The sequence below is a fragment of the Apodemus sylvaticus genome, chromosome 8 (assembly GCF_947179515.1).
Source record: "Apodemus sylvaticus chromosome 8, mApoSyl1.1, whole genome shotgun sequence".
In the NCBI taxonomy this organism is placed as follows: Eukaryota; Metazoa; Chordata; class Mammalia; order Rodentia; family Muridae; genus Apodemus; species Apodemus sylvaticus.
In genome coordinates, this window is record NC_067479.1 from 71408508 (window position 1) to 71479414 (window position 70907).

A 70907-nucleotide genomic window follows, 5' to 3' on the forward strand; every position below is an offset into this window, starting at 1 on the left:
ATTTGGGTGGATTGCCTTTTCCACTTTGCTTTTTCTTCCTCTTCCCTTATTTGGAAGTCACATGATTTAAATGGTTACAGCACATTTCTTAAACTTATCGAAGTTAAAATTTAATAAGGAGCTCTTTGCTCTCTGCTCTCCCACACTCTCTCACCTCTCTGCCCCTGGGGCTCTTCCCCCCTCCACGTGGTCATGGCCTGCCTCCACTCTCTCACTCTCTCTATTGTCTCTCTCTCTCTCTCTCTCTCCCTCTCTCTCTACCTCTCTCTACCACTAACTCCCATCCCTTACCCTGAATAAACTCTATTCTATACCAAAAAAAATTTTTTTAATAAGGAACTCTGGACTTTTAAAACTCATTTTTCTCTGGACATCTACTTATTTAAGTCTATCCTTTTCTTAATGCCATTAGAAATTGTTTATACATTAGACATTTATAAGCAATGCTCATTTTCCTTCGGCGCTTTTTAATTGCTTGAGTAGTTTTAGTTTTCTGCATTGTACTCTATTGATACCTTCTGATATCTCTTCGAGTTAATAATTGTCTTTTCTGTTGTCTTCAGTTTTGTTTTAATTATATAATTTTTATTATTTTTAAACTTCTTTTTGTGCTCTCTCTCTCTCTCTCTCTCTCTCTCTCTCTGTGTGTGTGTGTGTGTGTGTGTGTGTGTGTAGGGGGGGCATGTGCACGCATGTGCATCTGTGGAGGCCGGAGGACAATCTTGAGTGTTTATCTTTATTTGAGGCAGAATCTCTTTGCTGTTCACTGCTGTGTAATCCTAGCCTGGGAGGGGAGCCTACGGGATTATCCTGTCTCAGGCCCCTATCACACTGATTACAGGTGAACAACACCCAGCTTTACATGGGTGCCTGGGATTCTCACTCAGTCAGCACACTGTACAGCAAGTGGTCTTACCCATGAGACATCGACCTATGCACCTATGCTTGTATCTGTTATTTGAGAACCTGGGTTCAATTCCCAGCACCCACATGGTGTCTGTAACTCAAGTGCCAGGAGATCCAACACCCCCACACAGACATGCAAGCAAAGCACCAATGCACATAAAATAAAAAATTCATAAAAGGGAAAACATATTTATGAGTTATATTTTTAAAGAAAGGTATGACATTTCATACGTTCCTATCTCTTCAATTATCTTCAGTTTTGGGATGATTTGGATCCGGTAATTACAAACTCTTAAGCACTTGCTGATCCATCTACTCTAACGTTCTTTTTGCTGACTCTTATTCCTGCTGGTGCATTTTCTTGTGAACTTCTTGGTTATATCTAGTTTGTTACTCTTAAAAGGAAGAGTAACAAACTCTGTGTGAAGATAAAAGGGAGGCGGTCTCATGGAAGAGGGGTCGGGGTGACAGGATCTCAAAGTCTAGCCATCTCATTTCAGGTTAACATTTGATGGCCAAGCAACAAGCAAGGGAGAAGCAAATGGAGAGAGATGGAGGACACGCCAGGGGAAGGGTCCAGGGGGAGGGTCCGGAGCAGAGGTGAAGGCTCAGCATTAGAGCTAAAGAGAAGGGCAATCCCTGCCGCCTCTTGCTCTTTAGAAACAGGAATTAAGGCTTTTGTTCCTTCTCATAAGTATACCCTTTGTTCCTTAGGAGCAGGAATTAAGGCTTTTCTTTCTTCTCATGAATATTTGCATCTGTTGGGAACCCTGGCCTTGTAGTCAGTTTGCATTAATGAAAGAGCTTCACAGGCTGTAATGACTCTGACATTAGAGATTATCTGATGCAGCAGGACTCCTGGGTGTCTTTCTGCTTTAGTAAGTCTCACAGCAGTAAAGAGAGAGACTTAAATAATTACCAGTGTTTTAATGTTTATATTATGTGACAATGATTCTATTGAGAATACATCTAAACACAGAGCCCAACACACGCAAATGCGCGCGTACACACACACACACACACACGCACACACACACCTATCAGCACAATAATGATCTTTAAAAAAAATGGGCTGGGGTGTATGTGAGCTGGTACAATGTTTGCCTAGCAGGCATGAAGCACTGAGTTCATTTCTAGCCACAAGTAAGCATGGTGTGCTAGTGCACACTTGTGCCCCCCCCAGAACTCAGAACATCAGGAGTTCAAGGCCATCTTTGCCTACATTTTGAGTTCCAGAGATAGCCTGTTTTATATTAGACCATGTCTCAAAACACCAAAAATAAAGCAAAATGTGACATAGATTAACATTTCTTGAGTCATGCACAACTCACAAAACAAGTTACAAGATCTTTTGTGTAAATATAATCTATTTTTATTTTTCTACGTCCTCTGAACCAGGGAAATGTAGAAGCCAAGAAGAGTGTCTGACGCGATTGTCTGGTGAACACAGCCAGGGCTGTGGAGAGCCGGGAAGCAGAGGGGCTGCCCACTCCTAGCCCCTGGGGACCACTCTAAGCCCAAGCCAGCTCAGGGTTTTTGTTTTTGTTCTTTTCAGCTCTGTTTGACACTTAGATGGTCACCTCCATGTCTCCCAGCCCTGCTTTCAGCCCATGCACTGACCTTGCTCTGAGTCAGTGCCCCATTCTCTCTGAGCGTGTGTTTGTTCTATCAGGACTTTTCTTTTCTTTTTTTCTTTTTTCTTTTTTTTTCTTTTTTTATTCGATATATTTTTTATTTACATTTCAAATGATTTCCCCTTTTCTGGCTCCTCACTCCTCAAAAGTCCCATAAGCCCTCTTCCCTCCCCCGGTTCCCCCATCTACTCCTTCCCTTCCCTGTCCTGGCATTCCCCTATACTGCTACACTGAGCCTTTCCAGAACCAGGGGCTACTCCTCCGTTCTTCTTGGACATCATTTCATATGTGGATTATGTGGGTATTCCAAGTTTCTAGGCTAATATCCACCTATTAGTGAGTGCATACCATGATTGATCTTTTGAGACTGGGTTACCTCACTTAGTATGATGTTCTCCAGCTCCATCCATTTGTCTAAGAATTTCATGAATTTATTGTTTCTAATGGCTGATTAGTACTCCATTGTGTATATATACCACATTTTCTGTATGCATTCCTCCATTGAGGGATACCTGGGTTCTTTCCAGCTTCTGACTATTATAAATAGGGCTGCTATGAACATAGTGAAGCATGTATCCTTATTACATGCTGGGGAATCCTCTGGGTATATGCCCAGGAGTGGTATAGCGGGGTCCTCTGGAAGTGACGTGCCCAGTTTTCTGAGGAATATCAGGACTTTTCTAATGGACTAGCGGGGAACTTGGAATCAAGCCGTACACCCTCTGTCTCACGCCTTGCCTGACAAGTTCTGAGAGACTAGCACCTGCTGGCTCCAGAACAGTCATAGAGGTAGCCAGGCAAACCCTTCAACACTCATCCCCACCTCACTTCGGCATAGTTGAGGCCCTTAGGTCCAGCCAATGTCTCCTGTGAGATCAAAGTTCACTGGACAGGACATTCAGTAACTACTTTTAATCACTAATTGCAATGTTCTTCCCTACCCTCCAAGGCTCCAGATGCCAGTTGAATAAGAAAGAAACTTGGCACTGCAGCACTAGAAAGATGATTAATCACCAAACAAACAGATATTGAACATCTATGAAGCACTAGATACTGGATATTTAAAAGCAAGGATGACGGCACTGTTCATGCTTTCCTGAAACTGTCTTGAGACTGTCATCAAAAGGGTCTCAAGTGGAAAATCCACACAACTGAAGCACATTTTGATTGATAATAATTTCATTTGTCTCATAATCTAGAGTCTATATGTATATTGTCATATTTGAGCTTAGAGCAGCAGTACATATGGTTAGAAATAGCATGGAAACCTCTGGTCTGGAGGTTTCCAACTCTGTACTCAATAGAACCTTGCCACTGTGTTAGGAAGCAACGAAAGGAGAAAAACACAACCAGGGAAGTTATCCTTAGAGGAATAAATTCAAGCAGGAGAAGCACATCTAGGACATTCTACGGGGTATACAGACCATTACAAACTGTGACATGAAACAAATACCATCTATCTTCATCTTCCTTAAATAACACTGGATTTGAGGGCATTCTTGAGTGCCAGATAGAAAAGGAAAAGAGGCCCTAACTCACAAGACATCATGGTTAGCTTTCAAGCCCATAAGTAACCCTTGAATTCCATGCCTATTGCTACCAGGCCCCACTGTACTATGAAAATTCTAGTAAGACATGACCAGCAGCCATTGTCTACAAGACTTGATGCCAATCTGGGTCACTGCTTTGGAATTGAGTCTAGTCCTAGTTCTGTGTGAATGCCCCTTACCCACACCCACACCCACCCCCACCACACACACACAAAGAGAGAGAGAGAGAGAGAAAGAGAGACAGAGAGAGAGAGAGAGAATCTATACAAAACTTATCTTCACATGACAGAAATTCTTTCCTCTAGGTTCCTGTGACTCTCATATCTTGTTGCCCATAAAGACCTTTACTGGTTTAATGAATGAGGCCACCTTCATAATGAGGGAGAGTAGTTGGCCTTGTATCATCTGTTTGATTGTTTGAAAATACCCCTGAGAAGACATATATCAAGATTATGCTTGGAAAGAGGAAATGAAAGGATATAAACCGAACACTTTAGCATCAATATATATACACACCAATTACTCATATATAACCACATTATAAAATTATATTTAGTTTAATACACATTATATAAATACATATGTAAAAGGTATATAGTTTAGTTTACTCATGGAGAAAAGTGGAATATAAATATGATATTAAATGATACCTTGAAATATATGTATTTATATGTTTTATATATAATTTTTATACATTTATATACATAATGTGTTTGAGGAAATGCTTACACAATTTAAAATTTTAATCCTTATTGTAGTCAACACTGCCTTTTGATAGATAAAGATCATCCAGCTTAGAATTTGGCAATCAGGGTTCATAACTGAAGAGGAGATCAGGACCCCAAGGCCTCAGAACAAGTCCTCCAGCTGAGAGGTACTCAGAACTGCAAGAGGCCCCAAAGTGATTTGGTCTCACACTCATGGCCACCTCCCAGAATGAAGACTGAGATGTTCTCCAATTTCTATAGTTCCATGGAGAGAAAGCACGTGGCCTCCTCAGAGCAAACATTCTCAGATGAGCTCTGATTATTAAGAATACCCTTCTCTACTGAAATCTGCCCACTGTGGATTCTACTACTTTGAAAAGTGGTAAAGAAGAAAATTTCACTGTGGTAAGCACGTATTTTGCATGTATGTCCACATGTTTCTGAAACCACGTGACCTTTGGCTACATCACTTAACATTGCTGAGTACTAGAATTTGATAGATGTGCGTGTGTGCACCCACACACAAATTGTTTCAGATGTCTATGGTGTGTGCTGCCCCATTTCATCTTTCCTCCACACATAAGTGACCTGGGAATTGATAGACATCCAAAACACATTTCAGAGACACCTGAAAGACACCAGGCTGAGCATCGTCTTGGAAGAGGACTTTCTGTCCCCTTTTTAACTCTTACAACATCAATGGGAAAATGAAAACACCCATCTTCCTTCCCTCTGTGAAGATTAGATTGGGTCAAAGGTGACATTTCTGTATAGAAAGGAACTAAGCTAAAGGCCTGCACTAACATTTGACCCCATCACGACCTGTCCCCACTGTGTCCTAAGAGTTATTAAGCAACATATGTACATGTTATCATATTCCTAGCGATATAATCAGATCTTTAGTATATGACACCAAAGTGAGTTAAATGCACGATTCTTAAAGCCCTTAGGAAATATTCAGTGCTTTGGTGGATTGACCTCGGCCTAACAACCGATCCTCAACTTTCCACACTTATAAACTTAAAATGAAAAAACATTTAAAATGCACAGTTTCTAGATATCAAAGACTCTAATGAGTGATTCACAACAAAAATGTGGTCAGAACAATGTTGTCACTAATTCTCAAGTATCACTAGTGGCAAGGTAAAACAGTGCTACTGTGCTACACAGTTCCCAGAGACAGATTTCTGCAATACATATTTCTCATAGAGAATACTTGGCCCAGTTTCTCTACTATGATTGTATGTATTTCATAGTTCTCTTGTGAGTTATTTGTTCAGAAACATAGAAATTAAATATCAGAGTTATTTATAGTTGAGCCATCTCATAAAGACTGAATGATAAATGATAAGACACAAAATTTATTAGGCATGAGTCGGAATGATAAGCGAAAACCACAAGTTTTGCAGTTACAACCCCATGCTTCTGGTAAGTGATTCAGCAGTATTCATCTTACCTACCTCAAACCAAACTATTTGCCACATCCTAAGAAGATGTGGTCAGAGGGTTCACAACATGAGACCCAAAGAGATGATAGAAAGAGGCGATCATTCTAGAAGGTTAAGATGTGAGTTCCATCTTCCCATTTCTAGAAACAAACAACCTTTAAGAACAGATGATATAGTGGTGTATGCCTTTAATCCTAGCACTTGGGAGGCAGGTGGATTTCTGAGTTTGAAGCCAGCCTGGTCTACAAAGTAAGTTTCAGGACAGCCAGGGCTACTCAGAGAAACCCTGTAAAAAAAAAAAGAAAGAAAAAGAAAAAGTCCTCATGGGAAAAATCCAAAAGCTCCAGTTTTTAACATAAAACTACTGAGGAAATGAGGGAGGAGTAAAGAATGACCTAGTCATGCAGGAGACACTTTACATGAAATATGTTTAAGGGATCCCAGATATTATAAAGTTAACAAAGGTTTTTAGTTTCTTAAAAGTATTCAGAGCTGAGGGAAACTTTGAGAAGGAACTAAAGTGAATCAGTAAGAGCATCTGAAAAAGTGGAAACTATCCATAAACGCGTCAAAGTTTCAACACTGAAGAGAACAATAACTAAGATGAAAGCTTCACTAATGAGATTCAAGAGCAAATTGAAGCAGAGGGAAAAACCAGGAGTCTCATGCTGTAGACGTGGCTCAGCAGTGAAGAATGCTTACCAAACTCAGGTCTCAGCGCTCACACCATGGGACTTACAACTGCCCAGAACTCCAGATCTAGGGGATCCAATACCCTTTTCTGTCTTCGATATGCATTGCATCATGTGCATGCACACAAATACACAATGCTTGCATTCGAATGTAGTTAAAAATAAAATAAATCTTTCTTTTAAGGATCACAGTGTTGATGCATCACCAATAGACTAGCTCAGGCAGAATAAAAGACCTAAATTGGGAGACAAACCTGATGAATATAATATTCAGACATAATAAAGAATGAGGCATGATCATAATTTGTTAAAAAATTCTATGATGAGATCAAGAAACAAAACCTAAGAACTTATGGGATAGAAAAAAGCTGAAATTAAAGGAAAACATTAAAGGCATAGAAGACCTAGTCCATAAAATTACAAAAGAAAATCTCCCAAGTCTATGTAAAGAAGTGGACATCTAAGCATAAGATGCATAGAAACCCAGGGAGAAATGAACACAGAACACTCTCTCCACAACACATTTTAGATAATTGTAAATGCTGCAAAACAAAGACACAAAAAGCTGGAGAAGAACAGGGACTCACTTACAAAGACAAACTCATGCGAGAACCTCAGACCCATAAGAGCTAAGACAAAACAGAATGTTTATATTTCAAGCCATAAGAGTCAATAACTGTCAATGAATATTAGTGTGTCCAGCAAAGTTACTTCTTAAAATTAATGGAGTAATAAATAGAAGATAAATACAAACTAAAGCAATTCATGATCACTAAGTCAACATTGCAGAATATGTGAAATATTCAAGTACTGTGTTTACCTAGTTTCTGCCCACACACACTCCCTCCTATAGCTCCTCTCATGTCTACTTCACTCCCTCTCAAATTTATGACTTCTGCTTTGATTATCACACACACACACACACACACACACACACACACACACACACACACACACACACACATATGTAAATACACCCTGAGAAGCCTCTTAATGTTGCTTGTATGTGTTGGATAACTTATCAGGAGGTTTATTCCCATAGAAGATTGATTCTCCCTCACTTACTAGCCATTAATTCACTGTAATTCTTTATCTAGGAGTGGGGTCTTGTGCCGCTATCCACATTGGAATGTCAACTGTTGTCATTGTGCAGGTATTGTTTAGGCTGCCATGTTGTTTAGATTTCATGGACACAGTATCCCTGCTATGTCTAGAAGACACTTTCTTTCTGAAGACATCCTAGTTCTCTGGTCCTTACAATCTTTCTGCTCCCTTTTCTGTGATGTTTCTGGAACTTTATGTATAGGAATTGTGTTGTGCATGTATCCACTTGGGGGTGGGCTCTCCATAGTCTGTTCTCTGCATTTTGACAGGTGTGTGGATGTTTGTAATGGTCTCCATCTGCTGCACACAAGGCTTCTTTGATCAGAAGTGAATACTATATTCTGTAACATAAGAATAGCTATGCATAACATAGTTAGTGGTTGCATTGTTTTAGGAACATGTCAATTGTAGGTTCTCCTCTACTGGGGTCCATGACCACAGGTTGTTGACTAGGTTTCTAGTATCATGCATGACTTCTCTCCTATTGAGTGAGCCATAAGTCTAATTAGAAAGGTGTTGGTTACCTCCAGGGTGTAGGTGCCATTATTATACTCTTGGGTATATGTTGCTGTGCTGGACACTGTTGTGGTTTTACAGCTAGGTAGGACTATCAATTGCCTTTAGCTTTGGCATAGCACCCTTAGATATTATGAGAGCTATCCTCAAGGAGACATTCAAGGTCAGTTCCAGCATGAGTCCTCCAGGTCCTGAGTCAAAAGTGTGTGATGTGTTCAAAAATTTTTATTTTTTCTTTCTGCTAGAAAACTCATTGCACAAGGGAAAATTTCCTTCACTAAAATCTGATTATATTATTTTTCTCTTAGGAAAGATCAACTTAATGCACCTTTGACTTTGTAAGACTTGTTTCATACATTAACAATAATTGTCAATAAAACAAACGGGGATGAAAAGTTTGAAATTCTATTATGGTGTGACTTAGTAGTGTCTGTGACTTGATACATTGGTAAAGATGAGATTATTGAGAATGTTCATAGTATGACTCAAAACCATTGTCTATTGTAATACAGTTGAGTTGAAATAATGGATGTTTTGGACATGTTTTGTTGTGTTGTGTGAGCAAGTCATTATTCTCTCTAACGCTGAATAAATTGATTCACTTTTGTATATGAGGTGATATTTTAATTCCAAGGTTCCTTTGTTATTACAAGCTGACTTATAGTAAATAATGAATATTTATTGATATTGAATATAAAGGGATTCATTTATACTAAATAAGTATTTTTCATTCTCTGGACACTAAGTAATAATAGCTATATAGAATTCTCTAAGCTGGGGAAGCGTCTGGGCCTTTAAAGTGTTTGTTTGTTTATTTGTTTGTTTGCAAGCAAGAGGCCCTGAATTCCATTTCCAGAGTCTATGTGGTAAAGCTAGGTGTGCTGATAACACCCACAATCCAAGCTGGATTGTAATCCTACAACACTTACAGTCCTATCTGGGAGATAGATATAGACACCTGAGGTTCTCTGGCCAGCCAGTTTAACATAATCACCAAGCTAAGAAAGAGACCATGCTTCAAAAAATAAGGCAGGCAGAATGTGAGAATGACCCCCCCCAAGGTTCACCTCTGCCTACACACACACACACACACACACACACACACACACACACACCACTTAAAGAACTACTATTGAGTTTTATCAGCCTGGCTTTTCTTATGTTGCACTATGTCAGCAATTTAGTGATCTGATTGTCCTTTGGGAAACCAGATTCTTCCCATCCTAGGTTCACAGGCTTGCATCAGACAAATGTCATCTTTCCCAAAGAAACAGAAATGACTAGGTGATTCAATAGTTAGTCAGTGATTCCATTCTCAGAGCCTGCAGCCTTCTCTTATTTTTTTGTCAGGAAAGGTCAGATGTGGGCTTTTCATAAGAAAGGGCTTTACCACATGGAACATTTGGGGGTTTGGTGCTAAATAGACTGACGGGTGCTTGGTGGGCCTGTCTGCTACTGTCTTGTCCATCACTCCACCACAACTCTACCGAAACTTTACAATGGTAATGGATGCTCCTGGTGCTTGGTCCTGGTACAAGGGATGAGCCCAAATGCACATCTGCCCTGATGGACTCAGCAGGGTGGCATCAAAAATAGTGATGCTCCACCCCCAGGAACTTGGGTTTTTGGGACTCTGATACATATGCTACAAACCCCACCCTCTGGCCTTGTGTTCCTGCCCTGGGCTGTAAGTGGCGGTTCTCTGAGTCACTGGTTGTGGGTTCTGCTGTGGTTACTTCATGATTCTCACACAAGCACTCAGAAGACGTCATCAGACAGGGGCAGTAGGGCAGGAGTTTTCATAGAAAGCATGTGATGAAGGATCATAAAAGCAGAGAGGGGGTACAAGGTCACAGAGCCCACTCTGCCTTCTTCCTCTCCTAGGGGTTAAAAGAGCAAGGACAACACTCTCCGCACTGGGACCCAGGCGGCCTTCCAGGGAAGATGAAGCTCCTCTTGCTCCTGCTGACCTTCTCTCTGGCCCCCAGGACAGAGGCAGGTGAGTAAGCAGCACCTCCCTTTAGTGGTCTAACCCCGATGCCACCGGTAGTAGAAGGGTAGAGGCCTCTCTCAGGAAGAGCCACTGAGTGCTATCCCCTCCCTGAGCCATACCCATATCATCTGAAGTGGATTTACCTAAATGTCTGAGATAAAGGGTAGGAACCTGTACATCAGAAAACATGATGTTCTCCTGGAGCAGATGGAATGGGCCTGGCTTCTGCATCTATGATGATACAAGCCTTCCCCTCACCACAAACTCGTCACAGAAGCCTAGGTGTTGATGACCCCTGAGTAGATGGAATTGCTGTCCTCAGAGCAAAGATTTTGTTTGACCCAAGCTACTTGGCCCCTTCCTGTAACTCAGTGTTTCACAGGCTTCTGGTGGTTCCCTGGTGTTCAAGTGTGAGCCACTGGGCGCTCTGCATCTAGGAATGAAAGCCAGTGAGGAGGCCTGAAGAAATAAGATGCTGCAAAGTGTGAACTGAAGCCTTGGTCCCTAGAAAGCAGCAGCATTCCAGGCATCACAGGGCTGGGAACGAGGAAGAGGAGGGCTAAACAACTCTCTGGGACCAGAAGTCAGAAGACAGACAAGCCCTTAGGCTTTCCTTGTCCAGAGAATCATGCTTGCCTCCACTCGTGTGGAAGGAAGATTGATAGACCAAGACCTATATTTCTCTCATTTCTAAGAAGGGGAACGTGAGGGCGCTCCTCCCAAGCCCCTTCCAACTCCAGGACTCCCTGGCTCCCAAATGCCTGTCAAGTCTGGTGAAGCCAGATAGAACCCATCTGGTGGACTAGCAGGTGTCCACACAAAGGTTGGCTTTCCCTTCAGGAGAGATCATCGGGGGACATGAAGCCAAGCCCCACTCTCGACCTTACATGGCTTTTCTTCAGATCATGGGTTCGTCTTCTAAGAAGTGTGGTGGCGTCCTTATCCGAGAGGACTTTGTGCTGACTGCTGCTCACTGTTCAGGGAGGTGAGGAGCAAAAAACCAGTCCATAGCCTTCTGGGAAGATTCCATGGAGGCTCCACCTTCATCCTAAGGAGCTTGGGATGAGGGAGGGTCTAACAAGTCTCATAAGGGAGAAACAGTCTGTCACCAGAGTCACTGATTAGGGTTCAAGCACATTTTTACCAGAGTTAGCATTGCACTATGAGCTGAACAACTCAGTTTGCCTTCTTAGGGCTGACTTGCTGCTGAGCACCTCTAATGCAGCAACTGGTGCTTCAGATTACCCCTTAGCTTCCCTCAGCTGGAGCTCCACCCTGTCAGCTGTGCCTGTTCTTCACACCTCCTGGGCTGTAACCTTCCTGACTCCACATCTCTTATCTCCACTCTGTTCTCTTCATAGCACAATAAATGTCACGTTGGGGGCTCACAACATCAAAGAACAGGAGAAGACACAGCAAGTCATCCCTGTGGTAAAAATCATTCCCCACCCAGATTATAATCGTAAGAAAATCATCAACGACATCATGCTATTAAAGGTGAGACCTGCCCCCATTTTGGTCCTGCTCTCCCTCTTCTCAATTCCCTCCCTTCCATCCTGGCCTTCAGGGTGTCTCAGCTCAGTAGGCCATGAGCTGGACTCTTGCTTCTTCCCCAACAGCTGAAGACTAAGGCCAAGAGGACTAGCGCTGTGAGGCCCCTCAACCTGCCCAGGCGCAAAGTCAGTGTGAAGCCAGGAGATGTGTGCTATGTGGCTGGTTGGGGAAGGATGGCTCCAATGGGCAAATTCCCAGACACACTACAAGAGGTTGAACTGACTGTGCAGAAGGATCAGGAGTGTGAGTCCTACCTAAAAGGGTATTACAACGATGCCAATGAGATATGTGCAGGGGACCCAAAGACCAAACGTGCTTCCTTTCAGGTAAGTTGGGTTGCAGTCCCCTCTGTGCTCAGTGGGAGGAGAAGAAGAATCTGGGATCTAGGGACCCAAGCATCAAGGGACTCCTTTGCCCACTGGCTGTGATCTTTCTTCCTGGGAAGAGCAGAAACCAGGGGCCCCAGAGCTGACGAGGAGGCTCTGCTGAAATAACCTGTATAAAGGGAGGTGTTGGCAGCACAATGTCTGTGTCCAGGCCCAGGCTTTAGAAAGCTGGGCTCCCTGAGTGTGTCATAGCCACAGCCAGGTGTCTCCTCTGAGCAGACACACACACTTTGTCAGTGGGCTTCCCCTCCATGCTCACATCAGGCCCACTGACTGCCCCCATCATGTCCTTAAACAACAGCCTGTAGATGAAAGTCCCACACACCTTCCTAGAGAGTGGATCACAGCCCTGGGAAAAGGGCAGAGGCTGGCCTCAGGAGGGAGGTGCAGCCCTAACCATGTCCACAGTCAGACCTGGGAAGGCCAGGGGCCCCAGGCCTGCCCTCTGACCTCAGAAGCAGAGAGTGCAAGTCATGCTTCTCTGGGAGGAGCCTCGACATGAGAGGGAGGCTGGGACTAGGGTGAACAACAACAGCTCAGTGCCCTGTGCCCCGCTCAATTCACAGGGGGACTCTGGAGGGCCTCTTGTGTGCAAAAAAGCAGCTGCAGGCATCGTTTCCTATGGACGTAGTGATGGTTCAACTCCGCGGGCCTTCACCAAAGTCTCGAGTTTCCTATCCTGGATAAAGAAAACTATGAAAAGCAACTAATGATAAGAAGCATCATGGATGATTTTCTGATTAACCATCTTCCCTATAGCCAAGTCCAGGGTTCTACGACAGGTGACAGCAGCTGAATAAAGGGTTTTTTCCTGGCTGGAAAGACTGGTTTCATGTCCATTCACAAGGACCAACTCTGTTCGTGGCAGATCAATGGAATACTTCTGCCACCGTGCTGTGACAACCCAGTCGATGTCTGCCCATGGTAGTTTGCCCTCTCTACAAAAGAAGTAGAATGTTTGCATTTGACCCAGGCATATACTGCTTCCCCTCAGTGTCCTTAGAATGTTATTTAATGCAAGTCATCATTATTAGCTACCTATAGAACGTTCATACAATTTCAGCCAAGTTGCTGATGTGTTCCCTAGAATAGAGCAAGAAATGGATAAACAGAATTCCTTTTGCCTCTCTGTACTATTTTACTCCAATACCAAGATTTGTATGTTTTATAAAGCTAATTTTCTTATCAAATGAAATCTTTAAATTTTTACATTAATTGCCTATTTTCAAGGTACAACCTGATCTTTTATGTACATGATGTAAAAATGATTAAATAAAACTAATTAACATATTCATTAATTTAAATACTTTTTATTTTTGAAGGGAGAACATAAATTTGTTTGATAGAAGTTTTGAAATGTACAAACTATTATTATTAACTACCTGTTGTGCAGTAGATCTCAAAAAGTTATTCCTGCCCTCTAACTGAAATCAGTCTTTGATCAATATTTTCCAATTCTAATCTGTCCAGCCTCCAGTAACTAATACTCTCTCTACTTCTACAAATTTCCATTATTTTAGATTTTAAATACAAGTGAGATCATGCTTGATTTTTCTAGTATGCCTAGCTCATTTGTCTTGGAATCATGTCTCAGTGTCAAGTGTATCTTTGTAAAGAATAGAATTTTCCTATCTTAATGCCTGCATAACGAGCTAAGAGATGGCTCAACAGTTTAGAGCACTTGTTGCTCTAACAGAGGATTCAGGTTCAGTTGCCAGAATCCACATTATGTCTCTCAACCATCTTAAGTCCAGTCTCCAGGGCAACACACACACACACAACACACACACACACACACACACACATATTTCAACAAATACATAAGTACAGTTTTAAAGTTTAATGTCTGGATAGTCCATATCTTATGTATGTGCCACATTGTCTCTACGCTCCCATTCATTGATGGATATGTGTCAACCTTTAGCTGTTGGGAGTAATGTTACAACAAGCATCAGAGTACAGGTGTAACATACAGGGAAAACATACCCAGACACCAAGTTCTCAATACAAAGAAGACTTATACCCAGGAGGGACAAGCAGGTTTGGGGCTGGGGAGGCAGCTACCTTTGTATTGGACAAAGGCAGCAGCAGGTGTTTCTGCAAAAGTGGTTTTTAAGGGAAGTTTGTGCTAGTGTGAGTTGGTAGTTCCTGATAGGATTGCCTAGCCAGGGTAATCAAACAAATTTTGTTTGCTAGATTTTGGCATTTAGTCTCAGAAATGAGTCAGTGGCCAAATAAAGGTATAGACTTTGAGGGCAGTCTTTAGGAATGTAATCTAATGGTTTAGCAAGGGAGAAGAGATATGGGCGGGCAAAACATTCTGGCACCATGTTTGCCATGCTTGGGCCTGTAAGACAGCCACTCATTCCCACCCTTTTGTTTTATTATTGGGTTGTTGGGTATCAGGTAAGAGGCTGTTCCTTTCTGGCTGCTCTCTATTGATAATGGGGGACCCAAGAATGCTACAAGGCTGGTCAAGGCCAGGGAGTATAGGCTGTGTCATTTGATGTCCAGGCTCTGTGGGGCCATATGGGCCTAGCTGCTTTGGAGTTGTCTGAAATGCAGATTCTGAGGGAGCATTTGGGAACTCTGAGTTGCTGGAGTATCTTGTAATTGGTTTGAAATCTGTTGAGACCGATAGACTAGGTACAGAAAGTAAAGTTAAGGAATTTAGGGGAAATAAAAAAAAAAAACCAAACTTTTCATTGAGTTCTTTGTGAATTTCACATCATGCACGGTCAGGAGCCATTCAGGACAGGCTAAGGTTAGCAGGCAGCCTTCCTGGAGGTATCCCACCATTTTTGCAAGATCTGTAATGGGTGAGCTCAGTGACAAGGAGACTCCATCTCAGGATTGCTTCTTGCAGCTGATATGCCCCTCCTGTCATCATTAAATTAATATGATAAACCCTGAGCATTAGCCTGCCCTGTCGATCAGATTTCTTAAAGATCAACAGAAAGATGAACTTTCATGAATTTGTGTTGTTTAGATGAATTAATGATTTTCTATAATTCCTGATTTGATTCAAACAATTTTAGGAAAAAAAATTTTAAATTTATTTTTAATTTTTGATGTATTTACTTTACATACCACTTACTGCCCCTGCCTGGTCACCCCCTCCTAGGATCCTTCCCCCATCCTTACTCCCCTTCTCCTCTGAGCAGATGGGGACCTAGAGAAGTGCCTGGCACTGCAAATTTCTCCTAGGACAGGGGCTTAAGAAGAAAGCTTTAAGAGATGGTTTTAGTTGTTTTGCTAGAAAGATGTTATAAAGTAGAATCAAGAGTAAAATGTGCCCACTCCTCAGAATAGTAAGTTAAGGCTGCATAGTAAGAAATATTATGAGCTTTCATAATCACACTAAAGAGAGAAATAGGCTTGGGACAAATTTGTGTTCAAGGAGAACATTTAGGTCCAAGGATACAGTCACAGCTGTGCACTATAAAGCAGGGCGACGTAAAAACTATTGCTTTGAACGTTTGATAAGCATATTAGAATGAAACACTGCTTTGAACTTAATATTAACATCCTTCTGTAATTCCCATTTTATATAACATTTTATCTCAGAGGTAATTTTCTAAAGAACTTTTTGTCTAAGAAGCTATAAAAAGGCCACGGCAAAGAAATAAAGTTGTTGGTTGAGTATTTTGGCTTGGGTAGCTCTGCCTCATCCATCCATCTGTCCATCCGTCCATCCATCTGTCCATCCATCCACCCATCCAAATGCATATGCTTGTCTATATTTACGTGTGTAGGTAAGCATGCATGAATGAGTACTTGTAAATGAGACAGGTGGTTGGCCCCAACAAAATGTGAATGTGTTAATGTGTAAATGAGAATGTAAATGAAAATGTATGTATGAATGTATATGAGTCTGCAACTAATTGTCTTTATAAAGCATCTTAATTCTTTTCCTTTCCTTTTTCTCTGGTTCACAAAGAGTCAACCAGCCATTCCAGTGAAGGGCTTCTGGCTGCCTGGCCATTGAATGGAGCAATAGCAACAAATCCTTGACCTAATCACTCACTGTTAGCAACAAGTGTCAGGAGATCCAGAGGCCTGCAGCTTCTGGCCGCAGAGTAACTTAAAGTCAAGATAGGAATATGTTATTATAGAAAGCAATTCTACTTTTTTCTCAAGACTGACGCCCATTGGGCTGCTTCAGTGAGAACCCAGCCCGGAGCTGGTCTCAGGCAATGCACCTCCCCCACCCCTCATTTCCACCCTCCACCTTTGCAATCCCTGCCCCTCAACAGAGAGAAAAAAAGATCTTATTGTGGAAGCTGTAGTGTTCCACAGTATACCTTTTTGTCCACATTTCTTTGCTTGCAAACATTCATTGCAATGACTTATTGGTCTGGTATGAAGACTCTGGCTTCTGCTACTCTAATAATACTGGAACCTCATTGGGGTTCCTCTCAGATATTCTGTTGTGGCCCTGGAGATCCTATAGTTTTAGAGTTGTAGGACCAGCCTCTTCCAGTACTCCAGCAGTTCCCTGATGTTGGGACAGGTCGATTCAAAGCCCTGAATCTGGGCCTGAGAGGTATCTGAGATACTCAGCCTGCTGGCCCTCATGCCTTTTGGACCAACTCACTTGCAATCTCTGCAATCAGTGTCAGCTTTACTCTGCTGCCCGGGTACAGGGCCCACTCTACTGCATGTTGCTGCCAATAAGGGATATGGCCAGATCTTCAGTCTGCCATAGATGGTGAGGGTTGACGGAGGGGAGAAGGGTGTTTCTCTCTCACCAGCACCACTGCCCAGAAGCCAAGAGCCAGTTTTTCTGCACTCAAGCCCTGGGGACTGGCTCACCTGCAGCCCCCATACCTAGGCCCAGCTCTTCTGTGAGGGGCAGGGCCCGCTCGCTTCCAGTGCTGCAGCAGGTGGGGGGCAGGGCTAACTCTCCTGCTCTCATGACCCCAGGGCCAGTTCTCACACCTGACACAAGTGGTGAGGGCTGAGGGAGAAGGAAGCTATCTCTAGTTCATTCATGCCACCATAGAGAAATGAGTGGTAGAGCCAGCTCTTCCATGCTTGCATCCTCAGGGCCAGCTCGCTCACAACTCCTGCTATGTGTGGGGTCCAGCTTTCCTTAGTACTGCAGCTCAGCAGCAGAAGGGGAAAGTCAGCTCTCCTGCTCTCATGCCTCTAGGGCCATCATGTCCAGGTGAGGGGTGGGGCCAGTTCTGCACAGTCCTCAGACATCAATATATCTTCAGGTGACATCCCAGACTAGGGACATCCACCTGACTTTTGATGGCAACAGAAAACTGCTACTGCACGGCCATGGACCCAGATGTGGCCCCCATCAGCAACACAGGCCAGGTCCTCACCATGGTCTCAGGTAGCATCACCAGATACTCACAACAGGCTGCTTCTCACTACCTTGAGTCTCTAGTTGCACCCCCTCTCTTCATTGTGCCCACATCCTTCTGTTTCTCTTTCTCTTCCATTTCTCCACTACTTGTTTGCTTTCCTTAGTGGTGCCCGTGCTCTCTGAGTGTCTGGGGTCATCCAGGAGTAGTCTCAGGAGTTCTGTGCCCTGCTCAGGCATTATGGTGCCAGGCAAGGGTCATCTAGAGTATAATCTGCCCCTTTCCCAGGCCTGCACTGTGTTCATCTCAGCCTAGATCCCTGTCTGGATCTTTGGTGCTGGACTGGAGGTGGTCTTAGGCTTGCTTTCTCCAATGTTACACCAATCATTCAGATATTCACAGGTCAGAACACTGAGGGTGGACATAGCCTCTCTCTTCTCTGCCACCTACTGATGCACATGTGATAGAGCAGCCACATCTACAATGACTCTAGGGGCAATAAGCAGCATATGCTCTAAGAGCAAGAATCGACAAATGGGACCTCATAAAATTACAAAGTTTCTGTAAGGCAAAGGACACCATCAAGAGGACAAATCGGCAACCAACAAATTGGGAAAAGATCTTCACCAATCCTACATCAGATAGAGGGCTAATATCCAATATATATAAAGAACTCAAGAAGTTAGACTCCAGAAAACCAAACAACCCTATTAAAAAATGGGGTACAGAGTTAAACAAAGAATTCACACCTGAAGAACTTCGGATGGCGGAGAAGCATCTTAAAAAATGTTCAACTTCATTAGTCATTAGGGAAATGCAAATCAAAACAACCCTAAGATTTCATCTTACACCAGTCAGAATGGCTAAGATTAAAAATTCAGGAGACAGCAGGTGTTGGAGAGGGTGTGGAGAAAGAGGAACACTCTTCCACTGCTGGTGGGGTTGCAAATTGGTACAACCACTCTGGAAATCAGTCTGGCGGTTCCTCCGAAAACTGGGCACCTCACTTCCAGAAGATCCTGCTATACCACTCCTGGGCATATACCCAGAAGACTCCCCACCATGTAATAAGGATACATGTTCTACTATGTTCATAGCAGCCCTATTTATAATTGCCAGATGCTGGAAAGAACCCAGGTATCCCTCAACAGAAGAGTGGATGCAAAAAATGTGGTATATCTACACAATGGAGTACTATTCAGCCATTAAAAACAATGAATTCATGAAATTCTTAGGCAAATGGATGGAGCTAGAGAATATCATACTAAGTGAGGTAACCCAGACTCAAAAGGTGAATCATGGTATGCACTCACTAATAAGTGGATATTAACCTAGAAAACTGGAACACCCAAAACATAATCCACACATCAAATGAGGTACAAGAAGAAAGGAGGAGTGGCCCCTGGTTCTGGAAAGACTCAGTGAAACAGTATTCAGCAAAACCAGAACGGGGAAGTGGGAAGGGGTGGGTGGGAGGACAGGGGAAGAGAAGGGAGCTTACGGGACTTTCGGGGAGTGGGGGGGCTAGAAAAGGGGAAATCAATTGAAATGTAAATAAATTATATCGAATAAAAAAAAGAAAAGAAAAAAAATCTTGGGTGTAAATATGAAATTTCCAGACTCATGGTCCTGGTAGTTAGTGAGGGGAGTCCCAATACCACATAAAGGGGAAGAGGACCAGGGAAAGGGGGAGAGATACCAACCTCAGAAATAGACAGGTGAGGAAATTTTAGAGTGTTGATTAACAGAAGTCAATCTGGAGTTCATTTGACCTGTATGAAGTAGATTTAAGTCAATTTATGAGAATTCTTAGGTTTATAAAAAGAATAAAAATTTTACCATTGTTTGTAATCTTTATTGAAATCCATATTGTAGAAAGAGCAGTAGATTTATGTCTTTGTGTTATAGTAAAAGTTTGGGGGGACTCAAACAATAGCATAGATAGAAGGAAAGAAATCTGAAACAATTTTTTATTTACCTTAAATCACTCTCTTAGACCCATAAATAACTTCTAAACCCTCTCCACTTACTTAAGTTTACACATCTTCAGACTTTAAAACACTTTATCTTAAATCATCTTACAGACTCCCGAAGCTTAGCTTTTAAGTTCTCGAATCTTTACAACTTGCATTTACGTAACTTAGAACCTTGTTTTAGACTTTTATAACTTCGCATCTTTTTTAACGAGGTGCGTAGGAAAGCTAGGGCATTAGATAGTGGAGGTGGTGGTAGTTTACTGACACACGTTGCAGGTTTTGGTTAGGTTGTGATTAAAAAGTCTTATGTGATGGGGTGAGAGTCAGACGGCTTAGAGAAAAGGATAGAAGTAATTTAGGATTAGAGTGAAGTATTTGATGTACGTAGCAGCTAATGTCCTGTGTTGAAGGAGGGTTAGGTATGTAGTTTTCTGGGTTATGTAGTACGGTGGCCTGGAGGGAAGTGTGGTGAGACATAAGGGACAAAAAGGCAGCTTGATAGGCTGCCATGTTGGTGTGATTATTGCCTTTGCTGATGATGGAGGGGTCTGCCTCATGTGCCTTGCAATGAACCCAGCCAATTTGAGAAAACAAGTGAGGCGTTGATGAGGTCATGCGCATATGAAGAGCTAGTAATTGAGTTGTGTTTTGTGTTTGAAATCTTTGTTCGTTCCAGATGGTTGAGTGTGTTAGCAAGATAAGGAAAACATATATGAAGTCTGTATACTCCTTTAATAATGCATTTTTGGCATTTTGGAAGCCTCTAGTGAGGGCTATTAATTATGCCTATTGATTGATAGTGTGTGTGGGTTAAAGAGGCCATCATCTGGAACCACTGCATGTCCTGCAACATTGTGGCTTCTTGGAAGGAGGGAGTGACATTTGTATGAAATATGTAAGCAGAAGTCACTGGAGGACCCTCTTTATGTGAGAGGTATGAGGGAGAAGATCTTTGGGAGTCTTTGGATAGAATTGAAGAGGGTCTAGGAAATGTTGGGGTAAAGGCAAACTTGGAGAATTGAGGGGAGGACAGGTAAGAAATGAGGGTAATGAGTTTTTAATAAGAGAAGCTTGGAGGGGCAGAATCTGAGGTGATGGAAGTGCTTTGTAAGTTAGGAGGAGGAGGAGGAGGAGGAGGAGGAGTAGAGAGAGAGAGAGAGAGAGAGAGAGAGAGAGAGAGAGAGAGAGAGAGGAGAGAGAGAATACACTGTGAGGGGGGAATTCCAAAGTTAGCTTATTCGATTTAGACAGAGACACTAGCCTAGGACGATGTTTCTTAGGCTCTGAAGAGGTAAGCTACAGGGGCAAAAGTCAGTACTAGATAGTGTCCCAAGACTTTAAGTGCTTTGCTTTATGGAACTGTAAAGGCAGAAATCTCTGCATAGATACGGGAAGCCGAGTGAGGCTAGGCTGAAAAGAGACTTTGTTTGTTTAAAAAAAATGCTTGTCAAAAGAGGCTCATGGAAAGTTGCAGAAGCAACTCGGTATAGAGGATGTAGCAGTGAGTATCCAGACACCCGTGAGCAGAGGAAATCGACCCCCTCCTAAGAAAAGATTTTTGTTTTGTTGAGGGCAGAGATAAGGAGCAAGGTGACCTTAAGTGAGGTGTTTATGGATTGGGGAGAGAGAAATTCCAAGATTGGTGAACTGAGGAGAGGAGGGTTGAACTTTGGAACCCCTGAAGATGAAGACAGTGATGAGTGAGGCTGTCAGAGAGAGAAGGGCTACAAAGGGTTACAAAGGAGGAGACTATCCACACACTGTAGCAGGCAGGAGGGAAAAGGGGGGACTGTGTTTGAATCCTGGTGAAAGACAGTCCAGGTCAGTTGTTGGGATTGTTGAGTATAGGGGTCTGACCAAGTGAAGAAAAATAATATCAAGAATGAGCATCCAGGGATTCTGAGAGGAAACAAAGGGCACCTTTAAGGCCTATGATTGAGAAGTGAGTAGGGTTTCCAGTGATAGTGGAAAGTATAATGTAAGGTGGCCAGGGGCACAGGCAGAGATAATGGAACAGAGACTTTGGATAAGTGGAAGGTTCACTTTTGACTGAATGTGGGAGTATTGTAGGTGAAGAAGTAGGGTGTAGAAGCTGCTTAGATAAAATTATGGGTTTGAGGCCTCTGAGACTGATTAAGTGCAATGGGCATTGGAGTTTGAAGATGTAGGCAGAAGGGTTTTTGCACAAGACATCAAAAAAGCTTATGCACAGAGAAGAAGGTCTCAGTGGGAATTAGAGGGGCACGAGAGAGAGCAATTGTGGGTAAAAATAATCAAAGCATATTGAAAACATTATAAACTTGTCAAAGAATTTCATAAGGTTCACAGGATTAAATCATCTCCCATGCCAAGAGTTTTCTTTCTTTCTTTCTTTCTTTCTTTCTTTCTTTCTTTCTTTCTTTCTTTCTTTCTTTCTTTCTTTCTTTCTTTCTTTCTTTCTTTCTTTCTTTCTTTTTCTTTCTTTCTTTCTTTCCTTTTTTTTTTTTTTTTTAGTTTTAATTTCTTTACATTTCAAGTGTTATCCCCTTACTTGGTTCCCCCTCTTCCGGAAACCACCTCTCCTATCCCTCCTCCCCCTGCTTCTATGAGGGTACTCCTCCTCCTACCCATCCACTCCCATCTCCCTGCCCTTGATTCCCCTACACTGGGGCATTTATCAAACCTTCATAGGACCAAGGACCTCTCCTCCCACTGTTTTCTGACAAGGCTGTCCTCTGCTACTTATGCAGCTAGAGCCATGTGTACTCCTTGATTGGTGGCTTAGTCCCTGGGAGCTCTGGGGGTGGGTGCAGGAGGGTCTGGTTGGTTGATATTGTTGTTCTTCCTATGGGGTTGCAAACCCCTTCAGCTTCTTCAGTCCTTTTCTAACTCCTCCTTTGAACATCCACACTCAGTGCAATGGTTGGCTGTGAGTATCTGACTCTGTATTTCTAAGACTCTGGAAATGCAAATCAAAACAACCCTGAGATTCCACCTCACACCAGTCAGAATGGTAAAGATAAAAATTCAGGTGACAGCAGATGCTGGCAAGAATGTAGAGAAAGAGGAACACTCCTTCATTGTGGGTGGAATTTCAAGCTGGTACAACCACTCTGGAAATCAGTCTAGAGGTTCCTCAGAAAATTGGACAAAGCACTACCTGAGGACCCAGCTTTACCACTCCTGGACATATACCCAGAAGATGCTCCAATGTATAGCAAGGACACATGCTCCACTATGTTCATAGCTGCCATATTTATAATAACCAGAAGCTGGAAAGAACCCAGATGCCCTTCAACAGAAGAATGGATACAGAAAATGTGGTACATTTACACAATGGAGTACTACCCAGATATCATAAATGATGAATTCATGAAATTCTTAGGCAAATAGATGCAACTAGAAAATATCATCCTGAGTGAGGTAACCCAATCACAAAAGAACACACATGGTATGCACTCACTAATAAGTGGATATTAGCCCAGAAGCTTGGAATAACCAAGATATAATTCACAGAGCACATGAAGCTCAAGAAGAAGGAAGACCAAAGTGTGGGTGCTTTGGTCCCTTTTAGAAAGGGGAGCAAAATACTCACGGGAGCAAATATGGAGACAAAGTTCAGAGCAGAGACTGAAGGAAAGGCCTTCCAGAGACTGTCCTACCTGGGGATTCATCCCAGAGGCAGTCACCAAACTCCGGCACTATTGTGGATGCTAACAAAGGATTGCAGAAAGGATCCTGATCTAACTGTCTACCAAGAGACTATGCGAAGAATTCTTAAGGAGTGATTGTGCTGAATTTGATGAAGTTGTTCTCGTTTCAGAAGTAGGATGGCTGAACTGATGACACTCTAGCAACATTATCAAGTTACCACAAAATAAACAAAATTTGGGACTTCAAAATTAAATCTGAATTATCTCTTTAACCTTCCAGTGTATTTAACTATTTATTTCATCTTTAAAGTGAAAATGAACTTGTCAATACAATACTGTGTTTCAAACCGTGAATGTTCCAGGTGAAGAGGGAAATTAAACCCAAATTAATTGTATGCATTTCAAACCAGCCGAATGGAGATTTGTGAACAGTCATGCAGCCTTGCTTTGACATGTAACATGAGAAGGCTTTATCCCAGGGAAGCAGGGATGGTTCACTATACGGAAATCCATCAATGCAATCCACTATATAAACAAACTCAAAGAAAAAAAACACATGGTCATTTCATTGGATGCTGAAAAAGCATTTGACAAAATTCAGCATCCTTTCATGCTTAAAGCCTTGGAAAGAACAGGAATTCAAGGCCCATACCTAAACATAGTTAAAGCAACATACAGCAAACCGGTAGCCAACATCAAACTAAATGGAGAGAAACTTGAAGCAATCCCACTAAAACCAGGGACTAGACAAGGCTGCCCCCTCTCTCCTTATCTTTTCAATACTGTTCTTGAGGTACTAGCTCGGGCAATTAGACAACATAAGGAGGTCAAAGGGATACAAATTGGAAATGAAGAAGTCAAACTATCATTATTTGCAGATGATATGATAGTCTACCTAAGTGACCCAAAAAACTCCACTAGAGAACTCCTACAGCTGATAAACAACTTCAGCAAAGTGGCAGGTTATAAAATCAACTCAAGCAAATCAGTAGCCTTCCTATACTCACAGGATAAGCAGGCTGAGAAAGAAATTAGGGAAATGACCCCCTTCACAATAGCCACAAACAGTATAAAGTATCTTGGTTTGACTCTGACCAAACAAGTGAAAGATCTGAATGACAAGGACTTTAAGACTCTGAAGAAGGAAATGGAAGAAGACCTCAGAAAATGTAAAAATCTCCCATGCTCATGGATTGGCAGGATTAATATAGTTAAAATGGCCATTTTGCCAAAAGCAATGTACAGATTCAACGCAATACCCATCAAAATCCCAACTCAGTTCTTCATAGAGTTAGAAAGAGCAATTCTCAAATTCATCTGGAATAACAAAAAACCCAGGATAGCTAAAACTATTCTCAACAACAAAAGAAATTCTGGGGGAATCAGTATCCCATTGACCTCCAGCAATACTACAGAGCAATAGTGTTAAAAACTGCATGGTATTGGTACAGTGACAGGCAGGCGGATCAATGGAATAGGATTGAAGATCCAGAAATGAACCCACACACCTAAGGCCACTTGATCCTCGACAAAGGAGCTGACAACATCCAGTGGAAAAAAGATAGCCTTTTCAACAAATGGTGCTGGTTCAATTGGAGGTCAGCATGCAGAAGAATTCGAATTGATCCATCCTTATCTTCTTGTACTAAGCTCAACTCCAAATGGATCAAGGACCTCCACATAAAGCCAGACACTCTGAAGCTAATAGAAAAGAAACTGGGGAAAACCCTTGAGGACATGGGCACAGGGGGGAGAGTTCCTGAACAGAACACCAATACCATATGCTCTAAGATCAAGAATTGACAAATGGGACCTCATAAAATTACAAAGTTTCTGTAAGGCAAAAAACATTATCAAAAGGAGAAATCGGCAACCAACAAATTGGGAAAAGATCTTCACCAACCCTACATCATATAGAGGGCTAATATCCAATATATACAAAGAACTCAAGAAGTTAGACCCCAGAAAGCCAAATAACCCTATTAAAAATGGGGTACAGAGCTAAACAAAGAATTTTCACCCGAAGAACTGATGGCTGAGAAGCATCTTAAAAAATGCTCAACTTCATTAGTCATTAGGGAAATGCAAATCAAAACAACCCTGAGATTTCACCTTACACCAGTCAGAATGGCTAAGATTAAAAATTTAGGAAACAGCAGGTGTTGGCAAGGATGTGGAGAAAGAGGAACACTCCTTCACTGCTGGTGGTGTTGCAAATTGGTCCAACCACTCTGGAAATCAGTCTGGCGGTTCCTCAGAAAACTGGGCACGTCACTTCTGGAGGATCCTGCTATACCACTCCTGGGCATATACCCAGAGGATTCCCCAGCAGGTAATAAGGATACATGCTCCACTATGTTTATAGCAGCCCTATTTATAATAGCCAGAACCTGGAATGAACCCAGGTATCCCTCAATGGAAGAATGGATGCAAAAAATGTGGTATATATACACAATGGAGTACTTTTCAGCCATTAGAAACAATGAATTCATGAAATTCTTAGACAAATGGATGGAACTGGAGAACATCATACTGAGGTAACCCAGTCTCAAAAGATTAATAATGGTATGCACTTACTAATAAGTGAATATTAGCCTAGAAAATTGGAATACCCAAAACATAATCCACACATCAAATGATGTACAAGAAGAACGGAGGAGGGGCCTGGTTCTGGAAAGACTCAGTGTAGTAGTATAGGGCAAAACCAGAACAGGGAAGTGGGAAGGGGTGGATGGGAGGACAGGGGGAGGGAAGAGGGCTTATGGGACTTTCGGGGAGTGGGGTCCAGAAAAGGGGAAATCATTTGAAATGTAAATAAAAAATATATATAAAAAAAAAGGTATCATCACAAAAAAAAAAAACAAAACAAAAACATGAGAATTTAAAATCATATCTCGCTTCCCGCCGCCATTTGCACCAGGGAGCCAGGAGACTCCACAGCCTTCTGTGCACAGCACATCAGGAGAGAGTGATCTCCCAACAGTGCCTTCACTTCTGAGTACAGAGGTGAGATCTCTACTTTCTCTCTGGAGGGGACCAGCTAGGAGAACATAGGACATAAGATCAGTGGAACAGCTGGCACAGAAGTCTTCCTGCCACCATTTGTACCAGAGAGCCTGGAAAGTTCACAGTCTTCTCTGCATAGCCCACCAGGAGAGAGTGATCTCCCAGCAGTGCTTCCACTTTTGAGCTCAGAGGAGTAAGGACACAGGCTTATAGGCCCATAGGAGGAACAAACTCCAGGCAGAGACAACAATACCAACTAGCACCAGAGATAACCAGATGGCGAAAGGCAAGCACAAGAACCCTACCAACAGAAACCAAGGCCTCATGGCAACATCAGAACCCAGTTCTCCCATCACAGCAAGTCCTGGATACCCCAACACACCGGAAAAGCAAGAGTTGGGTTTAAAATCATATCTCATGATGCTGATAGAAGGCTTCAGGAAAGACTTAAATAACTCCCTTAAAAAATTACAGGAGAATATCAGTCAACAGGTAAAAGCCCTTAAAGAGGAAACACAAAAATCCCTTAAAGAAATACAGGATATTGTGGGTCAACAGGCAGAAACCCTTAAAGAAGTAACACAAAAATCCCTTAAAGAATTACAGGAAAACACAAACAATCAAGTGAAGGAACAGAAGAAAACCATCCAGGACCTAAAAGTGGAAGTAGAAACAATAAAGAAATCACAAAGTGAGACATCTCTGGAGATAGAAAACCTTGGAAAGAATTCAGGAGTCATAGATGCAAGCATCAACAACAGAATACAAGAGATAGAAGAAAGAACCTCAGGTGCTGAAGATACCATAGAAAACATTGACTCAACAGTCAAAGAAAATGCAAAATGCATAAAGCTGGTAACCCAAAACATCCAGGAACTCCAGGACACAATGAGAAGACCAGACCTAAGGATTATAGGTATAGACAAGAGCTAGGATTTACATCTTAAAGGCCCAGTAAATATCTTCAACAAAATTGTAGAAGAAAACTTCCCTAACCTAGACAAAGACAAGAACATACAAGAAACCTTCAGAACTCCAAACAGACTGGACCAGAACAGAAAGTCTTCCTGGCACATAATAATCAAAACACCAAATTCACTAAACAAAGAAAGAATATTAAAAGTAGTAAGGGGAAAAGAGCAAGTAACTTATAAAGGCAGACCTATCAGAATTACACCAGACTTCTCACCAGAGACAATGAAAGCTAGAAGATCCTGGGCAGACCTCAGACAGACCCTAAGAGAACACAAATGCCAGCCCAGGCTACTATACCCAACAAACCCTCAATCATCATAGCTGGAGAAACCAAGACATTCCATGATAAAACCAAATTTGCACAAATCCAGCCCTACAAAGGATAATTGATAGAAAATGCCAACACAAGGAGGAAAACTACACCCTAGAAGAAGCAAGAAAGTAATCTTCTTCCAACAAATCCAAAAGATGATACCCACACAAACATAAAAATAATATCAAAAATAACAGGAAGCAACAATCACTATTTGTTAATATCTCTTAACAACAAGGACTCAACTCCCAATAAAAAGACGTAGACTAAGGAAATATTTCTCATGTAAATCTTTAATTTTATCAGAAAATGTTTGTAATCCCCCATTTAATTAATTTAGTAATGTTTTTATGTCTACCATATTATCTGCATTATTTTTCATGATAATCTGCAATTTTAATATCTTTCTATATATTTCCTCTATTTTATCAGAAATGTTTTCAATGTAAATCTTTGATTTCATCACAAATGTTTCTAATTCCACCTTCAATTAATTTAGAGTTTTTATATCTACCATTTTATATGTAAAATTTTCCATGAAATAGTCAATTTTAACGTGTTTGTCTATATATTTCTTGAATTTTACCAGAAATATTTTCCATGTAAATCTGAAAATGTTTATAATTCCACTTTCAATCAACTTAGAATTATCTTTATGCCTATTATTTTATCTGCATAATTTCCATGATAATCTTTACTTTTAACATGTTTTTCTATATAGTTCTTCAATTTTATCAGAAATATTTTCCATGTAAATCTTCAAGTTTATCAGAAAATGTTTATAATTCCACTTTCAATCAACTTAGGAATACTTTTATTCCTATCATTATTATATCTATATAAAATTTTCCATGATTATCTTCAATTCTAACATGTTTTTCTACATTTTTCTACAATTTTATCAGAAATATTTTCCACATAAATCTTCGATTCTATCATAAAATGTTTCTATTTCATATTTCAATTAATTTAGCAATGTTTTTATGTGTACCACTTTACTCTTTAATTTTCCATGAAAATTGTCAAATTTAATGTGTCTATCTGAAATATTTTCCATGTAAATCTTTAATGTTAACATAAAGTGTTTTTACTTCCCTTTTCAATAAAATAAATAAATAAATAAATTTAAAGAAAGAACATTTGAAAAAATAAATAAAATCATATCTTAAGGTGTCCAGAAATATTTTCATTAGTTTGATATCATCCCAAGCCCATTTTTGGTCCTTCAAATGGAATGCATAGAACTATAATCCTTTATTCAGATTAAAAATATTTTTGATCACGTCACTTCAGGACTTTTATGGGTTTTTTATGGGTCCTTCTCAGAGACAAATGCTCACACACTATCATCACACTGTATTCAGGCCACCACTTTTTTCACAGCACCTACATTGGTGGGCAACTAGTCCCACGAATTGAGCGCATAGGACTGCAGAGACAGCTGAGAAGTATAAACAGTGCGCACTGCACTTGCTGAGGACCCAGGTTCGTTTCTGAGCAGCCACATTGAGTAGCTCATCACCACTTATAACTTCAGCTCCTCTGGCTTAAGGATACACTGAGATCAGACCTGTGTCCATCAAGTCAGAGAGTGAAACTTCTGTTTTCAAAAGCAATGTAAAATATTCACCTGCATCTTGTTGTCCTCCTTTGTTTGTATGATAAAAGCACACCAAAATAAATGTTATTATTTACAGGTTTTCAGATATCACAAACGTGGACCCTGCTCCATGATTTTAAAAGATTCTCACCAAATGGACTCTCATATAATTAAGGTTATTTTATTCCGTAGGCTTTTGATGCTTATCTGTGTGTGCATGTAGTGTGTCCTTTATGCACAGTCTCTTTCAGGGTGAATGATCAACATTTATTATAGCTTGTGTAAGCAACATGCAGCTTTCAGTGTGGAGCACAAAAGCCAAAATATTGCATACCCATAGACTAGATGATTAATTTTTAGGCAATTAATACTTTTAATTGCATAAACACTAAAGACTTTAGTCCATAACTAAGACAAGAAAGCCTCTCTTGGTCCCAAAATATGATAGGAGAAAATTCAAAAGTATTTTGAAATCCATGAAGCAGTGATAAGAAAGCAGGTTCCCATAGCTCTGCAGTTTTCTGGATGCACACACACACACACACACACACACACACACACACACACCTGTTCTCAGAGGGAGGCCAGCCTGTCTCAAGTCCCAGAGTAATCTCACACAGTTCTCACTATCTACTGCTCTAACTATAGGCTCCCAGATTCCTCCACTCAGCAGCAGAAATTTTCAAGAGCTGCATCGCTGTCTCTCTCTCTTGGATGTAGCCCATTAAATAACAATCACGATAATGGATAATAATGGACCTTGTTTCTTTATAGAAAATGCTAGGCAAAATGGCAGAAAATACCACTGGAGTCGAGAGCATGGAAGCCAATGTTGGTCAAATGTTACTGACCTTCGAATTCTGTCCTGAAGCTCTTGCCTCGAGATAAATGACAATACCTAGTAAACCGTACCTGTCATTTGTGATTCGCTATTACACTTAACTATGTATGACAGTAACACATGATCATTAGATACGGGGCAAATGCTTGCCTTTAAGATTTCTCTTGTGAAGTTTTCCTAGCAGTTTCAGAAGAGTTAGAGTTAAGATTAATTCATGAGAATATTCAAAGAGATTGATCCACAGTATGATCAGTAGTCCCAAATATTAATGAGATGATGTTCTGCAATACAGTATGAACTCTCACTAAGCACTGAAACTGTGAGTTTAACAGTGAGTAACAGCAGAATTATAATTGCTGTTAAGACAAATTGGTTGGCAGTATTGTTTAAGAAAGAAAGAAAGAAAGAAAGAAAGAAAGAAAGAAAGAAAGAAAGAAAGAAAGAAAGAAAGAAAGAAAGAAAGAAAGGAAAGAAGGAAGAAAGGAAGGAAGAACGGAAGGAAGGAAGAACGGAAGGAAGGAAGAAAGGAAAGAGATAAAAAGGAAGAAAGAAAACAAAGAACAAGGGAGCTCTTACCAGGTTGTAAAAGGGTGTAAGAGGTAGGAAAGGACACACTTTTGTCTTGGTGTAGCCATTGTGGACTTCCTGGGGTCTCAGGCCTCCTCAACCACAGCCTCCACATCCTCTACTTTCTTGATCTTCATCCCAGTTTAGCTTACCTCAGGAGGTCAGTGTGGTGACAGTGTCATTTTTACCCAAACCAGAAAAATTCCACAAGTAAGATGACACTGCTCAGAAGCATAGGTTTAAAATGCCCTGAGGCCACTGAGCCCACACATCCTTCGTCCTCTTCTAAGGGCTGTGTCTGCTCTGCCCTTCTCCGACCTGAGCAGCCTTCCTGGGAAGATGCTACAAGTCTTTATTCTCTTGGCCCTCCTTCTGCCTCTTGGAGCTGGAGCAGGTGAGTGACCACCCCCTTGGGAGAGGTGCCATTTCATAACACCTCTGCTGTCTTTCTGTCCAGCAGTGATCAGGAATTGTCCTCGCATTGAACCCAAGAGATTTCTGAATGCCAGGTCCCATACGAAGCCCAGACTTGGAAATCTGATACTGGGCTGATTTTCAACAAGGTCTGAAGAAAGGGCATGTTTTCAGAAAACTTAGTAGATACTAGGTTCTCCCAACATTTTTTCATCACCCGGAGATTGGATCATCCTTGGGAAGAGATGTGACAGAGAATGTGAAGATACAAAACTATACATCCTTTTACTTTACTTCAGCCTAGGGAAAGGGCAGCCAGGCTTAAGAGTCAGCCAGGATTATTCCATGTGAAAGGAATCCAGTCTTCAAAAGCCTTGGGAGACTGCAGATTCCACTCTCAATCACCCCCACCCTAGATCCCTCTTGACTTCAAATATTGCTTCCAGACACCAAATAGTGTAGACTTTTCTTTCAGAGGAGATCATCGGAGGCCATGAGGTCCGTCCGCATTCCCGCCCCTACATGGCATATTATGAGTTTCTGAAAGATAATGAGAAGACATTCTGTGGTGGCTTCCTGGTTCGAGACAACTTCGTGCTGACAGCTGCTCACTGCAAAGGAAGGTGAGGAGAAGCAGCCAGCTCACATTTTCTGAGAACCCCACAGGAGCTTCTGTCCTCTATTTTGGAAGCTCCCCTGAGTGTTCACTAGAAGGTAGGGTTGTGAAAATTAATGTCTGACAAGAGTTACAAAAAGGGTGAGAGGTTACAGCCAGCAGTATGCTTGAGCTGATCAACCGCACTGGCCAAACAGAAGTAGTGGTTGAGATTGAAAGTTCACATTAGAAGTTGATGCAAACTTCAGAAGACTTGCCTAGATGCAAGAGTGAGCCCCCCAGGAATCTCACATCCTTGAGAAGCAGAGAGCAGTAGGTCTCCTGTGTCCTCAAGTCCCCTCAGCTAGAGCCCCACCCTGCCCACCCGGCCTTTCACAGCTCCTGGACTGCATCCTCTCTGACTCCACATCTCTGCTCTCCACTCTGCTCTCTCCACAGCCCAATAGCAGTCACACTGGGGGCACACAACATCAAGGCTAAGGAGGAGACACAGCAGATCATCCCTGTGGATAAAGCCTTTCCCCACCCGGATTATAATAGAGAGGATTACTCCAATGACATCATGCTATTAAAGGTGAGACCCGCCATCCTCCCACTCACATACCTCCACCTACCCTGCAGTCTCACCCCTCCTCCCACCCCTGGGGCCTGTGCTCTGCTTGGTACAGGGATTCTCCCTGCCCTCCTCCTCTGATCTTGCTTCTTCCCTCCTTCCATTATGAGTTTCAATGTGACCCAGAGCACCACCTCCTGACTGAGCTGCTTTCTCCTGTCTCTTCCCTATCAGCTGCAGGGAAAAGCCAAGAGGACTAGAGCTGTGAGGCCCCTCAACCTGCCCAGGCGCAATGCCCATGTGAAACCAGGGGATGTGTGCTACATGGCTGGTTGGGGAAAGATAACTCCAGAGGGGGAATTCCCAAACACCCTGCAAGAGGTTGAGCTGACAGTACAGAAGGATCAAGTGTGTGAGTCCCAATTCCGCAGTTCTTACAATAAAACGAATGAGATATGTGTGGGAAACTCAAAGACCAAGGGAGCGTCCTTTGAGGTAAGTTGGATTGCCTTCAACTCTGGGTTCAGTTGGAGGGGAAAGGAATCTAAGACCTACAGACTCAAACATCAAGGGACTCCTTTGCCCACTGGCTGTGATCTTTCTCCCTGGGAACAACAGGAACCAGTAATGAACCAGGGGCCCTGGAGCTGACAAGGAGGCTCTGTTGAAGTAACCTGTATAAAGGGAGGTGTTGGCAGCACAATGCCTGTGTCCAGGCCCAGGCTTTAGAAAGCTGGGCTCCCTGAGTGTGTCATAGCCACAGCCAGGTGTCTCCTCTGAGCAGACACACACACTTTGTCAGTGGGCTTTCCCTCCATGCTCACGTCAGGCCCACTGACTGCCCCTATCATGTCCTTAAACAACAGCCTATAGATGAAAGTCCCACACACCTTCCTAGAGAGTGGATCACAGCCCTGGGGAAAGGGCAGAGGCTGGCCTCAGGAGGGAGGTGCAGTCCTAACCATGTCCACAGTCAGACCTGGGAAGGCCAGGGGCCCCAGGCCTGCCCTCTGACCTCAGAAGCAGAGAGTGCAAGTCATGCTTCTCTGGGAGGAGCCTCGACATGAGAGGGAGGTTGGGACTAGGGTGAACAACAACAGCTCAGTGCCCTGTGTCCCCCTAAATTCACAGGAGGATTCTGGAGGGCCTCTTGTGTGCAAAAAAGCAGCTGCAGGCATTGTCTCCTATGGGCAAACTGATGGCTCAGCTCCACAAGTCTTCACGAGAGTTTTGAGTTTTTTATCCTGGATAAAGAAAACGATGAAACAAAGCTAACTACAAGAAGCAAACTCGATCCTGTTCTGACTAGCCACCTTCCCTATAGCCGAATCTGGGATTGTTCTAAGACAGATGACAGCAACTGAATAAAGAACTTTTTCTGAATGGAAAGCCTGGTTTCATCTTGATTCTCAGGGATCAACTCTGCTAGGGAGGTCCAAAGCACACTTCTGCCTTCTGCCCTCCCTATCTCCATGCACTCATCTCCCCAAAGCCTAGGCGAGCTCAGTGCCCAGTCAGCTCATTTTTACTTGTCCCAGTCTCTCCAGTGCCTGACTTCTGACAGACCTAAAGAGAGCACCATCAAGAGAAAAGTTGAGTGTCACCTGGCTTAGGGTTCAGGGTCACTTGCTACCTCCTCTATGTCCATTGGAAGACAGGAGAGGGAAAGCACCATTGTCCATGAGACACAGAAGAGAGAGCTGAGGCCACTGGTGGATAGGCGTTCTTGGGCAGGATGTCTCTCTACCACAGCTTCCCCACTGAGGGGACAGCTTTTGCATTAACTCTGTTTCTCATCTAGGAATAGTTTCCATGTCCTCCTCTGGAGACCGGGCCAGGCTTCCTCCAGCCTTCCAGCTCCGCTCCATCATCTCTTTCATCCAAACTCCGATGAGTCTAGCAACTTGTGTGCTTTAAAGTCCACGGGGGTCCGAGCACAATCCTCCCTCTTCCCCCTACCTAGGACACTCAATGCAGCAATGGGTTCAGTCCATTAAGCCCTAGGCCCTGAGCTGACAGACCGACTTGCCCCTGTCAGAGAAGGGTCTCCCAAATGTCCAGACCAGAAGTGGGAGCACAGAGGGTCCATTTATGACAGAACTGTTAGTGTCTCTCCCCAAAACCCTGTACCCCAACTCCCACATGCCCAGGCTAAGGCGGCCCCTCCCAGTCAGCTCTGTTCCCCCCTCTGTGCTCAGTGTCCATAGCAGCAGCGTCACTTGGCAGCATGGCCTCTCTGAGCTGGTTCATCTCAGCCACTGCTGCCTCTAGGAAGACTCCCTGTTGGTATCCATCTTTTATATCCAAAAGGGTAAAAGAACAAGAAAATTCGACTTCTTCCTGAGTCATCACAGAAGGGCATGAGGTTTGGAAATGATTTCAGTCACTTAGATTCTAGTGGGAACCTAATGAGAAGAGCAGCGTTTTTGCCTAGGGGAGGAGGGCGGTTGCTGGGACAGCCTTGGTGTGTTTATTTTAAAGATAACAGAAATGAGCACTGTGCAGGTGTAAGTCCTAAGAGATGCACATATGTAGAGGCATAATTCAGAGCCAGAAATGAAGGTGAATCGAGGAGGCTGTTAAACAATGAAACCCTGCATGGAGAAGTTAGAGATGTGCAGTGACTGCTGTGTCCATAGTGTGCAGATGGCCTGGGCTTCTCTCCGTGTTAGGCAGCTCTTGCTATGAGACTGTAGGAAGAATGTGTGCCTTTGTGTAAAACACAAATCTCCCTGTGTTGGATTCACATTGCTAAAAATGATTTGAGCTGCCAGACTATTTTAATCCTGTGCTTTAAGACCCAGGAATTGGAAGGTCAAGGCAAGCAGATCCCCGTGAGTCCACTAAAAATTGCTTGACTTAACTTAAGCAAAATAAAAACCCCAAGCAGCCTTGGCTTGAGGGTCTTGTAGCAACAGAAACTGCACAGATGTCATGACTTGTAGCTATAGCTTCATGTTTCTGTGTTCCCAGTAGTCACAGGGATACATTCTCTTGTGAGATGAAGTAAAATTCTCTTTGGATCTCATAACCTCCAAAGGCATGCATGTATGTAGGAAGGAAAGTTAGTGTTACACAGTTTCTGAAAGGAACCTGGAAACCGATCCCTGCCCTATAGACACACTAAAGACCTAGCTCCTTTGTAGACAACAAGAGCAAAGAAAAGTGCAGAACCAAAGAACAATGCATGTTTGTTTATAAGTCACACAGACTTTCATTCTATGCATTCAGACTTTCATAAGCATTCAGTGTGGGTGACATAGTACTTTGAGGCAATGGTTCTATGGTTTAAAATAACTTTGAAAATCACAATTGCAAATCCTTAAGAAGCAGATAAAATATTTCTACAAAAAGGTAGTAGTTGAGTTTAAAACTGACCCCAACATCAAACAGGATAGGATGGAACCTGAACCTAGGATTCCCTCACATAACCGAGGCACAAGTGACATTCAGTGACATCTACTCTACAGTCAGTAACTTCTTGGTGTCCCACACACAAGATGAGTCCATGCTCAGAGCCCTGTTCCCCCCCTCCCGAGCTGCATGTTTAAAGCTGTTCACAGCCAACTTGCTTTGATGTCCATGAGCACATATTTGAGTAGACTCAGAGCCAGGCAAATGCCTTAAACGAAGCCTGCTTCAGACTCCTCTGCTGTATAGAGGAAAATATTTTTCTGGAAAATATGCACTGCTATACTTCCTTTGCTCTGTCCCTAGTTCCTAATCTGCAAGCACCAGTTTATGTGGACTTAGATATTACACAGCATTTCTGGTCTCTATTTTTGTCCCGACCTACCTTTATTTGATGAATATGTTAGTGCATATGTACCCCTATAGAATCATGTATTTGCATACTTGATTTTGAGTCCGATTTGGAGAGATTAGGAAATATGGCTTTGCAGAATATTGCTGGGGCTTCGAGGTTTCAAAACTCTATGCCATTCTCAACTCTCTCTCTCTCTCTCTCTCTCTCTCTCTCTCTCTCTCTCTCTTTCTCTCTCTCGCTCTCTGTGTGTGTGTGTGTATGTATGTATGTGTGAATCTTCTAGAAGTTGCCTTCTTCATGGTATTTTATCAAGTGATACAAAGGTAAGAAATCACATGCTTTCACCCCACATGGTCAAGACACAAGTGCAGGAGTGGGTTCATTTGTCATATTTCACAGGGCTGTCTGGCCCAAAAGCATCATGGGATAGCCTAGGAATAAAATAGCCACAGCAGAACGACAACTGACTGCAGGATCAGGCTGCTGGCCTCCTTGAAGTAGTTTATTCTTCAAGCCAAAAATGTAAACAAACAGCTGAAGCCAGTTTCCAAATCAAAGGTGTGTGCAGACAAATTATACCACTAAAAATTATTGCATTCAATTATTTTTGCTTTTGAGTCAGGTAAGGTGATATTCAATCATCATTCCAACTCTTCCTGGGCTGAGATAGGAGGCTAGATCTTCAAAAATAATTCTTAGTATAGAACATCATTTGATAACACCTCAGGCTGAAGTTTGAGCCTGCCAGTTGTGTCATTTGGTTCTGATTGTGTAGTGCAGCTGTGTTTTAATTTATGCTATGAACCCCAGAACCAGGTATGCCAAATTAGAACTTATTTTTCCCTAGTCCAGAACCCGCTTGGGGTTAGGCAAAAAAGTAAATAAAATTAAAAATTAAAAAATGCAGCTATAAAACCAATTCTTTTTGCCTCCTAGTCTTAAAGGGACAGTGTGTGTTTTGCATTTGAGAATCTGAAATTAATTTGGTATTAAAAAGTGAATTTTGCCAGACATTGAGGCACCAATAGGTTGTAGAAATTTCTAATCCCATCCCGGGGTTTCTCGCCCAGGATAGGTGAGTATCACTGCCTTACAACATTAATTTTCCCAAGTCAAAGACACATACAACCCTTACATTTACAAAAAGCATTAAACAGCACAAGAGCTGGACAGATACCTACCCTCTATTTATTAGAATCAATTTTTCTTTTTTTTTTCTTTTTTCTTTTTTTTTTTTAACCAGAGAGCACTTTAGCTTTATTCAAGGTTTGTTGTCAAGGTTTAAATGCCATTTTCTAATGGCATTTAAAGGGTAAAAGTTGGTTTTTTTTATTGATATATTTTTTATTTACATTTCAAATGATTTCCCCTTTTCTGGGTCCCCACTCCCCACAAGTCCCATAAGCCCTCTTCTGTCCCCCTGTTCTTCCACCCACCCCTTCCCACTTCCCTGTTCTGGAATTCCCCTATACTCTTGCACTGAGTCTTTCCAGAACCAGGGGCCACTCCTCTATTCTTTTTGGACATCATTTAATTTGTGGATTATGTCCTGGGTTTTCAAAGTTTCTAGGCTAATATCCACTTATCAGTGAGTGCATACCATGATTGATCCCTTGAGACTGGGTTACCTCATTTAGTATGATGTTCTCCAGCTCCATCCATTTGTCTAAGAATTTCATGAATTCATTGTTTCTAATGGCTGAGTAGTACTCCATTGTGTAAATATACCACATTTTTTGTATCCATTCCTCCGTTGAAGGACACCTAGGTTCTTTCCAGCTTCTAGCTACTACAAATAGGGCTGCTATGAACATAGTGGAGCATGTGTCCTTATTGCATGCTGAAGAATCCTCTGGGTATATGCCCAGGAGTGGTATAGCAGGATCCTCAGGAAGTGTCATGCCCAGTTTTCTGAGGAACCACAAGACTGATTTCCAGCGTGGTTGCGCCATCTTGCAATCCCACCAGCAGTGGAAGAGTGTTCCTCTTTCTCCACATCCTCGCCAACACCTGCTGTCTCCTGATTTTTTGACCTTAGCCATTCTGACTGGAGTGAGGTGAAATCTCAGGGTTGTTTTGATTTGCATTTCCCTAATAATTAATGATGTTGAGCATTTCTTAAGGTGTTTCTCAGCTCTCCAAAGTTCTTCATGTGAAAATTCTTTGTTTAGCTCTGTACCCCACTTCTTAATGGGGTTATTTGGTTCTCTGGGTTCTACTTTCTTGAGTTCTTTGTATATATTAGATATTAGCCCTCTGTCGGATTTAGGGTTGGTGAAGATCCTTTCCCAGTCTGTTGGTTGACGTTTTGTCCTTTTGACAGTGTCCTTTGCCTTACAGAAATTTTTCTACCAATAACCCAGAGTTATTACTCTATTTCATCCAGGCTGCTCTTAACTCCAATTGGCTGTCCATCGGGCCGTGCTTTAACTCCTAACCCATGGCAGCTTCTCCCTCCTCCTCTTTCACCTTCATCTGCTCATGGTTCTCTTCTGACCCCAAGCTGGAAACTAAACACCACCTATGTCTCTTCTGGCCAGCTACTGGGTGTTGGCTTCTTGATCTGCCACTCAGAAATAACTCGGGGGCAGAGTCAAGGTCTACATGCAGACTCCAGGTCTTGGGGACCCACACTTAGCATTATAATAGACAAGGCTGAACCTCAATAGATGGATCTCAAGTTTTTCCAGCTGTTGGTTGGTCATTACCTCCATCTCTGCTCCATCCTCCATCCTTGAATTTCTTGTAGACAGATTTATTTTGAGTTTAAATTTTGTGGGTGGATTGGTGTCCCTAGGGCTCCAGTGGGGTTCCTGCCTAGCTTCCATATCCCCAATGCTGTGCTTCACAGCTAGGCCACTTATTCTGGGTTTGTCTCTCTTATCTCAGGACTCTATGACATCCTGAAGATGCCCCCTACCTTACCACCCCAGCTGGTTGCAGATTTCCATTCATTTCCATGGCCATCTGGCCATCTCTCTTGTCACTCCCCACAACTGACCCTGACCCCTACAATTTCTTTCCCTGGTTCCCTCTATCCGCCTGCCTCTCATGACTAATTTATTCCTCCTTTTAAATGAGATTCAAGCTTCCTCACTTTGCCTTCCTTCTAGTTTAGCTTCCTAGGGTCTGTGGACTATAGCATGGGTATCCTGTATTTTATGGCTAATATCAACTTATAAGTGAGTACATACCATGCATGTCCTTTTGGGACTGGATTACCTCATTCAGGATGATATTCTCTGGATCCATCCATTTCCCTGCAAAATTCATGATGTCTCTGTTTTTCATAACTGAATAGTATTGCATTGTGTAGATGTGCCACATTTTCTTTATCCATTCTTCAGACCACCATGGGTTAAAGCTGGACTTCAACAACAGAAACACCAGAATGCCTACACACTCATCTAAACTGAACAACTCTACTCAATGATCTCTGGGTCATGGAAGAAATAAAGTAATTAATGACTTTCTTGAATTCAATGAAAATGAAGGTACATCATACCAAAATCCAAGGGACAGAATAAAAGTAGTGCTAAAAGGAAAGTTCATAGCACTAAATACCTCCATAAAGAAATTAGGATGTTCTCATACCAGCGATTTATAAGTACACTTGAAAGCTCTAGAAATAAAAACAAAACAAAACAAAAAACAAAAAAACAAGCACACCAAACAGGAGTAGAAATGAGAAAATGATCAAAATCAGGGTAGAGAGCAATCAGTTAGAAACAAAGAAAACAATACAAAGAATCAAGGAAACCAAGAGCTGGTTCTTTGAAAAAATCGGCAAGATACAAAAACCCTTGGCTAAACTAGCCAATGGACAGAGAGACAGTATCCAAATAAACAAATTCAGAAATGAGTGGGAGACATAACAACAGAAACTGAGGAAATTGAAAAAATCAATAGGTCTTACTTCAAAAGCCTGTACTCCACAAATTTGGAAAATCCTAATAAACTGACAATTTTCTAGACATATATCATGTACCAAAGGTATATCAATCAGTCAGGTAAACTATTTAAACAGTCCTATAACCCCTAAAGGAATAGAAACAGTAATCAAAAAGTCTCTCAACCAAAAAAGGCCCAGGCCAGATGATTTTAGTGCAGAATTCTAGCAGACTTTCAAAGAAGAACTAATTCCAATACTCTTCAAACTATTCTCCAAAATAGAAACAGAAGGAATACTGCCAAACTCATTCCATGAAGCCATAGTTACCCTGATATGTAAACCACTAAATGAAGGAAGTGAACCTCAGATCAATTTCTCTTATGAACCCTGACACAAAAATACTCACTAAATCTTAAGATTATACATCCTAAGTCTATTCATTTACCTGCAAATTTTTTAACTTAATTTTATCTTACAGTCTAGTAATATTCACATACACAAACACGTACACAAATACACATACACACATATACACACACAGAAACACATACACACTGACCTGTGATTTTATCCAATTTTCATTATCCACTAGGTAGATGCCAATTATTTGTTGTACTGAATAAAGCATCAACAAATATGGGAGTGTAAATACATCTGAAGTAGGGTACTGAGATTTCTGGGTATATTTCTAGGAATAAAATAACTGGGTCCTATGTCATTTCAATTTTTGATATTTTGACAATTTTCCAAATTGTTTTCCACAGTGTCCATATTGATCTGTACTCCCACCACCTGTGAATAACTGTTCCTCTCTCTATATATCCTAACAATTGTTCTCAGACTTGCTGATAGTTGTTCTGAGGGGGATGAGGTAGCATTTCAAAGTAGAATTTATTTACATTTAACTAATTTCTACAGATATTGGATTCGTTTTTAAAAATTTTTTTACCTTTCTTTTTTCCTTCCTTCCTTCCTCTTAAAATTTCTTATTTCACTCACTTGTTCATTTGTGGATTGGCAGTTTTATAACTTTGGTGTTTAATTTCTGAAACTCTTTGTAATTTTGGATAATGGCCTGTGACGGCTCATCTTGGTTGTCCCTTGACTGCATTTGAGAGTAACCAACCCCAAGCAGCGTGGCACAATAGTAAGGGATATTCTTGGTTACATTATTTCCCACAGAAGATGGCCCCTAAATTTGTGTCAGCCCTTTTAATGGCAGCTCACATAAAAGGACATGGAGTTAGAAAGGTTTACTTTTGCCTGCTTATCCCATGATTTCTGGCTACATCTATCCTGTTGCTGAGGCGTTCCTTCCTTGGCTGAAGAATCTACTTTTTTAGGATTCCATCACAAAGGAGACCAGTAGCTCTCTAGTAATCTCCAGGAACTCCAGCACCACACTGGGACAGCTGAGACATGGTCTTGTGGTTAGAACAACTGCTCCTTGGCTTCCTGTCAGGAGTCAGCCATGATTGTTTCTTTTGCTACACAGCATCTTTGTTTTCAATTAGTTCCACCTGTTGATACTTGTGTTCTTTTACCTTTGGTGTTCTGTTTAAAAATTACTCGCCTTTCTAAATATCTTGAAAGGTTTTCCCTGTGTGTCCTTTTAAAAGTTTGTATTTCCTCTTTTAAACTAAGGCCTATATTCCATTTTGAAGTGATTTTTTTGACAGTGTAAATTTTAATGTGCCAATTTTTTGTTAACCTAGCTAGCTCCCAAATAATTGAAAAAGAGACTATTAGGCTTATTAACAATGTTTAAGGCACAAAACTGAGCAGTATTAATCTATTTTAGTCTTTTAAACTAACCCGGCTACTTCCCAGCCCAAATCCCTAAGATTCTTGCATTTTAGTACTGATCTGGCTCTCTGGGCTTCATATGTTTTCTCATGCTGCATCCTGGACTCTCTCCTAGTGGAGAATCCCCACTCCCTTGTGCCTCTCCAACTACCCTGGTTGGGAGAAAATTGAGTGCTCTTCTCTCCTATGCTCAGTTATTAGATGATTAGCTAGATTATTTGACTAATAAATCACTGGGGAGCAATGTTTACACAGCATTGAGATAGAAGAGTCTCAGAAGAATTTCAACCAGAAATGGGGCAAAATAAATTAGCATTGGAATAATACAAGGATAATTTTTACACAGTGTACAATAACATTATACCTATATTTCTGTATAAAGGGTAAGAATCTAATTTCATTCCTCTGTAGATGGATATCTAATCTTGGTAGCAATATTTGTTGAATTTGTTCAAAGTTTTATTCTCCATTGTCAACAATTAAGTGACCACTGCTTTGCCCCTTCATGTCTAGGACATTTGCTCTCTTCCATTTGTCTTCCTGTCTATTATTGCAACAATACTGCCTCATCAGTATGGCTCTGTGATATAATTAGAGGTGAGGTATTTTCAGCAGTATTCTTTTTCCTTAGGACTGATTTTGTATCTGTGACATGATTTTGTTTTTGGTTATTTTGCTAAGTCTGTGAAATATGAGATGGTAATTTTGATAAGCATTGCATTAATTCTGAATATTAATTTTGGTACTGTCTTCCCTCAGGCCTTCAAGCCAGCTTTACTGGTGCATTTATTATTATTTTTGTTGTAAATCTGTCATGGATTCTTTCTTTAAACTTTGTGGTAGAAAAGAACAAAAAGTATATTCTGTAGAAAAGTGTAAAATCTGGTGTGAAGCTTCACAGATTCCATTTTCAATGCCAATCGGGCCTGTGAACAAGTACATTGAACAGCATAGACTTGGGGGCCGGTAAATTTTCATGTATGTTTTTATTTATATACAAGATTCTCTTTAGAGTAAAGTTTATGGTTAGGGAAAGTGGGTGCATCTGGGAGGAGACAGAAAGAAAACATTGATCAGAATGTATTGTATAAAAATTCATTTTTAATTTAAAAATATTTAAAAAGAAGTAACGCCGGGCAGTGGTAGTGCACGCCTGTAATCCCAGCACTCTGGGAGGCAGAGGCAGGCGGATTTCTGAGTTCGAGGCCAGCCTGGCCTACAGAGTGAGTTCCTGGACAGCCAGGGCTACACAGAGAAACCCTGTCTCGGAAAACAAACAAACAAACAAACAAAAAGAAGTAAATGATAGAAGCCATTCAATGATTACAGGTTATTTCAGAGTTTCTAACTGTTGGCCTGAGGGCCGCATGTGGCCCAGAACTGCTATAAATGCGGCCTAATAGAAAACTCTAAGATCACTGAAATCATGGAATGTTTTGTGATATTTTGTGTCACTCTTGTTTTGTGATATTGTGTGAGTCTTAAGCATGAACTTTGTAGATGACTTGTTCCAGTGGCCTGTAAAATGAACATATGATACTCTTGTTATTGGCACACGCGCCTGAGTCACGGCTGATGATGGCTCATGAGGCTTCCAGTGATTTATCTTCCACCTGCAGACAGCTGAACGGACACCGTCAGATTTGCAAGTGCTCCTGAAGACTCAGTAAATGAAATGCAGAGATTATCGATGATGTTTAGTCCTACTTGTGCACATGATGGGTGTTTAATGGCAATTGGAGACCAAGTAAGCATTCTGTTTTGGACATTAGGAGCTCACACACACCACCCTCCCACCATCTTCACAATGATGTCATTCTGCACTGCATCAGCAGCTGAGACATTGACAGTCTCAAGCCTTTCTTTCTAATATTCTCTACTTTGAAGATAAAAGTAAATATAGCTTCTTATCTATAATCATTTTAATCACTGCATGGCTTCTATACCATCATAGATGAAAAGGTATCTCAAAAAGAGAGAAAGAGCTATTGGTGCTGGTTCATGCCTTTAACCTCAGCACTGGGGAGCAGAGGCAGGGGAATCAAGTTCAAGACCTGCCTGGTCTACAGATCATGTTCTAGGACAGGCAGTGCTCAACAGAGAAAACTTTTCTCATAAAGCTCAAAGAACTACATAGAGAGTCTCACAGATTTAACAGTGGACCATGAAATTATCACACTAAAATTATGCTAAATGTTGAGCTTTGTCGAAGACATCAAGAAAACTTATGAAAAGAGAAGAATGCCTCAGTGGAAATTGGTGGGTTATTAAAGAGGACAATCATGGGTACGAATGGCCAAAATGCGTTGAATACATGTATGATGTTGTCAGGGAATAAAAACTAAGTTTAAAAAGGAAAGTTAGTGCAAGAGCATTAAGTGTTGGTAGCATCACATAAATCATGACCAGCACTGAATTTCATAATGGTCCTTTTCTGTGTCAGAAATTCCTAAAGAATGACCTTACTGACTCTGGTGATATCATTTTCATTTCACAAGTAAGATGGCCCAGCTGTGGACACTAGAGCCACATAATCAAGTTAGTTATCATAACATAAACAAAACATGAAACAAAGTGTCTGCCAGAATGGAACAATGGAATCAAAATTACCAATTGAATCTTTTAGTGGATTTAACTAATCATTTTAAGAAGAAAATCAATCGTCAGTACCATGTTTTAAACCGTGAGTGGTCCAGGTGAAGGTGATTATGGGGAGCTCAAATTAAGGCAAATAACTCACTGCATTTCAAGCCAGCTGGATACAGCTTTGTGACCAGTGATGTAGCCTTGCTTTGACATTTCACATGAGAATTCGAAAACAGATTCCGAGACCTCCAGAAATATTGTCGTTATTTTGCTACAGTTAAAGCCCATTTTTCATCAGCATAGACATGGTACCTGCCGATTTTGAAATGCATAGAAAGGAATGCACAGAACTGGAATCTTTTAATTAAACTAAAAATACTTTGCTCGTGTCCCTTCACAACCTTTCCTGGACCACTACATGTCCTCCTCAGAGACAAGCGTTCATACTTTACAATCATGCTGTATCCATGCCACCACTGCTTTTTCACAGCCCCTATATTTGTGATAAAATGGTTTCAAGAACTGAGCACACTAGGCTGCAGACATGTCTCAGAAGTCTTAACAGTACACACTGCTCTTGCCAAGCACTCAAGGTCAGTTCTGAGCAGCCATGTTGAATAGCTCATCCCCACTTGTGACATCATCTCCTCAGGCCTCCAAGGGCACCTGTACTCATGTGCACACATCCAAACACAGACACATAATCAAAAGTTAAAAATATATCGCATATATATCTTATTGATTTGACAAGCACACTAAACCCAAGAAATCTCAAAAGGAAGAGCAACATGCAATTATAAACTGCTGAGAGAGAGAGAATTAGTCTTCCCCAAAGGTGAGCACCATAGTGGTTATCTAATCCCAAGTGGTCAGTATGCATTCAAACAATAATAAACTGACGTAGATTATATTTGTATTTTTATCCTTTTTTATATGTGTGAGAGAATTATAATTAAAGAGTAAGAAGCCATGATTCTGAAGCAGATGGAGAGACATGGAAGAAGTTGGTAGAATAATGGGGGGGGGTGATAAAATTATATTTTAATGTTTATTTCAACTTAAAGTGCTAAGCACACTATCAGTAAGATTAGAACCAAAGTATCTCAGCAACGCCTTAGGAATTCACTGAGGTCAGAGCTGTGTCCTTCAATCCAGAGGTTGAAACTTCCATTTCTGAAAAGCCATGTTGTATGCCCTCCCAGATTCATGTTGTCTTCTCAAAAGTCATTTTGAATATCTACATAGATTCACATTGTCTTCCTTTACTTTCAGGAGAGAAGCAGGCAAGATAAATTTTATTACTTACATTTGTTCAAATTATGCATGAGATCTCACAAACATAGACCATGTTCCATGGTTTTAAAAGATTTTTCTCTACTTGGTATCCCACATGAAGACTATTATATTCTGCAGACTTCTTTTAGCTCATCTGTGTGTGCATATATTGTTTTCAATTCCAGCCTGTTTTCAGGTGGAATGATCACCATGCATTAGAGCTCCTGTAAGTAATGTGCATCCCAAAACAGTTATCCTTTTAACGCAACCCAGAAAAGCCAAAAGGTTGCACATCTGTGGACTAGAGGGCTAATTTTGATCCAACTAATTTGTTAATTTTGGTGCAACTAATCAGGACTTTAGTTCACAACTACCACAAGAAAGCCTTCCTTGGTTGCAAAATATGTGAGGAGAAAACTCAAAAGTTTCTGAAATCCAGGAAGCAGTGATGGGAAAGCAAGAACTTGGTAGCTTTGAGGGTGTTCCAGATGTGCATACATGCACGCATGCGTGCAAGCGTGTATACACACACACACACACACACACATACACACACATACACATACACACACATACACAGACACATACACACACATACACACACATACACACACATACACACACATACACACATACACACACACACACACACACACACACACACACACACCTGTGCTTAGTGTGAGGCCAGCCTGTCTCACCTCCCAGAGTGATCTCACACAGCTCTTACCATCTACTGCTCTAAGCAAAGGTTCTCACCTGACTCTTGCCAAGATGAGAATTTTCATGGGCTGCATCCCTGTGTTACTCTTGGGTGTAGTCCATTAAATAGTCATTCAAGATCTAATCATGGTCCTTATTTTTCTATAGGGAATGCTAGGCAACATTGTAGAAAATACCACTGGAGTCATTGGCAGGGAATCTACTACTGACCTGACCATAATGACCATTGAATTCAGTCCTCAAGCTCTTGCCACAGAATTAAATGATAATATCTAGCAAACAGGTAAACTATACCTGTCATTTGTGATCTGTTCTTACACTTAACTGTGTGACAGCAAAGCGTGATTGGTGGATACCTGGCAAACACTTGCTTTTGAGATTTCTCTGTGCCTTCCTAGCAGTTTCAGGAGAGTCATAGTGAGTTAAGATTAACTCATCAGATTATTTAAACAGATCATTCCACAGGATCCCAAAGATGAATGCCATGATAGACTGCAATGCTGCCCATCAGATATGGTGCAGTGTCAACTGTCACTAAGTCCTGGGTAACTTTGTGAGTGTGTTTGTAGTGTGCTATAACTGTTGTTAAGATAAAATGGTTGTCAGTACAATTCATTAAATAAGGTAAGAAAAGAGAATAATAGGAATGAAAAAGAAAAGAAGAGAAAAACCAAAGAAACCAAAGGAGATCACATACAAAAGTGTCTAAGCCTTAGAAAAGGATGCACTTGTCTCTGTGCAGTCACTGTGGACTTCCTGGGGTATCAGGTTTACTCAACCATGACCTCCAACCATCCACACTCTTGGTCTTTATCCAAGCTTAGCTCATAGGATGTCAGTGTGGTGACAGTGTCATTTTTACCCAAACCAGAATACTTCCTTAAGTAACGTGACGTCAATCAGAAGCAGAGGTGCATAGGTTTAAAATGCCTGTGAGGCCCCTGGGCCCACACCTCCTTCCTTTCCTTCCAAGGGCTGAGTCTACTCTGCCCTCCTCCATCCCGAGCAGCCTTCCTGAGAAGATGCCACCAGTCCTGATTCTCCTGACCCTACTTCTGCCACTAGGAGCTGGAGCAGGTGAGTGAACACCCCTGGAACAGAGATGCCATCCCATGACTCCTCTGCAGGCTTTGCCCAGCAGTGGCCAGGAGTGGTCCTGGCAGTGAATCCTGGAGCTTTATGAACCTCAGGTACCAATCCCATACTTGGAAAGCTGACGCTGGCTAGGTTCTCAACAAGGTCTGAGTAAGGGAGGTGTTCTTATAAAGTTAGTAGGCTCTCACATCTCCCAGTTTATCTCTTTTCACCTTCTGTCGACAGGATCATCCTTAGAATGTGGCAGAAAAATAAAGATAGCTTTAGTGACAAGCCTGCAATGTGGTGAGTTCACCACCTCAAGAATATTAGCATCATTTATTAAGTCCACCCTCAGCCCTGCAGCAGAAAGAGGCCCAGGCTGACAAGATCCTCCACTAGCTTTGCAGTCCAGTTTCAGTTGACCTTCCCACTTCTCTCTGAAGGTCCCCAGCTATTCTCATCTGTGCAGCACAGTCTTCCAATATCTTCCTGGCTCTGAATTCAGCTAGCACTACCCATCAGCTTCTCTGGCTAAGTTGAAGTTATTCATACATGTGGCCAAACATATATTAAAAACCCAAGATGTGTTGGGTACTAGAATGGGAGAATGCTAGAAAACCCACCTCTTTAGCGGCTTGTAGGTAAAAATTGAGGTAATGGCACCAATGAAGAGTAGAGTGTTTGGGGAGATTCGCTAACAAGGAAAGATGTATGGTGAAGCGCCCAAGATCCCCTCAGCCTCTAGCTTTACTATTTAGAAATCTGCAGTGACTGCTGTGTCCACAGTGTGAAAGATATTCTGAGCTTCTCTCCTTGTTAGGTAGTTCTTGGCATGAGACTGTAGGAAGAATGTGTGCCTTCATGTAAAACACAAGTCTCCCTGTGTTGGATTCTCATTGCTAAAATTCCAATCTGTCAGGCTTGGGGGCTCACACTTTTAATCCAGAACTTAGAAGACGGAGGCAAGAAGATTCCCATGAGTCCAGGGCATGTGTGTATATATTATATGCTACGTATACATAATATTATGATTATTTGAATTTAACTAATTTCTAGAGATATTGGGTACTTTTTTTGTTTGTTTGTTTTCTTTTTGGTTTTTTCGAGATAGGGTTTCTTTCGTTTATTAGATGTCACAATCGTGGACCCTGTTTCATGGTTTTAAAAGATTGTCTCCAAATGGACACCCATATAGTTAAGATTATTTATTCTTTGGGCTCATGTAGCTCATCTGTGTGTATGCACGTACTGTGTCATTTATACACAGTTGATTTTCAGGTAGAATGATCAGCATTCATTAGAGCTTGTGTAAGTAATGTGTAGCCCAAAACATATATCCCTTCCATGTACCCAGGAGAAGCCAAAAGGTTGCATGCCCATGGACGAGAGGGTTGATTTTGATCCAACTAGTTTCAGGACTTTAGTTCACAATTAAGAAATGAAAGCCTCTCTTATGACAGGAGAAGTTGCAAAAGTATCTGAAATCCATGAAGCAGTGATGGGAAAGCGGGATCTGGGTAGTCCTGTGGGTTGTGCACACACACACACACACACACACACACACACACACACACACACACACACACCTGTGCTCGGGGCAGGGCCAGCCTGTCTCACCTCCCAGAGTGATCTCGCATAGCTCTCACCACCTAGTGCCCTAAGCACAGGCTCTCAGCTCACCCCAGTCACGCTCAGCCTTGTCAAAGCTGCATCCCTGTCTCTCTCACTCCTGGACGTAGCCCATCTAGTAATTATTCAAGATCTAATCACAGCCCTTGTTTGTCTATAGAAATGCTAGGCGGCCTTGTACAAAATACCATTGGAGTCATCAGCAGGGAGGCCAGTGCTGGTCTAATCTTACAAACCGTTAAATCCACTCCTCAAGCTCTTGCTCCAGAGATAAATGGCAATAACTAGTAAACAGATGAAGTAAACCTGTCATTTGTGATCCATTCTCACACTTAACTGTGTATGACAGTAACATGTGATCAGTCGATACGGGACAGACACTTGCTCTTGAGATTTCTCTGTGACTTCCTAGCAGTTTCAAGAGAGAGAGTTAAGAGTAATTCATCAGACTATTCCGATTGTTCCACAGTACGATCAGTCATCTCAAAGATTAGTGAGATGATGTACCTCAGTATTGACTAGTAATATATCAGCTCTCACTAAATACTGCGTAACTTTGTGAGTGTATTTGTAGCACTATAACTGTTGTTAGGATAAAATGATTGTCAGTGTGATTTTTTTTTAAATTAGAAATGAAAATAAGAAAAGTTGGAAAAAAAAAACAAAGCGAAAGAGATGCAAAATGGTGTGTTAGAAAAGGACACACTTGTGTCTCTGGGCAGTGACTAAGGACTTCCTGGGGTCTCGGGCCTCCTCAACCACAGCCTCCAACCCTCTATGTTCTTGGCATTTACCTGAGCTTAGCTCATTGGAGGTCCATGTAGTGACAGTGTCATTTTTACCCAAACCAGAGTACTCCTTTAGGTAATGTGATGTCAGTCAGAAGCAGAGGTACACAGGTTTAAAATGCCTGTGAGGCCCTGAGCCCACGCCTCCTTCATTCCCTTCCAAGGGCTGTGTCCCTCCTCTGTACTTCTCCAACCTGAGCAGCCTTCCTGGGAGGATGCCACCAGTTCTGATTTTCCTGGCCTTTCTTCTGCTGCTTGGAGCTGATGCAGGGGGTTTCGGGGTAAAAGGAGAGGAAATGACACCAATCAACATTATAGGGGTTAGGGCGGCTCATTATCAAAGAAAGACCAATGGCGATCCACGCAGGATCTCCTTGGTCTGTAACATGATGAAGATAGAGTTCATCCCTCCACGCATTTGCAAAGCAGCAGCTGGAAGACAAGTACTACACAACACTTCTCAGAGCAGGGTTCTGAGGCTTAAATGACAGAAAGATTATTCCGTGTGCAAGGAATCCTGTCTGCAACAGGCTTGGAGGACCACAGATCGGACTCCCCCCCCCCAATCACTCCCTTCCTTGATCTCTGCTGCTGACCCTAACTTCTTCCCCCAGACACCCCATAATCTAGCCTCCTTTTCAACTTTCAGAGGAGATCATCGGCGGCCATGAGGTCGAGCCCCACTCCTGTCCTTACATGGCACGTATCAAGTTTGTGAAAGTTAATGGGAATAGAAGTTACTGTGGAGGCTTCCTGGTTCGAGACTATTTTGTGCTGACAGCTGCTCATTGCAACGGAAGGTGAGGAGAAGCAGCGAACCCATGTTTTCTGAGAACCTCAAGGTAGCTTCTTGGGGTCCTCTATTGTCCACTGTTGTGGATGCTTCCATGTGAGCTCTCTTGAAGGACTGCGGAAATGGGAGTCGTGTGAGAGGTAAATGCAGGTCCAAGGAAGGGTAAGAGGGCAGAGCTGGCAGCACACTGGAGTTGATCAACTGCACTGGCCAAGCTAAAGCAGCAGTTGAGGTTGAAAGTTCACGTGAAAACACAATGCAAAATTTGGCATATTTCCTAGATGCAAGAGGGAGCCCCCCCAAAGTCCCATGTCCTTGAGAAGCAGAGAGCAGTAGGTCTGACCCTGAGGCTCTCCTGTGTCCTCAAGTCCCCTCAGCTAGAGCCCCACCCTGCCCATCCCACCTTTCACAGCTCCTGGACTGCATCCTCTCTGACTCCACATCTCTGCTCTCCCCACAGCGCAATGACAGTCACACTGGGGGCACACAACATCAAGGCTAAGGAGGAGACCCAGCAGATCATCCCTGTGGATAAAGCCATTCCCCACCCAGACTATAATTCTGTGGACCGCACCAATGACATCATGCTCTTAAAGGTGAGGCCTGCCGCCCTCTCACCTGTACTCCTCTGCCCATCCATTAGTCTTCCCACCTCGTCCCTTGTACTCTGCTTGGTGCAGGGCTAGCCTGATCCTTCTATGTAATCCTGCTTCTTACCTCTGTTCAATCCTAACTTTCAAGGATTGAACATCTAGTCTTTCTCAGGCTAGCAGGCTCCTAGCTGAGCTGCTCTCTCCACCCTCTTCCCTTTCAGTTGGAGAGTAAGGCCAAGAGATCTAAAGCTGTGAGGCCCCTCAAGTTGCCCAGACCCAATGCCCAGGTAAAGCCAGGGGATGTGTGCACTGTGGCAGGCTGGGGGAGAACGTCGAAAAATGCCACTAAAGGATCGGCCTGCCTACGAGAGGCCCAACTAATCATTCAGGACGACAAGAAATGCAAAGAACACTTCCATCGCTATTCCAAGACCACTGAAATTTGTGCTGGAGACCCAAAGAAAATACAGGCTACTTTCAAGGTGGGGTTCAAGCATTTAATGTACAAAAGGTAGGGTGAGAGGGACCTGGGAGAGGCCAAGGTGGGAGAATGGCCAAACCCTCAAGCCTCAGCTCAGAGAAGGGATAGCCCCAAAGTGCAGCTTTTGTCTCTTCAGTGGGTGTAGCAAATGTGTAAATTGGGAAAACCTCTGTCAACCTATGCAGCATCTCAGAGTATCCATGAGGACTTCAGGGAAAGACTAGGACTGGGTGAGAAGGAAAAGGTGGGCCTCCCTGGAGCTCGGGTGCTGAGGAAAGCTGGAACCTGTCCTGGCCCTGATCTAAAGTTAGCATTGCCAGGAGGAGGTGGGGAGAACAGAGTCAGCGGGAACCAGGCTCAGTTCCTCCTTTCTCTGCCCACAGGGTGACTCTGGGGGACCCCTCGTGTGTGGCAACAAGGCCTATGGAGTTGTAGCCTATGGGCGAAACAGGACAATGTCTTCAGGAATCTTCACCAAGGTTGTGTACTTCCTGCCGTGGATAAGCAGACACATGAGGCTCCCCTAACAGGTGTCACAGCACCTCTGCCCGGCCAGCCTGTCTGACCTCAGGCGAGAACCACGCAGAGTGGGCAGCAAAGGCTGGAAATTCATAATAAATAACCCCCAGAGTGCACATAACTGAAGTCCTTTGCTGTTGAGCCACTTCCTGGTTTGCGCACCTCGCTGGTCCAGGCAGACCTCCCCTGTCACTTCCCGGCTTTGCTTCCTCCTCGGTCCCCAGCCCCTCCTCTTACTGGAACTTCAGGCCACACAATTCCCACATGTTTATCTTATGGCAAGCAGGGGATTCTTTCTATGTTTTCATTTATAAAATAGGATCTCACTGTATCGCTCTGGACGTCCTGAGACTTACTATGAAAACCTGCCTGGTCTTGAACTCACAGAGATCTGCCCCTCTGCTTCCCCAGTGCTAGGATTAGAGGTCTGTGCCATGATATCTAGCCATTCCCACATTTTAATTCTCAGGTCTCCAAGGTTGGCTTTCTCACAACATAATTGTCAGGAGTCTACAGCACTACTGAGGTGCCCTGCGCTCAGTCACTCATTCATACTTAGTCCTCCACAAATGAATCTTCTGGACCAAGGAAATTTCTACATCTCTGAGCCACCGTCATCCAGCCCCAACAATGACAAAGAGTTGAACAAGGCATTGGGTGAAGGGAGATTGGACTCTGGGAATTCAGAAGGCCATGGGCTGTGCAACCCAGTCAGTTTCCTGTTTCTGGTCCCCTCTCTAGCAGGGTAGGGGACTCTCCCCACCTGAACTATCTGCAGTCTCAAGTATGGAGACCTCCCTCTGATGGACCAGACTCTCCCGGGTCTCCTTTCCCAGTCCAGCCCAGAGCTCAGTCACTTCTCTCCCCCTGTGAGGCTTTCCAGTGTTTTCCATTTGACCTCCTCCAACTACCAGAAGTTTCTACTCCATCCATACGTTCCCCAGGTCTGATTTACACCAGCCTTTCACTCCTCTACCTTTAAGTTCCAAACCTGTGGGGTCTCCTCTACCTCATAGTGCAGCCAGACTTGTGCTGCCAGTCACCTGGGCTTAACCCTGCCACCTAAGTCAGGCTAATGAGCCCTGCTCCAACCCAAGATTTCCAGGGACAGAGAGGCTCAGTCATGATCTGCTATCTTTCAACAACCCTGGCTCAGCCTCAAACCTCAGCCTCCCCCTGCTGGCCACACGGGGATATGGCAGTTTGTGAACCCTAGGGATCCAAGGGCTGCTAGGCTAGAAGTTATCTCTTGACATCATCAATCAGCACTTGTAGGTCTCAGGGTTTGTCTCAGGTACACAGTAGACTCCTTCTTCACCTTCATCCTCTTGTTCCTCTGGACAGCCCAACGTCACACAAATGGATTTATAATGGGAATTCACACACACACATAAACACACATGTTTTAAAATATGATTAAATTTTCTATATTCGAACATGCATTATTCTTTGTTGGTTCGTAACACAGTTTGTGGAATGGGGAGGAAGCTGGAACCCCTCCAGCCCTGTGGTTTTCAATGCACCTCATGTGGAGCCCCCATCAATATAGGTGGGCAAGAGAAAAACAAGCAGAGAGGCTTTAGCTTGCTTGAAGAGAGGCAGAGTCAAACCATAGACTCTGTCTCTCCAGCTGAAATATGAGACAGCTCATGGTGACCCATGTGACACTATTCAAGTCCCTCATAGAGCAGCACTGGTGAATTATGGTTTTTTCTTCCCTCATTCATTACATCCTCACCGCAGTCTACCCTCCCTACTCTTCTCTCAGCACCCCCAACCTCTCATCTCCTCTGATCCACTGCTCCCCCATTTCCCTTTAGAAAAGTGCAGGCTTCCCTGGGATATCAACTGAACACAGCTTAACAAGGTGCAACAAGCCTGGGCGCAAACCTTCGAATCAAGACTGGACAAGGCCACCCAGTAGGAGGAAAAGGATCGGAGCGCATGTGGAAGATTCAGAGACAGGTGCACTCCCACTGTTAGTAATCCCACAAGTATACAAAGCTATACAACCATAGTGCATAGACAGAGGACTTGGCTTGGATCCATAGAGGCTCCATGATTGTCATTTTAGCCTCTGTGTGTCCCAATGAGCTCTGCCCACTTGATTTTGTGGGCCATGTTCTCCTGGTGTTCCTGATTCCTTTAGCTCCTAAAAATCCTTCCTTCAGAGGTGCTTCCCCTGAGCTCTGCTTAGTGTTTGGCTGTGAGTTTCTGCAACTGCTCCCATCAGTTGCTGAATGAAGCCTCTCTGATGATGATTGGGTAGGCATCCCTCTATGAGTATAGCAGAATATCAGCAGGAATCATTTCGTTGACTTCTCCTTATAGCCAGGTGTGCTTGGTTCTATCCTAGATCTTTGAGCTATCCAGCCTGACCATGCAGGCAGTGTCTGGTATGGGATCCCTCCCGTGGCATGAGGCTCAGGTTGGATCAATCATTGGTTGTCCACTCCACAATTTAAAATATTATCCCAGCAGGAATTTCTATAGCTGATAAACATCTTCAGCAAAGTGGATGGATGCATAATTAACTTAAAAAAATCAGTAGTTCTCCCATATACAAATGATAAATAGTTGGAGAAAGAAATTAGGGAAACAACACCCTTCACAATAGCCACAAATAATATAAAACATCTGGATATAAATCTAACCAAGCTATTAAAAGACCTGTATGACAAGAACTTTAAGTCTTTGAGGAAATAAATTAAAGAAGATATCAGAAGATCAAAAGATCTCCCCTGCTCATGGATCGGTAGGATTGATATAGTAAAAGTGGCCATCTTCCCAAAAGCAATCTACAGATTCCATGCAATTCCCATCAAATCCAAACACAATTGTTTAAAGACATTGAAATAACAATATTCAACTTCATATGGAAAGACCAAAAAAAAAAAAAAACAGGATAGCTAAAATAATCCTGTACAATAAAAGAAATTCTGGAGATATCACCATCCCTGATCTCAAGCTGTACTACAGAGCAATAGTAATTAAAACCACATGGTATTGACATAAAAACAGACAAGTTGACTAACAGATAGAAGACCTAGAAGTAAACCCACATACCTACAGACAATTGATGTTTGACAAAGAAGCCACAACTATACAATGGGAAAAAAAGAAAGCATCTTCAACAAATGGTGCTGGTCTAATTGGTGTTCTGCATGTAGAAGAATGCAAATAAATCCATATCTGTCACCCTGCACAAAACACAAGTCCAAGTGGAACAGAGACCTCAACATAAAACCAGATACATTAAATCTCGTGGAATAGAAAGTGGGAAATAGCCTTGAACGCATGAGCACAGAAGACAGACAACTTCCTAAACAGAACACCAATGGTTCAGAACATTGTCAAAGGACAAAACAGCAGTTTACAGAATGGGAAAAGATCTTTACCAACCCTACAACCAAGAGAGGGCTGATATCCAACATATATAAAGCACTCAAGAAATTAGAAATCAAATAACCAAATAATCCAATTAAAGATGGAGTACAGAGCCAAACAGAATTCTTGACTGAGGAACCTTAAATGGCCAAGAAGCTCTTAAAGAAATGTTCAACATCGTCAGTCATGAGGGGAATACAAATCAAAATGACTCAGATTCCACCTCAAACCTGTCAGAATGAATACAATCAAAAACTCAGGCTACAGCTCATGCTGGCAAGGGTATGGAACAAGGAGAACACTCCTCCATTGATGGTAGGAATACGGACTTGTACAACCACTTGGAAAATCAATTTGGTATTTTCATAGAAAAGTGGGAATAGTTCTATCTCAAAACTCAGCGGTACCACTCCTGTGCATACACCTAAAAGATGCTTCACCATACCATAGTCTTGCTCAACTATGTTCACAGCAACTTTATTCATAATAACCAGAAACTGGAAACATCATAGATGTCCCTCAATTGAAGAATGGATAGAGAAAATATGGTACATTTATACAGTAGATTATTATTCATCTATTAAAAACAATGACATCATGAAATTTTCAGGGAAATGGATGGAACTAGAAAACATCCCAGGTGAGATAACTCAGACCCAGAAAGACAAACACTAATGTATTCACTTAGAAGTGGACACTATCCATAAAGTACAGCATAACCATGCTATACTCCACAGAACCAAAGAAACTAAGTAATGAGGATCAAAGTGAAATGCTTGAATCACACTGACAGGAAATAAAATAGACATTGGGGGTGGATGGAGAGAAGGACCAATGTGGAGGATGGGGTGGGGAATGGAACAGGGGGGATCAAGTCGGGGAAGGACAGAGGGAGCAAGAACTGGGAGGGAGAAAAGTAATTGGTGTGGGGGCAGGCATCTCTTGGACAAGCTAGAAACCTAGGACAATGGAAATTCCCCAAATCTATGAGGGTGACCCTTTCTAAGACTCCTAGCTATAGGGGGTATGGAACCTGAAATGGCCAGTTCCTGTAACTAGGCAAGACTTAAGTCATGTAGACACTAACAGAGCCACAAAGCCTTTGACCCACAATTCTTGCCTATAAGATGTGCAGGAATGAGAAAGAAGTAGAAATTGAGGGAATGGCTAACCATTGGTCCAACTTGAGACAAATGCCATTAAAGAGGGGCCAACCTTGACATTCTTAATGATTCTCTGGTGAGAGGCTTTACCTAGCAGCTGACAGAAACAGATGCAGAGACCCAACAGCCCAACATTAGGCCAAGCTCAGGGAATCCTGTGAAAGAGGGAGAGGATGGATTGAAGGAGCCATAGAGGTCAAAGACACCACAAGAAAACCTCCAGAATCAACTAACCTGAGCCCACAGGGGCTGAGACTGAACCACCAACCAAAGGGCAGGCATGGGATGCACCTAGGCCCCCTACACATATGTAACAAGTGTACAGCTTAGCCTTCATGTGGGTCCCCTAACAAGCAAATCAGGGGCTGGATTTGACTGTCTCCTGCCTTGGCATAGCTTGCCCCTCCCCACCCCCGAGGTTTTGCCTCAATAGGAGAAGATAAGCCATGTCCTACTGCAACTTGATATTCCAAGGCAGGTTGATATCAACCGGGAGACCTCCCTTTCTCTAAGGAGAAAGGGCAGGAGGATGTGGGAAGTGGGAGAGACTGGGAAGAGAGAAGGGAGAGGAAGATACAATCGGGATGTAAAGTAAATAATTTGATTAATTAAGAAAAAGGAATAAAAGAAAAAGCAATGCTAAATATTCACCCAGATCCATGCTGTTCTCCTTTGCTTTTTTAATATTTTTAATTGCATAAAGACTAAAGATGGTAGCTTAACTTAAGACCTTAGATTACAACTAAGACAAGATAGCTTCTCTTGGTCCCAAAACATGACAGGAGAAGATTCAAAAGTATCTGAAATGTATGAAGCAGTGATGTTAAATCAGAACCCTGGTACCTCTGAGGGTTTTCTGGATGTACACACACACACACACACACACACACACACACACACACCTGTGCTCAGGGCAAGGCCAGTCTGTCTCACCTCCCAGAGTGATCTCACAGAGCTCTCACTATCTACTGCTCTAAGTACAGGCTCTCAGTTCCTTCCAATCAATATCAGCCTTTGCCACCCCCCCAGCTGTTTATAGGCTGTTTATAAGTAATGAGCTGAAAGGGATGACAGATTTAGCATTCACAAACATCACACACCAGTCACTTGGGTGGCAAGAGTGATGGAAAGAGCCTGAAGGCCCCTCTTCAATAGCAAGTGTGTAGGCAGAGTCCTGGAGTATTGATGGAGCAGCCTTAGATCAGCTCTGGTCAGTAGGCATGGTTAGAGATGAAGATTCACTGGCTGCCACCTCCGACTGACTGCTTGGGGTATACTTTCCTTGACAAGTTAGGTTGTTGGCCGGGGCACACTTAATGTACTCCTGGATAGCCTTCATGTTCTTCCTGTCCCGGGCCTTTAGAGCAGAGGCCTACAGGACTCAGCCATAGGAGAACGGCAAGCCATGACTTTAGTGACTAAGTGTTGTGACAGTTACCATGACATTCTCCTCACTGGAAAAATCATAGGGTGCAGCCGGGCAGTGGTGGCGCACACCTGTAATCCCAGCACTTGGGAGGCAGAGGCAGGCGGATTTCTGAGTTCGAGGCCAGCCTGGTCTACAGAGTGAGTTCCAGGACAGCCAGGGCTACACAGAGAAACCCTGTCTCGAAAAAAAACAACAAATAAATAAATAAATAAATAAATAAATAAATAAATAATCGTAGGGTGCATGCATGGCTTGGTGTGATCATGTTCTGCTTCAGCAATGTGCCTTCCAGACAGACAAGGTGGTTACTCAGGGCCGTGTAGACAGCTGCCAGTGACTTTTCTGTTACATACTGCTAGAGCTTCAAGTCATGGTCCCCATCAGGGAGGATTTCTGGATCCACAGTGGTTACAGTGCCATTCTACTGGCAGATGTTGGCTTGAAGGGCCAGAACATTGGCATTTTCCTGATGGCAAGGGCTAAGTATGTCCCCCAATCTTTAGCCCACATGCCTCTTGGCAAAGTCAGCCCCATCTTTCTTATACTGGGCACAGTAAGTAGATAACCCATCCAGCGTGGTGCCTTGGCAAGAACCAAGGGTAAGACCATTAGTCAAGATCAGCCTTTTCAATGGCTGCATCCCTGCCTTTCTCACTCCTGGATGTAGCCCATTAAATAATCATTCAAGATCTAATAACAGCCCTTGCTTGTCTATAGAAAACCCTAGGCAAAGTTGTAGACTATCTCATTGGAGTCATCAACTGGGAAGCCAGTGCTGATCCAAGCTATGTATGACAGCAGCACTTGCCTTTGAGATTTCTCTGCGACTTTGCAGCAGTTTCAGGAGAGTCAGCATGAGCTAAGTTTAATTCATCAGACTGTTTAGATTGTTCCATAATATGATCAATAATTTCAAAGATTAGTGAGATGATGTATTGCAATACTGTTCAGGTAAATATACCACAGTTTCAACTCTCACTAAATATTGTATAACTGTGTGAGTGTATATGCAGTATGCTGCAATTGTTGTTAGGACAAATTGGTTGTCAGTATAAGAAGGAAAGAAGAAAGAAAGAAAGAAAGAAAGAAAGAAAGAAAGAAAGAAAGAAAGAAAGAAAGAAAGAAAGAAAGAAAAGAAAGAAAGAAAGAGAGAAAGAAAGAAAGAGGGAGAGAAATAAAGAGGGAGAGAAATAAAGAAGGAAAGAAAAGACAGAAGGAAGGAAGATGAAAGGAAAAGAAAAGGAAGGAAGGAAGGAAAGAAGAATTATATAATGTATAAATATGAATGGTCTTCAAAAATGTCAGAGATCTAAACAATATGGCACTTAAAGATGTTTTACTAAGATGTCAGGTTATTAAAGATGTTAGTAAAACATCTTTAAGTGCCATATTGTTTAGATCTCTGATGTTTTTCAAGACCATTCATATATATGTATATATATATGTATATATATATATATAATGTATAAATTGCTTTTTCTAAGCTATTTACTATTTGTTTGACCTAGAAAGCATATTTCTGTAATTAAATTATCCAACATGACCATGAGTTTGTTTGTCTGACTGCTAACTTACATTTATTAATCATCCTAAACAGTTTTTAATAGCAGTTTTCAAAAGAACTAGAAATTAGCACTTAAACTGAATTTTAAAGAATTATATAGGTACAATGCCTTAAAGAGTTGATTCATAGTATATTGTAATCAAATATAACCTTAATTTTGTATCAATATAAAAAGATCTATACCAATGTAATCAAATATAACCTTAATTTGTATCAATCAATAGTCAAAGATCTATACCAATATAAGAGTTTTTGCTAGTAGTAGTTCTATAGTTTCAGAGTAGATTTAGTAATCTACTGCTTATTCTTATTATATCCACTTTTTTCTTTTCAGCCCTTCTCTCCCCTTTTCCACCCAACACTAGATAGAAAAGGAGGATACAGGGAAGAAAAAGAAAGAGAAAAATAAATCCCTGATTCTTACCACCTATACTTTGTCTCTTCCCTGATCAAGACCATTAAATTTGTAACCAAGCCCCTTTTAACAACACCAACAACAGCATCCATCACCCATTGAAAGACCAAAGCTCATCCACCCCATCCCTTAGGAATGGGGATGCTGCTCTTTTAAAAATTGTTCGTTGCTGATTTACGGTATCACTTTCCTTTTGGGGGGGTCCCTAAAAATGAGATATTAGCCAATCTTAGGAGAGCTAGCTGTAGCATGTGTTGTCCAGTCTCTGCATGCTGTGAGATTGCAGGTTTATATGAAGTCCGACTGGAAATGTCTAAAAGGCTGGAGCAGTTGGGGTTGGCAGCTTTCTTTGAAGCTGGCCTGGAAGCAAGTTTGATACAACAGATATCAAGGCAGGCTAAGGTCAGATCACCTGGGCTACTTGTCTTCCTTGGTGTCTGGTCCATATAAACTTTCAAAGATATGATACATTTCTGATTGAGGTATGCGTAGAGTGTACAGTGTGAAAAACTCATTTAAGAAGATTGTCTGATCTCTGAGCAGGCACAGTCTGTGTCCCTCTCTCATAAGTTAGTTCGGATTGTATAAACAAGCTGCAATCTGAAGTTTTATCTATGCCATTTGAAAGGCTGCTATGGTAAGTCCTAAAGACTTTGTAGCTAACATGATTTATTGGCTATACATAGCTTAAGTTCTGGCTGAGGACCTCCATGTCCCAGCCAGTCTCAGAACTGTTTTTCTCTCTTTTTTTTTTCCCTTTCTTCCTGTTTGTAGTCAAGATCTTCAGGGGTTCTTCCCTGGTCAAATCTGTTTTCCTCAGTTTGGATGAGTCAACAGTCTTTTCTCTCCTGTTGAAATAAAGGCAAAATCTCCTCCCTAATGTGACATATTTCCTGCCCTCCATTCCAAGGCTATCATTATATATGGGCTGATCTAACTCATGAATCGCTTCCAAATTCCAGTGCATTTTAGCAGCTCTGTTATCTGTCTCGTTGTTTTTCTTTTAAATAAAAAAATAAATAATTCAGTCGATAAAGCATTGTTCAACCTATCTCTGGAAAATATCATATCCCCCCCTTCTGTTCTGTGAGGATTTCCTTTCAAGTCCTGTTATATCTCTCTCTACAGTTGCTTGACATGTAGAATTGTAATATAAATCTGTAACATGTTTCATGCCGTGATGTTTAAAGGATTGCTGTTTCTTAGTGGGAACATGAGCATCGCCAGCTGCAGTCTATCTCTAAGACAGCCATTGTCTCTCATAGATGTGTCATCTCAGAACCATCCTGCTCAGAGGCCAACACAGAAGCCCTTCCTTTGGGATTCTCAGTGTGTATCAATAGTATGGTGTGTACATACCTTAATTCTGCAAACTCTATAAAATGAAGCACATAATCTACTGTGTGGCATTGCTCTAAGATAGCATCATGGTGTAGAATCTGGATTCTTAACACAAAGTATTGTATCTCCATGAGTTGCTGTTCTAGTTCCTCAAGGCTTTGTGCTGTTATCATAGGTTCCAGGTCGGATTCTTCTGAAGATTCTTCATTCTGATTTAAAGAATCAGAACCTCTGTTCTATGGCCTCCCATCTAGGATTCCTTCTTTCAGGATTCTCCTAATGTAAGTCTGTTTATTCTGATCTATCTTAAAGATGGTATACAAAATTGTAATCATTACTGAAAAACAATAATTATTTGATGCTTATAAGTGAGACAAAATCACAAGGGATCCAGATGCATTGTGTCACTGTGGATCTCCATTCTTAGCTCAGAAAATAGTTTTCTTTTGTAAACTCTCTTTCCTTCCTTTAGAGGCTTTACCTTCTTATTTTTAAAGTATTTTTCCTGTGTGTTTTTAAAGTATTAATGTATTACTCAGTTTATTTTCTCTTTTATCGTTTTCATACTTAATACCTTACCACATAAGAAGTTTGGGGCTTTTTAGTCCACTGCAGCTCCGGGAAAATCTGCAGGGCACCTCTGGTCAGTGTGTGTAATGGCAGCTAACTCTGCCCCCTTAGCTCAGTCTAACAAGCTGCCATGGCCGGTTCCCTAAAGCTCCCCTCCGGTGGCTGGGTCCCTTTCTCTGGACAGTTGTAGGCTTTTCCTGAGTGGATCCAAATTGGGTCACCAGCTCTCTTTATCCCACTAATCAATCTTTCTCTGAAACCACGCCAGCTTGGGAGAAGCCACAGCTACTGTGTGTGTGAACTCCAGCTCAGGTCTGAGAGAGACTGCAGGGAGAAGCCTCTTCCTGTACCTTCTGCTGGCTTTGCTGATTTCTTTTCTTAAAAGTTCAGGCCTCCTGTCCAGCTAGCTCACAACAGCTAGACTCCTGGTCTGGCTCCCGTGCCTGAATCATTTTGTTGTAAGCTTGGAGTCCGTGCCCTACATGAGATGCCATCTGTAGCTGCGAGCTGTTCTCCCTGGCCTCTATGTTCCCCAAAATAATGATCCTGAGACCGAATTACATACGAGTAAGTTCTTAGGGAGAAAGCTTAGGTATGCTCCCCAACTACATCATAACTTAATTACCCACTTGTAATTGGCCACATGGCTGGTTACCTCCTCCAAGGTTTGTGAATCTCTTCCTCTGCCTTCCTGGGTGAATTCTTCCCACGCCTCTCTCTATCCCAGGAACCCTCTCTATATACCCGAGTTCCCACCTCCTGTTTACTGCCCAAGTTCACAGCTCGTAAGCTTTCTTATTGACAAGTGAAGCATTCATACATTACACAAGGGATTCCCTTTACAGTCTGAAGTCTCGAAAGCTGAGACATCCTTCTGATGGCCCCAGGGTCACTTTCATCCTTTTCCCCAGCCCAGCTCAGAGATCAGTCAACTTCTACACCCCTTGCTCACCTTCCTGTGTTTTCTAGCCAACTTCCACTAGACACCAGCAGTTTCCCATCCAGCCCTGCCTCCCCCAAGCCTGCCTGAAGCCAGCCTTTCACTCCTCTACCTGTAAATTCCAAGCATCGTGAAGTCGCTCTGCCTTATAGTCTAACTTAGACTGCAAGTCACCTGATGCCCTCTCTCACCCCTTCCGAGCAGGCCTGGCTGGTGAGCCCTTTTTCAACCCAAGTCTTTCATGGAGATAGAGGCTGATCCATATCCTCCAGTCGCGCAACAACCCTAGCTCAGCCAGGAACCTCTGCCTCCCCCTGCTGGCCAAATGGGGATATGGCAGTTTGTGAGCCCTAGGGATCCAAGGGCTGCTAGGCCGGAAGTATACTTAAGCATCATTGATTAGCACTTGTAGGTCTCAGGGTTTGTATCAGGTACACAGTAGACTCCTTCTTCACCTTCATCCTCTTGTTTCTCTAGACAGATCAGTATGGCACAAATGGATCTATATCTGGAATGCACAAAAAGCAATGTTTTAAAATGGGATTAAATTTACTGTATTCTAACAGTGTGTGGAGCTGGGAGGAAGTTGGAACCCCTCCAACCCTGCTGTAGAGCCCTCATCAATACAGGTGGGCAGGAGAAAGGCAAGCAGAGAGGTTTTAACTTGCTTGACATTCAACCCTAGACCCTGCCAACCCAGTTGAAGTGTAAGACAGCTCACGGTGACCCATGCGACCCTGTTCAAGTCCTTTACACAGCAGCACTGGAAAATTGTGCTTTCCTTCCTTCTCATTCCTTTACATTACATCCTGACCACAGTTTGCCTCTCTCCATGCCTCACAGTGCCCAACCCATCTCTCCAGATCCACTCCTCTCTTATAAAAAGCAGACTTGCCAAGGATGTCAGCGGAACACAGTTTAACAAGTTATAATAAGCCTGGGCACAGACCTTCATATCAAGACTGGACAAGGCCACCCAGCAGGAGGAAAAGGAACCCAGAGCGGGTGAAAGAGTCAGAGAAATGTCCAGTCCTATGAGGAGTCCTATGAGAACACGAAGCTACACAACCATAGCACAGAGGACCTAGCTCAGATCCACACGTGCTCCTAGATTGTCACTTCAGTCTCTGTGAGACCCTATGAGCCCTGCTTAGATGACTCTTTGGGCCATGTTCTCCTAGTGTTCTTGACCCCTCTGGCTCCGAGAATCCTTCCTGCCTGCTTTCAGAGGCACTTTCCCCGAGCTCCACCTAATGCTTCCTGTGAGTCTCTGCGACTGCTCCCATCAGTTGGAACCTCTCTATTGGGTAGGCATCCAACTATGCGGATAGCGGAATGTCAGCAGAAACCACTCCATTGACTTCTCATATGGCTAGTTGTGTTTGGTTCTCTCTGGGCAGTCTCGCCTCTGGCTCTGACTCTCCAGGCAGTGTTAGGCGTTGGTGTCCGCTCATGGTATGAGCCTCATGTTGGACAAGTCATTGTTTGGGCACTGGACAATTTCTGTACCATCTTCACTCTATCATATTTTGTAGTCAGGACAAATTGTTGGTCAAAGCTTTTGTGACTGGGTTGGTGTTCCAGTCCCTCCATTGGAAGTCTTGTCTGGTCACAGAAGATGACTGGTTCAGATTCCATATCCACCATTACTTGGAGTCTTTTCTAGAGTCACCTCATGGATGCTAGGGAGTTTCTAGTGCACTAGGTTTCCACATTGCCCTGCTCCCCATATGCTAATTCCAGTAGTCTTCCCAGTACACCCTGCCTTCATTCTGTCCTCTCCACCTGATTGTTTCTGATCACACCTCTGCAAAATCTATTCTATTTCCCCTTCTGAGGAGACCCCTGATTCCCCCTAGAGCACTCCTTTTCATTTAGCCTGTCTGGGTCAGTGGATTACAGCATGATTATTCTTTACTTAACAGCTAATATCTACTTCCAGTGTCCAGCCTGACATCACAAGGTAAACTAAGGCAGGCAATAAAGCACATCATCAGCGATTGTAGCAGTGGGAGGAGGCAAAAGTTGCTTACTTTTGGTAATTTTATACCTTTCTTTAACTCTGCTATGCCCATGAAATATGACATGGGAATTTTGATATGCTTTGTGTTAATTCAGTATGTTGATTTCACAGTATTGATTTTTTTTCACAATGTTGGTCTGCCTATGCAGGAACAGAAAATATTTTTCAATCATGAATCATCGTCTGTGATTTCCTTTTGTTATATATTGAAACTTCAGAGAGAAGTGAGCCTCAGATTGAATATGACTAATAATATAGCATATGCATAAACCAGTAAACATGAGAATATAGCATAATATATTCATTATAATAATGGATAATAATGTGAGGAAAGAGAAAGAGAAAGGTAAAAATGAGGGACTGTGGAAGATTGAAGACAGGTGATGGACGTGGGATATGAAAGAGTATGTTAAACTAATTGTTATTTTATTTCTTTTTTAACCTTATTGACTATGCACCTCAAGCCTACTCATCTTTTCCTCCCTTCTTAGCTGCCTTCTGCCATGCAACCCCCTTATAAGAAAAAGAAAATAAAACGAGATGGAATTTTAAAAATCTTGTCACAGAAGCTATATAGTATGTCACAGTGTGTCGCACAATCTACCCTTTTGTCAACCTATTTTTACTTGCAAATGTTCATTAAAATGAATCATTGGCCTGTTTCAAGGCCTCTGTCCTCTTCTGCACTGTCTGTGTTGGATCCTCATGAGACCGCCTCTCTGATGTTGTGTTGTTGCCTTGGATCACGGGGATCCTGTGGCTAAGGCTGGAGTAGATGTTGGGGTGGGCCAACTCAGAGCCCTGCATCTGGTTCTAGAAGAGAGTTGAGATGGTTATCCCACCAGCAGCCCTTATGCCGCCACCAGGGCTAGCGCTCCTGCACTTCCCTGGCTAATTCACCCAATGATGCAGGCACCAAGGGGCAGGGTTGCCTCTTCCATTTTCCCATCTTTTCAGCTGGCTCCTTGATGCCTTCAACATGAGGGCCAGCTCTACTGTGCTGCCCAGGCCAGGTGTCGGGAGCTCTCTCTCCCCAGTGTGGCAGCCTATGCTGGCTGGGGTCAGTTCTCCAGGTCTCAGGACCCCAGGCCAGCTCACCTGCCTGCCTCAGGTGGTGAAAGGGGTAGTGAGGAAGGGGATCTCTCCCACAACAACCCTTGGGAAGTGAGGTGCAGAGCCAGATACCCCACACTAACACCGTTAGTGACTTACTTGTATCCCACTGACTGACACCAGAACAAATTTAATTACGTACATGTGTACACTTTACTTATTAGATATCGAAAACATGGATCCTGCTTCATGGTTTTAATAGATTCTCTCTCTATGTGGTAACCCATATAAGGAGGATTATTATGCTCTGTAAGGGTTTTAAATAACTTATCTATGTGTGCAGTTATGTCATTGTGCGCAGTCCATTTCAAGAGGAATTATTTATGCCCATTATAGCTTGTATAAGTAATACATAGCCCAAAGGACTTATCCCTTCAAAGTGGCTCAGAAAAGCTAAAAGGTTGCATACCATGTACTACATGACTAATTCTGATTAAATTAGTGTCAGGACTTTAGTTCATAACTAAGACAAAAAGTCTCCCATGGTCCCAAAATAAAATGGAAAAAATTTGAAGAATCTGAAATTCATGAGGCAGTGATGGGAAAGCAGGATCTGGGTAGGAGTGACCTCACACACCCCTCACCATCTACTGCTCTAAGCACAGGCTCTCAGTTAACCTCAGCTGACCCCAGTCAAGATCAGACATTTCAAGAGCTGGATCTCTGTCTCTCTCACTCTGGGATCTAACCCATTAAATAATCATTCAAGATCTAATCATGGTCCTTGTTTGTCTATAGAAAAATGCTAGGTAGCATTACACAAAATACCATTGAGTCATCAGCAGGGATGTCAAAGCTGGTCTGATCTTACTGACCTTTGAATTCAGCCCTCAAGCTCTTGCCCCAGACATAAATGACAATATCTAGTAAACAGGTAAACCTGTCACTTGTCATCCCATATTACACTTAGCTATGTATGAGAGTTCACACGATTATTTGGAGACAGGGCAAACACTTGCTTTTGAAATTTCTCTGTGACATCTAGTAGTTTCAGGAGAGTCAGAGTGAGCTTTGATTAATGCATCAGAATATTTAAACAGATCGTTGCACAGTATGACCAGTCATCCCAAAGGTTATCAAGATGATGCACTGTGATGCTGTCCAGGCAAATGTGGCTCAGTATCAGTTCTAATTAAGTGCTGTATCACAATGTGAGTGTATGTGTAGTGTGCTATAATTGATGTTAGGATAAACTGGTTGTCAGTAGTATTTTGGAAAGGTAAAGAAAAGAAGAGGAGAAGAAGGAGGAGGAGAAAGAAGGAAGAAAAAAATCCAACCACATCTTACCAGGATACAAAGTGCAAGTGTGGAAGCCTTAGAAAAGGACACACTTTAGTCTCCACGCAGTCACTGTGACTTCCTGGGGTCTCAGGGCTCCTCAACCACACCCTCCAAACATCTACATTTTTGGTCTTTTACCAGCTTTGTTCATAGGATGTCGGTGTGGTGACAGTGTTATTTTTACCCAAAGTAGAAAACTTCCTTAAGTAATCTGCCACCAATCAGAGACAGAGGTGCATAGGTTTAAAATGCCTGTGAGACCCCTGAGCCCACACCTCCTTCCTCCCCTTCCAAGGGCTGTGTCTACTCTGCTCTCCTCCATCCTCAGCAGCCTTCCTGGGAAGATGCCAGCAGTCCTGATTCTCCTGACCCTACTTCTGCCACTAGGAGATGGAGCAGGTGAGTGGCCACTCCTGTGGCACAGGCGCTGTCCAATTACACTTGTGCTGTTTTTCTGCCCAGCAGCAGTCAGGAATTGTCCTGGCACTGAATCCAGGAGCTTTATGAACCTCAGGTCCCATACTGAACCCAGACTTGGAAATCTAACACTGGCTAGACTCTCAACAAGGTCTCAGGAAGGGAGGTATCCACAGAAAAATTAGTAAGCACTAGCTTCTCTCAGCTTTTTTAATTTTTTAAATCAACTAGAGACTGAATCAACCTTAGAAAGAGATGTGGCAGACAATGCAAAGATACAAAAATGTACATCATTAACTTGACTTCCTCTGAGGGAAAGTCAGCTTTTTTTTTATTCGATATATTTTTTTTATTTGCATTTCAAATGATTTCCCATTTTCTGGCTCCCCACAAGTCCCATAAGCCCTCTTCCCTCCCCTTATTCCCCCATCCACCCCTTCCCACTACCCTGTTCTGGTATTCCCCTATACTGCTGCACTGAGTCCTTCCAGAACCAGGGGCCACTCCTCCGTTCCTCTTGGACATCATTTAATATGTGGATTATGTCTTGGGTATTCCATTTTTCTAGGCTAATATCCACTTATCAGTGAGTGCATACCATGACTGATCTTTTGAGACTGGGTTGCCTCACTTAGTATGATGTTCTCCAGCTCCATCCATTTGACTAAGAATTTCATAAATTCGTTGTTTCCAAAAGTCAGTTTTAATGTCCAACCTGCAAAGGGGCGAGACCGCCCCCCCCCAGCTCAAGAATATTAGCATCATTCATTAAGTCCACCCCCAGACCTGCAGAAGAAAGAGGCCCAGACTGACCAGACCCTGCACTGCTCGCTCCACCAGCTTTGCAGTCTGGTTTGAGTTGGCCTCTCCACTTGTTCTGCAGGTCCCCAGCTACCCCCAGCTGGGACAGCATAGTACTCCAATATCTCCCTGGCTCTGAATCCCACAGCACTGACTCACCGACCCTCCAGTTAACTAGAAGCCACTCATTCGTGCAGCAACAAGCATTTACTGAGAATCCAAGATGTGTTAGGCATCTTGAAAGAAAGATATCCAAAGAAGGATAACATTAGAAAGTCTACCTCTATAGGACATGAGGGTAAAATGTGAGAAAATGACACCAATCAATACTACAGGGGTTAGGATAACTCACTAACAAACAAAAAGCAGTGTGGATATTCGCAGGATCCCCTCAGCCTGTATGTGATGAAGACAGAGCTTATCCCTCCCTCCATGTATTTGTAAAACAGCAGCTGAGGAACAAGTGCTACTCACTCCTTCCCAGAGCATGACTGTGGGACTTCAGAGTCAGCACATTATTCTGTGTGCAAAGTGTCCAGTCTGTGACAGGCTTGGGGGACTGAAGATCTGACCTGTAATCATCCCATCCCTTGATCTACCCTGATGACCTTATCTCTTGCTCCCAGACACCCAATATTCTTGCTTTGTTCCCCCAGAGGAGATCATCGGGGGCCACGAGGTCAAGCCCCACACCCGCCCTTACATGGCATTAGTTTCATTTCTGAAGGTTAATGGGAAAAGAAGTTACTGCGGAGGCTTCCTGGTTCGAGACTACTTTGTGCTGACAGCTGCTCACTGCATCGGAAGGTGAGGAGAAGCAGCTAGTCCACGTCTTCTGAGAACCCCACAGGAGCTTCTGTCTTCTATGGTGGATGTTACCCCGAGAACTCACTAGAAGGCTGCATTGTGAAAATGGGACTCGGATGAGTGAGAGGTAAATTTAAGATCAAAGGGCAAGAGGTCAGAGACGGCAGCACACTTGAGTTGATCAACTGCACTTGCCAAACTAATGTAGTGGTTGAGGTTGAAAGTTCACATGAGAACACAAGCTATGTGAGCTATGGAATATTGTCTAGGTGTAAGAGGGAGTGCCCAGGAGTCCCATGTCCTTGAGAAGCAGAGAGCAGTAGGTCTGACCCTGAGGCTTTCCTGTGTCCTCAAGTCCCCTCAGCTAGAGCCCCACCCTGCCCACCCTGCCTTTCACAGCTCCTGGACTGCATCCTCTATGACTCCACATGTCTGCTATTCATTCTGCTCTCTCCACAGCGCAATGACAGTCATACTGGGGGCCCACAACCTCCATGAAAAGGAGGAGACACAGCAGATCATCAATGTGGATAAAGCTTTTCCCCACCCAGACTATAATCCTCTGGACCACTCCAATGACATCATGGTATTAAAGGTGAGACCTGCCACCCTCCCACCTACACTCCTCTGCCCACCCCTCTTCCCTCCCATCTGATGCCAGTACTCTGCTTGGTGCAGGGCTCTCCCTACCCTCCTGTTCTAATCCTGCTTCCATCCCAACTTTAAAAGAATCTCCGGCTAGCAGGCTCCTAGCTGAGACAGTCTCTCCTCACTCTTCCCAATCAGCTGGAGAGTAAGGCCAAGAGGAGTAACTCCGTGAAGCCCCTCAAGTTGCCTGGGCCCAAGGGCCAGGTGAACCCAGGGGATGTTTGTGGTGTGGCTGGCTGGGGGAAAACGTCCATCAACTCCACTAAAGGATCCGCCCTCTTAGAAGAGGCCGAAGTGATCATCCAGGAGGACGAGGAATGCAAAAAACACTTCCGTCACTATTCTGAAATCACGGAGATTTGTGCTGGAGATCCAAGCAAAATAGAGGCTCCGTCCAAGGTGGGGGTTAAAATATTTACAGACAAAATCCAGGGTAATAGGGGCGTGGGACAGGCCAAGGTGTGAGAATGGCAAAACCCTCAGGCCCAGCTTTGGCCTCTGTGTGGCCACTCCAAGAGTGTAAGCTTGGAACACATCTGTCATCCCAAAAGGGATAAATTACCTCAGAGTGTCCATGAGGGCTTCGGGGAAAGCCTAGGACTGGGCGAGAAGGAAAAGGCGGGCCTCCCTGGAGCTCTGGCACTGAGGAAAGTTGCAGAACCTGTCCTGGCCCTGATCTAAGAGTTAGCATTGCCAGAGGGACCCCTGCTCAGTTCCTCCTTTCTCTGCCCACAGGGTGACTCTGGGGGACCCCTTGTGTGTGACAACAAGGCTTATGG

At 42.7% G+C, this 70907-nt stretch overlaps 4 protein-coding genes and 2 non-coding genes across 8 annotated transcripts in view; 4 read left to right on the forward strand and 2 right to left on the reverse strand.

The window, feature by feature from the left end:
- The first annotated feature begins 10307 nt into the window (after window positions 1–10307).
- On the forward strand, window positions 10308–13306 carry LOC127691488 (granzyme B). The gene is made up of 5 exons (XM_052191371.1): window positions 10308–10556; window positions 11391–11535; window positions 11912–12047; window positions 12170–12430; window positions 13057–13306. The coding sequence occupies exons 1-5, from the start codon at window positions 10502–10504 to the stop codon at window positions 13198–13200; spliced, it is 741 nt and encodes a 246-aa protein (XP_052047331.1). The 5' UTR covers window positions 10308–10501; the 3' UTR covers window positions 13201–13306.
- Window positions 13307–18179: 4873 nt separating this feature from the next.
- Window positions 18180–18308, reverse strand: LOC127691746 (small nucleolar RNA SNORA17). The gene has a single exon (XR_007979342.1). It is a non-coding gene; the product is annotated as a small nucleolar RNA SNORA17 (small nucleolar RNA).
- Window positions 18309–31037: 12729 nt separating this feature from the next.
- Window positions 31038–33605, forward strand: LOC127691489 (granzyme C-like). The gene is made up of 5 exons (XM_052191373.1): window positions 31038–31112; window positions 31608–31755; window positions 32187–32322; window positions 32536–32796; window positions 33433–33605. Exons 1-5 carry the CDS (start codon window positions 31058–31060, stop codon window positions 33574–33576), a joined length of 744 nt encoding a protein of 247 aa, XP_052047333.1. The 5' UTR covers window positions 31038–31057; the 3' UTR covers window positions 33577–33605.
- A 13758-nt stretch (window positions 33606–47363) lies between these two features.
- LOC127690712 (granzyme F-like) lies at window positions 47364–52237 on the forward strand. Its single transcript, XM_052190275.1, has 5 exons — window positions 47364–47426; window positions 50493–50643; window positions 51097–51232; window positions 51451–51711; window positions 52094–52237. Exons 1-5 carry the CDS (start codon window positions 47372–47374, stop codon window positions 52235–52237), a joined length of 747 nt encoding a protein of 248 aa, XP_052046235.1. The 5' UTR covers window positions 47364–47371.
- Window positions 52238–52687: 450 nt separating this feature from the next.
- LOC127691731 (small nucleolar RNA SNORD55/SNORD39) lies at window positions 52688–52769 on the reverse strand. Its single transcript, XR_007979328.1, has one exon. It is a non-coding gene; the product is annotated as a small nucleolar RNA SNORD55/SNORD39 (small nucleolar RNA).
- A 14985-nt stretch (window positions 52770–67754) lies between these two features.
- The window catches only part of LOC127690942 (granzyme E-like), a 4501-nt gene continuing 1348 nt past the window's right edge, over window positions 67755–70907 (forward strand). The window contains exons 1-5 of one of the 3 annotated variants that reach the window (XM_052190514.1): window positions 67755–67854; window positions 69330–69480; window positions 69940–70075; window positions 70267–70527; window positions 70864–70907. The exon at window positions 70864–70907 is cut by the window's right edge and continues 1348 nt beyond it. In XM_052190514.1, the coding sequence (XP_052046474.1) occupies window positions 67800–67854; window positions 69330–69480; window positions 69940–70075; window positions 70267–70527; window positions 70864–70907 (647 nt within the window). In that variant the 5' untranslated portion in view covers window positions 67755–67799. Of the gene's footprint in view, window positions 67855–69329; window positions 69608–69926; window positions 70076–70266; window positions 70528–70863 lie in introns of those variants that run through there. The other 2 variants (XM_052190513.1, XM_052190515.1) reach the window with 2 other exon arrangements.

What these genes read in the sequence shown, in the direction of transcription:
- LOC127691488 (XM_052191371.1), top strand. Translation starts at nt 10,502, where the DNA reads ATGAAGCTCCTCTTGCTCCTGCTGACCTTCTCTCTGGCCCCCAGGACA. An exon ending in ACGACATCATGCTATTAAAG is followed by an intron (nt 12,048 to 12,169) that starts GTGAGACCTGCC and finishes CTTCCCCAACAG; the next exon opens with CTGAAGACTAAGGCCAAGAG. An exon ending in CCAAACGTGCTTCCTTTCAG is followed by an intron (nt 12,431 to 13,056) that starts GTAAGTTGGGTT and finishes CTCAATTCACAG; the next exon opens with GGGGACTCTGGAGGGCCTCT.
- LOC127691489 (XM_052191373.1), top strand. Translation starts at nt 31,058, where the DNA reads ATGCTACAAGTCTTTATTCTCTTGGCCCTCCTTCTGCCTCTTGGAGCT. An exon ending in GCTGCTCACTGCAAAGGAAG is followed by an intron (nt 31,756 to 32,186) that starts GTGAGGAGAAGC and finishes CTCTCTCCACAG; the next exon opens with CCCAATAGCAGTCACACTGG. An exon ending in ATGACATCATGCTATTAAAG is followed by an intron (nt 32,323 to 32,535) that starts GTGAGACCCGCC and finishes CTTCCCTATCAG; the next exon opens with CTGCAGGGAAAAGCCAAGAG.
- LOC127690712 (XM_052190275.1), top strand. Translation starts at nt 47,372, where the DNA reads ATGCCACCAGTCCTGATTCTCCTGACCCTACTTCTGCCACTAGGAGCT. An exon ending in ATGACATCATGCTCTTAAAG is followed by an intron (nt 51,233 to 51,450) that starts GTGAGGCCTGCC and finishes CTTCCCTTTCAG; the next exon opens with TTGGAGAGTAAGGCCAAGAG. An exon ending in AAATACAGGCTACTTTCAAG is followed by an intron (nt 51,712 to 52,093) that starts GTGGGGTTCAAG and finishes CTCTGCCCACAG; the next exon opens with GGTGACTCTGGGGGACCCCT.